Raw genomic sequence first — 72089 nt, 5'->3', positions numbered from 1 at the left:
TAGTTGTTGATCGCATTCTTCTCCGTGAAGGCACTGTCCACTACTTGTTCTGACAAGAAAGACCTCAAAGCTTTTGTTTTGTTCAGAGTCCAGAGTTGTGGCTGGACAACCCATGGCTGCCTCACCATGATAATGCACATGTTGCATCCAACAGTTCCTGGCTGAGAAGAACATCCCCGATTTGGAGCAACCTTCTTACTCATTTTACCAGGCTCTGTCTGATTTCCCCCCCTCTTTCCCGAGCTAAAAGGGGTTATAAAGGGGACCTGTTTTGAAGACATTAAGATGGGCGTTCCCAGAAGAATCGTTCCAGAAGTGCACTAAGGCGTGGAAGAGAAGGCTGGGGAAGTGTGTTGGACTCCATGGCGATGATTACCATGGGTTATGATTATTAAAGGGGAAAACCTGTAATTTGGATTTGAAATATGTCCTTAGGGACACTATTCCTGGGACCTTTCGGATACACCTTGTAGACTGAAGTGAAGGAAACAGGACTGTGTTTAGACCGAAGTAGCGCATATCTGTGTATTTTTGCACGTGTGTATTGTTTCAAATAACGCTGCGTCAAAAGGATTTTCATTGTAGCCAGATGATAGAAGAACGATAACTGCTGGGGACAGCCGAAACACCAAGGAAGAGCTGGCAGAGAAGTAATGGCTGTTCTTAATGGCGGGAAGAACTAAGAGGATATAGGATTTATTGAACCAGCACAGCGGAGAAATGAACAGGGCTCAGTGAAGGATAAAATAACACAGCAGAGATTAACTTGAGTAAAAAGGGATGCTGTATTGATCTGGAGCTGAGAGTCTCCAGGAAGACTGCACATACATGTAGGACAAAGAGATGCCATTGTACCATGTTAGTGAAGGTTTTCTATGAGTTGAAAGATGCAACTAGGAAAAGCATGTGAACTAATCATTTTTGCAAAAACTGAATGTTGCAGTATGTAGAATGAACTGTTATGTGAACACTTCCACATTTGGTCAAATTATATTAGGAATGCACTATGGGTAAAATCATTCACACAGCTGGGATTTGTTTATATGTAATGAACAGGCAGAACTATAATTGATTATGTTGGTGAAAAAGGTTAAACAAAATGGTATCCCAGTGATTGGACTTAATGAAAATGAATGTCAAATTAAAAATACAAACCGTATATATATCACCGTTGTGAATGATTTCATGCAAAACCTCTGACAAATCTAAAAAATTTTTGACAAATTCTGCAAGACTTCAGCTCAGTTAGTTTCCAACGGACATATTAGAACTATATTAACCATCTTGAGCTCTGAGAAACCTCAGGGAATGGTCTTCTGCTGGTGCCCGAAGTCAGGACCAAACATGGTGAGGCTGCATTTCAGTTTTATGCTCCTAAAATCTGGAATGGTCTTCCTTAATATGTGAGGCAGGCCCCAACATTAGCAATGTTCAAATTCATTCTGAAAATACTTTAATTAAATTGTACTTTTGTACATATGACAGTTGAAAGTATTTTCTATTTACACTATTTGATTTTAATTTGAATTATGGTTGTTTTTGATGATTTTATTATCTATTTTTAATTAGATTTTTGATTTTAGTCGAGCTAAACTAGATCTGACCAATCCATTACACCGCACACCAAATCTAAATTTTTTGCCCCAAAGTGACACAAATCAGATTTTTTGCCAGTCTAAACACTCCAAAGTGATTAAAATCTGATCTTTCATATCAGATTCCGGCCACATCAGGAGTTAGTCCAAATCCGATTGGAATCTGATCTTTTCAAATGTGACTTCAGTCAAAACGGCAATGCGACCTGAATGCAATCCGTATGTGACTTTTTTGTCACCTCTGTGCGAGCTATGTCACTCGTGTGCGCGAGGAAAGACGCAGTCGCCGGCTGAAGTGGATATTTCATCACAGCATCCAGTTTTGGTGAGCAAAGTCTGCTTTCGACGGCTTGTCAATAGTGCGCAAATAACAGGCAATATGTAATATATGAATATATATATTTTGATTTAGCGATTGTTGAAGACCGGAATTGGAGCTCTGGCGTATTACCTTACATGTTACCTACATTGCGTAAGTTGTTTACATAAGTGAGTAAAAAATAAATCTAACATAGCTCCAGGCTGATGTCCGTGTTGCCTCTGCTTAACAGCCATAAAACGACTAAAACCCTCCCAATTATATTACACTATATACATCCATTCATACGTTATTTTATTTTAAATATATTTTTACGTAATGAAAAATCTAATTTTTAAGCTGTGGCGACTTTTATTTTGTAGTAGTAGTAGCGACTTCCTTGTTCATTAAAGGAATCCGGTCAACTTCCTTTGTTTTCACTTTATCGCACTGCGCATGCAAGTGACGTCGAGGCCACATTGGGGCCATGATGGGGCCACATTTAGGCCTGTGCACGTTTACACTGAAGTTTGACTAAGATCACATTTTACTTGCATTGTAAACCAGCTGGAAAAAAATCCGATTTTGAAAAAATCTGATTTGGGCCACTTTGGCCTGCAGTGTAAACGTAGTCTGTGTCTAAGACTAGATCTGACCAGTCTACGTTTACACTGCAGACCAAAGTGGCTCAAATCTGATTGTTTTTAAATCAGATTTTTTTTTCCAGCTGACTGTTTACACTGCTCATACTCCAGTGTAAACGCTCACAACCCCTAATGTGGTCCCAATGTGGCCTTCCATAAAGTGAAAACAAAATAAAATATAAAATCTACTACTACAAAATAACATATAAGTCGTAACACCTTAATAATGAGTGTTTTGTTTTTTTACGTAGAAGTAATTTAAAGTAATGTACGAATGGATGTATTTAGTGTAATATATTTGGGAGGGTTCTAATCTTTTAATGGCTGTTAAGTAGAGGAGACATGGACATCAGCGTGGATCTACGTGAGCTTTATTTTTCAACTCGCATGTAAGCAAATGCGCCACAGCGTCAATTATGGTCCTTCAACAATTACTATTCCTTCTGATTCAAAGTACTGTATATATTATACAGTATATAAATACATTTTACATTCATTACCTGACAGGCTGCGGCTTGCAGACGCTCATGGTAGTATAGAACAATTTGGCAAAAATACCGGACAATTCTTTAAATTTCATGGCTGGCTTACAGCGTGGACATTCCGTGGTCACATACTACTGTCAGACAATTCTGGATGTTGATAGATAGGGCCGTTTTGGACTGAAAGATGCGTGTACGTTGTACCTCCTCGTTAGCATGGGAATACTTCGCCGGCTACATCCAGCGGCCTTTGACGCAGCGGAGTCAAGTACCAGCGGGGACCGTCAACGGAAGACACGTAAGCAGTGTGATCGGAAGCAGAAACGGGGATGCCGAGCGGGGCTAACAACAAAACTAAAGGCTAATCCCCACAGAACACCGCTTCCTTCCATCCTGCTTTCAAACGTCCGCTCCCTGGAGAACAAACTGGACTACCTGAAGCTGGATTTAAATGCAAGACGCGAGATGAGAGACTGCTGCGCTATATTTCTAACATAAACGTGGTTGAAACCATCCGTTCCGGACGAGGCAGTTAGCATCGAGGGGCTAACTATGTTTCGGTCGGATAAGAGTAGAACTCTCACTGCTAAATCCCGAGGCGGTGGTGTTTGCATATACGTCAATAATAGCTATTGCAATAATGGGAAAATAGTATCACGTCACTGCTCTCCCGATGTTGAACTATTAACTATAAAATGCAGGCCATTTTATTTACCCAGGGAATTCAGTGCTATGATCTTCACAGTGGTGTACATTCCCCCCAGTGCTAACACCAAAGAAGCTTTGAATGCTTTGTACTGCTCCATCAATGAACTGCAAACTACACATCCAGAGGGAGTTTTCATCGTGGCAGGGGATTTTAATCAAGCAAACATGAAAACAGTTTTCCCTCATTTCCATCAATATGTGAATTTTGCAACCAGGGGTGGAATCAGATTGGACTTGGTGTATAGTAATATTAAACAGGCGTATACAGACAATGCTGAACAAGTCCATGTCAGAAAACCAACAAATTTAGCCGAACTGCACCAACTTTGTCAAGAAGAGTGGTCAAAACTTCAACCAGAAGCTTGTGGATGGCTACCAAAAGCACCTTATTGCAGTGAAACTTGCCAAGGGACATGTAACCAAATATTAACATTGCTGTATGTATACTTTTGACCCAGCAGATTTGGTCACATTTTCAGTAGACCTATAATAAATTCATAAAGGAACCAAACTTCATGAATGTTTTTTTATGACCAACAAGTATGTGCTCCAATCACTCTATCATAAAAAAATAAGAGTTGTAGAAATTATTGGAAACTCAAGACATCCATGACATTATGTTCTTCACAAGTGTATGTAAACGTTTGACCACGACTGTACATACTATGCAAATATAAAAAAGCTTGTTGTGAAAAATATGAGTCGGAATTTCATGAGAAAAAGGTCACAATTTCACAAAACACTTTTGGCAGTATTATAATAAAAGTTGGAATTTTACTCAACGGAAGTCAACATTTTACAAGAGAAACTGAACATGTGTGCAATATTATGATAAAAGTTGGAATTTACTCAAAAACATTCGCAATTTTATAAAAATAGCCGTAATTTACTCGACAAAAGTCACAATTTTATAAGGAAACTTTACAATTTTGGCAATATTATAATAATCATCGGAATTTTACTCTGCAAAATTATGACAAAAGTCATACATTTACTGAAAACATGTCACTATTTTACAAGAACAACAAAAACATTGGCAATATTGTGATAAAAGTCAGAATTTTATATGACAAATGTCACCATTTTGCATTAAAAAGTAATAATTTTACATAAAAAAGTAATAATTTTACGGGGAAAATGTGTAATATTACAGAAACAGAAAGAATATGAGAAATTGTTCCCAATTTTATAAGAAAAAAGTCTACACATTGTGAGAAAAAGACTGCTTTTAGTTAATTTATTTTATTTTATTTTTGTTGTGTATTTTTGTTTCATTATTTACTTTAAGTTATTATAGTATGTCTCTATAAACATATTTAATCTATTTTTTTTAATTAATTTTGGCCAAAGAGGGCTCATTTCAATTTCTTACACACACTTGTTAATACATACGTTGGCCTGAGGGGGAGCACTTCCAATTTTTACATACACTTGTTATTTCATATGTTGACCAGAGGGGGAGCACTTTTAAAACCGACACAGTCAATTTGAAAAATCCCTCTTTTTTGGCACTACCCTAATTTTGATAGATTTCACCACCTGGGGTGCAAATGTACTAGATATTAGATGCAATGGTTTTCCGTATTGGGACCATGATTTATGTCCTAACTTGTTCACCGGTCCTCATATGGAAGGTACTTTTCCTTGTTGATGTCTCAAGAAGGGTAGAAATACAACACACACACACACACACACACACACACACACACACACACACCGCCACAGATTAAAATTTCAGGACTGCTGCTAGCCAGTTGCTGAGTTGATGAGGCGAGTTTGAAGAAACATCCACTTATGAATGAGTGTGTGGTGTCTACGTAATGTGTGGTTGCTTTGCATGTGTGTGTGTGTGTGTGTGTGTGTGTGTGTGTGTGTGCAGTGTAATCTGTTGACAACAGATAGAGTGGCAGCAACTGGGTACCACACATTCTGTATATTCTGAGTCTGTTGCTGAATGTATTGTCACTTTCACAACCCAGAACCAGCAAAAACTGACATTAACACGTCTGAGAATGTTCAGTCCTCATCTCCGTGTGTCCACTCACATTTGACCACAAGCATCAACCAATATTAGGGGAGGGTAGTCATGATCTAATTCAACACTTACAGATAGTGCAACATTACATTTTTATAACAAATTCTTCACAGTCGTAAAACCTCACGGTGGAAAAACTGCAATGTTAAGTTATAATAACTTCATGGTGTCGGGTCTAGTTCTAATGTAGGTGCATTTCATTATTCTATGAAACAGAAATTTCCTGAAGGGTTACAGTCAGAACAAAGATTTCATCATGACACGTAAAATGTGAACTCCCAGTCGAGTGCATGTACACCGCACATTACGCCATGTGACACGAATACTTCCCAGCGTCATTGGGTGGGTATTAAAACAGATGGAAAACTATAATTAAATGTAATTTTTAGAGAGCACGGCCATTGACAAAACATTACATATGGCCGACATCTTGGCATGTTCGGCAGCGCAAAATCACATAGTTTTTACAATCAGACACAGTGTGTAGACAGAAAAGGGAGAACGGACGCATTTTGGCTTAAAAACTGAAGATAAAGGTGAAGTTATAACACTGAAACGCCCTCAGGAAGAGGTGCTTTAAGACATGGCTAGCAAGCTAGCAGCGAGCATCCATCTGTAGTCAGCAGTGTTTTAGCTACTTCTAAATCACTAATCCTGAGCTTCATGGCATTGAATAAAGTGAGCTTCTAACAAGTATAATCCCTGCAGGACGAGGAATAGCTAAACATGCTTCACTACACACCGTAGGAGGATACAATATCTCACCTGCGTCAACGCTAACAAAAGCTAGCCTGCCTGAATGTAAACAAACGCCATGGGTGGATCTACACCTGACATCCACTGTATTGATACCAAGTACAAGAGCGTATCTGTCATGGCGCGGGCTCGAACCCGCTTTTGCTCGGCAGCTCCCTCGTTCCTTGCTCGCCAACTTTGTGCTCTTCCTCGTTCCCGTTTTGATGTCCTTTGTGTCTTCCACAGTGTCTTCCCTGTTGCCTGTGATCGTGTCTCCCCTAAGGACCTCCTCCTTGAACTCTGCCTGCCTCCCTCGATCCTCGACCCCTGCTTTGACACGGACATCGTTGCCTCTCTCCAGCCCCCGACTGCTTGCCTGCCCGCTGACTGCCTCTTCGCCTTCCCCCTTGGATTCGGCGAACGGTTCATTCAACACGCACCGACAACATCCTCTGGTAAAACTCACATTGTTAATTCCACACATCGTCCGCACTCATTCACTTGTGGTAGCATACACCCCCCACACATTCATCAAAGGTTTTAATAAACCTGGTAAACCGCAGTTCCGCCTTGACCAATGTATGACCCTGTAACTACTTGGTATCAGATGGATACCAACATTTGTAGTATCATCCAAAACTAATGTAAAGTATCAAAGAAGAGAAGAATAAGTGATTATTACATTTTAACAAAAATGTAGATAGAACATTTTAAAACAGAAAAGAAGCAGATATTAACAGTAAAAGAACAAGTAGATCAATAACAATTTTTTACAGCCGATATAAATTGAGTTTGGCACACCTGATCTAATCCCTTCAAACCACGCCACCTGTACCCAAATGTTGTGTTGCCTCCACTTTTTTTATATCCAAATGTTGTCTCAGAATACATCATTTGATTTCCAACATTGCTAGCAAATTCACAATTGAATAAGATGAGCCTTATAAATGTTATTGTGTTGAAGGGGCTGTTTGCAACATATACATAGATGCCTACAGGGCCCTAACTTTCCAATGTATATTAAGCATTATATCCCGACCCCTTTTGGCTTTTATGACATAATAACGTAATTGCGTAGATACATAACACATGCACGCACATTAGCTTTAGGTGTTGTTAGCTACTAATAGTGATTTGGGATACTTAGAATGTATTACGAGACAGGATGAGTGATGCCACATCATTTTATGTGGCCTGTAAAAGCCTGGAAAAAATGGGTTTCAATAAAATACACATTTTTTTTTTTTTTTAGTAAATGTATTTGTTCTTTCAATTTTGACAGAAAAAAAAATGCATATTTTAATCTTTAATAATATCTGATCATGCCAATTATATTATTGTATACTGTATTGCAAAACAATTTTTGTGAGATAAAAACAAATAGTTAAATATCTGCTTCTCACCTTTTTTTTATGATTTTAAAGCAAGTTATACATACAACAAATCTAATAATCAAATGCATATGCATTTTGATTAATCATGATTAATTAGAGGTTATTACCCGCATGCATAATGTAAATTATTTTTAAAAAGCGGCCCTCTGAAAGCAGTCATTACTGCGATGTGGCCCTCAATGAAAATGAGTTTGACACCCCTGGTTTAACACATACAATATGTTCTTTCAAATCACCAATGGTAACATAAGCTAGCCAATGGTGTTCTTGTTGTGTTTTTTGCCTTGAAAAATGTTACTTTGAGCCAGTTGCAAACAGACCCTTTAACTTGAGTTACTTACTATATAATATGTTCCATTCAGTAATCTATTGTCAAAGTGTTAGATTTGGACTTGAAATTGGATCGAAACAGAGGAGCTGAAGCCAAAAAATGGTTACACTTTACAGTAGGGAAGGAATTAATATGGCCCCATTCCTGGGTGCGACACAAAGGGTGGGTTAGTCATTTTGGGTTGCAGTCTGGTGAACATTATGTAAAGCGCCACTCTACATAAAAACTGATGCTGTGGTAAATGTTAGAATTTCTACAAAACACATTTTAAGATATTTAACACATTACTACCATACGGCCGCTTAAGTGGCTAGTGCACCGCCCACCCTGAATTCGACACATTTCATATGTCAGGTAAACCACGACGTAAGGGTCCACGTGTATCACCTTCCGACTGTATTTCTTTTTTTTTTTATTGACATCCAGCATCAGACATTCCGATCCATTACATCATATTCACATAAATCATATATCTATTGTCTGCCCTAAATGTCAAAATATTTTTGTTTATAATGTATGTATTTCTACCATTATTTACCATATTTTCCACACTATAGAGCACGTTGAAATGTAAGGCTCAACCACTAAATTTCAGAGAGAAAAAAATAATCATTACTATAAGCCACATATCTATTTGTTGTGAAATTAGTTATTAACACAGGAAGATTTTTTAAATGTATATTTACACACTTTAATAGTCTCTAAATGGTGTCTGTAACACGGCAGTAAAACGGCTGATCAAACCAAACAGAAGTCATCGTCATAGACCCACAAGCCGCTAGACAGACTCAATGAATTCACGATGAATTTACTGAGAAAATGTGAAAATGGAACAACACAAAAAGAATGCCATTGTAAGGTAAAAATACTCACACAGACACGCGTAAACGTGTTAGCATATTAGCTCATGCTAACAACGCCAGCTTCATTACATTACGATAGCGCATACGAATATGCATTAAAACACACCTACAGGCATCACACATGGGACTGTTTAGTAAGTAAGAATTGTTTTTTTTGTACTGTAAAACTTACAAACGTTGCTTGGAGTGATGAATTAGGAATTAATACGAGTAGAAATGCTATGGACTATTAGAAGACTGAATGGCACTTCTACTTCCGGTTCAAAGCTTTAAACTGTGTGGAGAATGCATATATTATTAAGTGTTCTTTCTTTATCCATAGTCATGTTTAAAGCAGCTAAAATTTTCCAATGTGTACACTTTGGGTTTTTACCGTATGTTCGTTAGTAAACTCTGTGTTTCACCTAAAAGGCACTGTGCTGTCCACATAGGGGAATAACATACTCCCTTTTTGTGGAGAAAGCCTTATCTGTTTAGAACAAAAGCTCTATTTCTTTCTAGGCGGGCGGGGCTGTTTTTCACACTAAATAAGCTGACTCTTTTTGTTTGAGTTTAGACCGCTTCTTGCTGCTGCTATTATCGCATTGTAAGGGCTGGTCTCCTAAAGCTTTAGTAAAACTTGGTCAAGTACTATTCTGTCTCAGTGATCCTTCTTACTCAACATTTATGTCACCCAAAATAACTTGGGATTGACCAGTGTGTTTTATTCCCTGAGAGGAAGACTAGTTGCACGCAACAATAGCAAACATTCTAATTCACCCAGTAGCACCTGGTGCCATAGCACAAACAATAACACACCGTTTCAGTGTCTTTTGCATGTGTTTAATGAAACTACTTGCATTACGGCCGTCGACGAAAAAAAATCCAAAAGTTAGCCGCGCCGTTTTAAAAAGTAGTGGTTTCCATCCATTTGTTAAATTTTCTACCGCTTGTCCCTTTCGGGCTCGCGGGGGGTGCTGGAGCCTATCTCAGCTGCACACTCTAGACAAGTCCCCACCTCATCACAGGGCCAACACAGATAGACACACAACATTCACACACTAGGGCCAATTTAGTGTTGCCAATTAACCTATCCCCAAGTGCATGTCTTTGGAGGTGGGAGGAAGCCGGAGTACCAGGAGGGAACCCACGCAGTCACGGGGAGAACATGCAAACTCCACACTGAAAGATCCCGAGCCCGAGATTGAACTCAGGACCTTCGTATTGGGAGGCACATGCACTAACACCTGTACCACCGTGCTGCCAAGTAGCGATTTATGGTCCAGACTTTACAATAATAACTATAATAATAATAACGATAAATGGGTTGTATTTATATAGCGCTTTTCTACCTTCAAGGTACTCAAAGCGCTTTGACACTATTTCCACCTTCACCCATTCACACACACATTCACACACTGATGGCGGGAGCTGCCATGCAAGGCCCTAACCACCACCCATCAGGAGCAAGGGTGAAGTGTCTTGCTCAAGGACACTACGGATGTGACGCAGTTGGTAGAAGGTGGGGATCGAACCAGGAACCCTCAGGTTGCTGGCACGGCCACACCCCCAACTGTGCCACGCCGTCCCCTAAGTATGAGTTGGACTATCAACATCTATCCATTTTTTTTTTAGTATTGCCTGTTTTGTTATGATGAATATTGAAAGAAATGCATGTTTACTCTTTGATGACAGAATTGTTTTTGTTATACTGTAAAACTTACAAACGTTGCTTGGAGAGATGAATTAGGAATTAATACGAGTAGAAACGCTATGGACGATTAGAAGACTAAACGGCACTTCTACTTCCAGTTCAAAGCTTTAAACAGCAAAATTACATTTCACCCAGTAGCACCTGGCGCTATAGCACAAACAATAACACACCGTTTCAATGTCTTTTGGATGTGTTTAATAAAAACTATATGCATTGCGGTCGTCGGTGAAGAAAAATCCAAAAGTTAGCCGCATCGTTTTAAAAAGTAACAATTTATGGTCCGGAATTTACAATAATAATGATAATTAAAGCTGCAAGCAGCGATGGACGGGGCCGACTTTGACGGCACATAAAATCTCAACTTGAGCAGTAATTAAAACTATTTCGTCAACTTTTAATCAGAAGGGTTCAATCTTTCTCCTGTGCTAGTTTGAAGCCGACACGACAAACGCGCTCAGAGGAGATAATGTTTGAAAAAAGGTGACCGGTTTTTACAAACCTTTTGTTGATTTTTGCTGGGGGTTGTTATGAAATGTAGGTCTAAGTGAGACCTACATAGTTACAGGCAGTTTTGTCTATGTTTTCTTCCTAGGAGCAGTTTTGTCTGTGTTTAATTCCTAGGAGGCGCTAGAGCGCAATTTTAAGTATTGGGGTTTGGTTTTTTTATTAGATCGCAATTTTCGCCAGTCCTGATGTGTGTGTCCAGTTTGGTAAGTTTTGAAGCATGTTAAGGGGGTCAAATTACAGCTCAAAGAGGCAAAGGTTAATGTTTTTAAAAAAACTTTTGTTTTGAAGGGGGATTTGCAAACTTCCTGTTGATTTTTGCTGAAGAAAGTTGAAGTTTGAAATGTAGGTCTAAGTAAAACCTACATAGAGGTTTTTGTTTCATGTCTCTACGACATTCGTACTGGAAGTTACAGGCAGTTTTGTCTGTGTTTTCTTCCTAGGGTGCGCGAGAACGCAATTTTGAGTTTTTAAGTTTTGTTTTATGATTAGATGGCAATTTTCGCCAGTTCTGATGAGTGTGTCAAATTTGGTGAGTTTTGAAGCATGTTAAGAGGGTCAAATTACATCTCAAAGAGGCGGCGGAATAATAATAATAAAACCTTACAATTACAATAGGGTCCTCTGTCCCAAAGGGACATTGCGGTCCCTAATAATAATGCTAATAAATCTGTTCAGTGGCCTTGTGGTTGGAGTGTCCGCCCTGAGATCGGTAGGTCGTGAGTTCAAACCCCGGCCGAGTCATACCAAAGACTATAAAAATGGGACCCATTACCTCCCTGCTTGGCACTCAGCATCAAGGGCTTAAATTGTGGGTTAAATCACCAAAATGATTCCTGAGCGCGGCCACCGCTGCTGCTCACTGCTCCCCTCACCTCCTAAGGGTGTTGGACAAGGGGATGGGTCAAATGTAGAGTTTTTGTGTAAAAGTAGACAGTTTTATGTCGTCCACAGCTCCTTTACCACATGGGGTCCCCCAGGGCTCAATCCTTGCCCCAATTTTATTTGCGCTTTACCTTCTCCCCCTTGGTTCTATTTTTAGGAAGTACAGTATTGCATTTCATTTTTATGCCGATGATTGCCAGATTTATTTTCCCATGGCACAAAATAACACGGTTCAACGTCTTATTGACTGCCTGCACGACATCAAAGTCTGGCTTTCAGCTAACTTCCTGAGCCTAAATGAAGATAAAACAGAAGTTATGTTGTTCGGTCCAAGTCGCTCTCCCTCCCCCAACGTTGACCTCGGCACTCTGACCCCGTATCTCAGCGACTCTGTCACAAACCTGGGGGTAAAGTTTGACTCAGATTTTAAATTCGAAAAACAAATCAGCAGCGTCGTTCAAAAAAGCTTTTATCAATTACGCCAAATAGCGAAAGTGAAACCGCTTCTATCAAGACATGATCTTGAGAAATTAATCCACGCTTTTATCTCGACTCGTCTTGATTATTGTAATGCCCTGTATGTTGGCATTAGCCAGGCCTCCCTCGCCCGCCTGCAGCTCGTGCAGAACTCTGCTGCTCGTCTGCTAACACAGACCCGCAGACGTGAGCACATCACCCCTATTTTAGCGTCCCTTCACTGGCTCCCTGTGCGTTACCGAATACATTTTAAACTCCTTTTATTTGTTTTTAAATGTCTAAACAACCTCGCGCCAACCTATCTCTCCGACCTCCTTCAGCCTTACTGCCCCACCCGATCCTTAAGATCAGCCGATCAGCTGCTGTTGACGGTCCCTGACACAAGGCTGAAGCTTAGAGGTGACAGAGCTTTCGCCGTTGCTGCTCCCAAGCTCTGGAACGACCTACCCCTGAGTGTTAGACAAGCCTCCTCTCTTCCTGTTTTTAAATCTCTCTTAAAAACATACTTTTATTCCATGGCTTTTAACACTGAGTGATATCCATCCTGCAATGGCGCCCCATAATACACCTGCTGTGATCCTGTTTTTATGTTTTTATTAATTCTATTTTACTTATTTTTTATCGTGTTCTGTTTGTGTTGTGTTGTGTTTGCTCGGTACTCGTTTTATCTTTTAACTTGTTCATTGTACAGCACTTTGGCTACCCCTGTGGTAAATTTTAAATGTGCTCTATAAATAAAGTTGATTTGATTTGATTTGATTTAGAGGGTAATTTCACCACACCTAGTGTGTGCGTGACTCTCGGTGGCACTTTAACTGTCACCTATCGCACCGGAAGTTTTCAGATTCACAATCGGCAGGCCTTGCCGCGAGGAGAAAATCGGCCACCCTCCAAAGTTTGAATCGTCCTCCGCACCGTGACGTCGTTGCATTATGCAGTGAGATGCTTCCACATCTCATTTCACCTCGCCTCGGCGTTCGGCGTGTTCGACACTGTAAACAGATGTTGCTGCTATACAGGAATAAAGTTTGTGCTTCCCAAACACCGCGCTGGAACAAAAAGAACCAGACTCAGCACTGCACCTACCTGCTTCACACACACACACACACACACACGCACACACACACACACACACACACACACTCGGAGGCCACATCCTCACAAACAGGCGGTGAGCCGAGAACATAGCCTCGGCACAGCGGCACAAACAAACACACTAAAAATACAAACTAGGCATATCCAAACACTCTCGCTGCTTAATGAGCGAGCACTTTTAAAAGGAGACTTACAACTCGGCGCCACACACTGATACCTTGAGGAGAACTCGCGATCGGAAGAGACGCGCGCACGAGAAAAAGAAACACTCTGGGATATGAAAGAGGGAGAGAAAGAGAGGAGGAATCAAAAAGGGGCTCGTAGGAGGGAGGAGAGCAGGAAGGGGAAAGTGTTGCACCTCCATCCTCATATCTCTAAGGAAGATGATAGAGGGGATAGGAGAGGGGGGAGGGGGGCGGGGGGTGCTCTACGCTGTCGCTCTCGGCAAACAAGCGGGTGAGTAAATAGACTCATGGGCGTAAGGGGTGCTGAGGAGAGAGGAGGGAGGGTGGGATGCACAGATGCTGTTGGGTTTAGGGGGGAAGTCAGGCGCTCCATCTCGAGACCCTATATGCTGATCTCATTTTTATACGTATCCCCCCCGACTGTCTTCAAACATGGCTAACAACCACCCGCCCTGCAGGCCCTTAACCCCTTCCCACTCACCCTCCCTCCCCCCGCCCGTCTTCACCAGCCTCAACCACTCCATCCCCCCGCCCTCCCACTATCTGTCAGTCTTTCTCTCCCAGCCGATCACATCCCTCGGGGGGTCCGTGCGCTGCTTCTGCTCGCAGAGCTTTGATCCTATGAAAGCTGATATCCAGTAGCCAGAGAACGCCGATCCCGCCACCGGGCACCCTGGCATTTGAACGACGTGACTGGGTGTGAAAGCTCAACGAGAGGGCCGTTCCCCTATAGCCCTGCCAGCTGGGAACGCCGAGTCTAGACAGGTGCTATGCACGCTTGTCATACCTGGCCGGTTGTTTGGGGATCCGAACCCACAATACTGGGGAGCGTGTATACAGGGAGCACCAAATTCTGTGCCTCCATAGATAGGACTCCTTAAGGGCCCCTGACATACTTGCCAACACTACCGAATTTTCAGGGAGACTCCCGAATTTCAGTGCCTCTCCCGAAAATCCTCCCGAATTTCTCCTGATTTCCAGCCGGACCTGAGTGAGGACAGCCTGTCGTCACGTCCGCTTTTCCTCCATATAAACAGTCGCGTTATAACATCTACGGCTTTTGGAGCTCAGTGCGCAACTGCACAAACAACAAGAAGGAGACTATTATATATGTCTCCGTTATTCATAGGTTTATCTATAACCCATAAAGTAGGCAGGCCCAAAGCTATTTCTCAGCGTGTGTTTATTCCAGCCGGCACGTTAATACACTGGCCCACAACATCCGGAATCCCATCATGCATTGCTTCAAAACTACGGCAAGTAATAATGTTAAAAAAACATAACAGAGACGAAGCAGAAGAACGAAGAAGAGACAGTCATGGCGACGACGAGTAAGAAGAAAAAGTACGCTTGCAAGTTCCAAAATGATTGGAAACAAGAATTTCAGTTCATCCAGAACAGCTCGAAGGGGAAGGGGTATGCTAGGGAGAGATGGAAGATTCCAGACTCTGGTGCATTTGATGAAGGCACTTTTGTGCGTGCCACACAGCAATGCATCATCAGAGAGGGTGTTCAGCATGGTTAGAAAGATAGTGACAGAGAATAGAACGAGGATGGACAATTCAACCCTAAACTCACTCCTTTCCTGCAAATTAAATTTCACAGATGTTGCCCATACCTATGCTCCTTCAAAGGCTGTGCTACTGGCTGCAAAGCATTGCACTTTCAAATACAACAATGAGTAGAGGAGTGTTATGTGTGTGTGCCATCCATCCATTTCCTACCGCTTATTCCCTTTTGGGGTCGCGGGGGCGCTGGAGCCTATCTCAGCTACAATCGGGCGGGAGGCGGGGTACACCCTGGACAAGTCGTATATGTGTAAATAAATGAACACTGAAATTCAAGTATTTATTTTATTTATTTATATATATATATATATATATATATATATATATATATATATATATATAATAAATACTTTAATTTCAGTGAATTCTAGCTATAAATATACTCCTCCCCCTTAACCCCGACACACCCACCCCGACCCCGACCCCACCCACCTCAACCCCCCTCCCCCTCCAAATCTCCCGAATTCGGAGGTCTCAAGGTTGGCAAGTATGGCCCCCAATCCCAACCAAAACCCAACGTCACCGCCCCGTACGCATACTTTTTCACATGCAATACAGTAAAAAAAAACAATTATTGAATGGATTTGGCTGAAATCAGCTTTTTAAAACAAATGTTTTTTGAGTTTTCAATCATGAGATTAACATACCGTATTTTCCGGACCATAGGGCGCACCGGATTATAAGGCTCACTGCCAATGAGCGGGTTTAGTCAGGTCTATTTTCATACAAAAGGCGCACCGGATAATAGGACCCATTAAAGGGGTCATATTATTTATTTATTTTTTCTAAATTGAAAATACTTTCTGTGTGGAGTTTGCATGTTCTCCCCATGACTGCGTGGGTACTCCGGCTTCCTCCCACTTCCAAAGACCTGAGACCTGGGGATAGGTTGATTGGCAACACTAAATTGGCCCTAGTGTGTGAATGTTGTCCATCAATCTGTATTGGCCCTGCAATGAGGTGGCGACTTGTCCAGGGTGTAGCCCGCCTTCCGCCCGATTGCAGCTGAGATAGGCTCCAGCACCCCCCACGACCCCGAAAGGGACAAGCGGTAGAAAATTGATGGATGGATTGAAAATAACTTCCTTGTGGTCTACATAACATGTGATGGTGGTTCTTTGGTCAAAATGTTGCATAGATTATGTTTTACAGATCATCTTCAAGCCGCTTTCTGACAGTCACTTCAGGATGCGCCGTTTTGTGGGCGGTCCTATTTACGTGGCTCATCTTCGGCAGCGTCTTCTCCCCTTTGTTATAGCGGTGTAGCGTGCAAGGACGGGAGTGGAAAAAGTGTCCAAAAATGGAGCTAAATTCAGACTTTACTTCAATCAATAACGGAGCAGCATCTCCTCATCCGTGGCTCACTAGTGCAACAACAACGTATCCTGTAAAAAAAATGTCCGAAAGTTTTTCTCTACTGCTCGCTAGTGTTACCATATCTGAGATATGGGGAAACAACTACAAATGGTGTTACAAAAAAGATCACATAGAATAATACATAATGTTGGATATAGAGAACATACAAACCCTTTATTTATTGAATCACAAATATTGAAATTCAATGATTTGGTGCATTTGCAAACAGCTAAAATGATGTACAAAGCAAACTATAACCTGTTACCCAAGAATGTACAACAATTCTTCTCAACAAAAGAGGAGAAATATAACCTTAGAGGAAAATCTAATTTAAAACATGTTTATGCGCGTACAACACTTAAAACCTTTAGCATATCTGTATGTGGAATTACATTATGGAATTAATTAACCAAATAAATCAAAGAAAGCACCAAAATGATTCAATTTAAGAGACTGTTCAAACTACAAGTGTTCACAAAGTGCACAGAAGAATAATTATGATGATCTTGAACCTTATTTTTGAGATAATGATTATTTAGGTATTTAATATTTGTTTACTTACTATGGTACAATAATGATGTATTATTTATTTGTTCTGTTACAGAGAACACAAATTGGATACAATTGCTATGGCATGAAAAGGGGTACGATTAAATACGTTCGGCTTCTTCCTACTCCCTTTCGGACGTGCTGCAATGAAACAACTGGAAATATGTGATGCATTACATTGTATCGTATGCATGTTCGAAATAAACTGAAACTGAACTGAACTGAAAGTTAAAATTAAACTGGGATTTTTTCTTTAGAAACAAGTCCTGTATTTCCCTACAAGTTAGAAAACGCTTGATTCTGACCACTTTTATGCCCTTGCTAGGTTATGGAGACTCGCTTTCTATCAATCCACCTGACACTTATTTGAAAAAAAATGGATACTGTATATCACTGTGCTTAGGTTTTATTACTGGTTGTGGCAACCTTGTCCACCATTGCATTTTGTATACAAAGGCAAACTGTCCATCTTTGTCAGTCCGCAGTTTTTATTTGTGTATTTATTTTTAAAGTTAAAGTTAAAGTACCAATGATTGTCAGACACACACTAGGTGTGGTGAAATGTGTCCTCTGCATTTCACCCATCCCCTTGTTCACCCCCTGGGAGGTGAGGGGAGCAGTGGGCAGCAGCGGTGGCCGCGCCCGGGAATCATTTTTGGTGATTTAACCCCCAATTCCAACCCTTGATGCGGAGTGCCAAGCGGGGAGGTAATGGGTCCCATTTTTATAGTCTTTGGTATTACTCGGCAGGGGTTTGAACTCACAACCTACCTACTCTAACCTAATCTAAGGGCGGACACTGTAACCACTAGGCCACTGAAATCACTTCTTGGTCCAGTTCCCCCTTTTTTTATGAGTGGAGATTCCAGTCACGAGGACATTTTTGGTGTGTTAGTTCCTTGAGCCAACACAAGTCTCGGTAAAAACAAAAAACCCCTTCAGGTCACTGGTCACAAACTAAAATACAAAAGGATCTGAGGCTACCTGAAGTGATCACTTTGGGGGAATTTCAGGCCATTTTAAATGATTGTGAAGCTATTTCTATGGGGCACTGTACTTGTTTTTAAATGTATTTTATTGAAAGATGATATATTGTTTTAACTATTGCAAGTAGTATATGTTTATAAGTTGTGTATGTTTATGTTATAAGTTATTTGTGGTTTTAACCATAGTGTGTGACTGCTACTGTTTTTGTTGTTGTATGTATTTATGAAACCTGTTTTTACTGTCTTCTTGGCCAGGTCCCTCTTTTTATTCTCAATGAGTTTTTATCTAGTTAAATCAAGGAAAATAAAATGAAATGAAAAATCCACATCATAAACCAAATTCTGCGTGGAAGTTCAATAATGAGGTTGCTTGAATCAAATTAAGAATGTTTAAGACTACGTACACCCACTATCAAATATCCAGAATGATTTGTTCTACCTTAATTTTGACAAATCGTAGTTTCGAACACTTCACTTAACATAGACGTCATAACAACGTCAAAGCTCACCTTTAAGTAATCACACGCAGCACCAGCGTTTTGGAACAAGGAGGATGGGATAGAAGAAATGTAGAAATATAATTAATCTATTTGTGGCAGTATAGGAAAAAAAGTTATGTGCAAGTTTCACTTTTGCATCAAATTGCCAATAACTGTGGTGCATTCAAGGTCACTTGATGAAAGTCAGAAACAAAGGTGTCAGTCACTAGGTTTTAAAGACAGGTGGAGGCTCAACCCCCAGGAGATGCACTAATAATAATACAATCATAATATTTCTGATGTATTATTATGATAACAAAAAGTTTGTACCGGTATTGTCAACCAATCAATAACAGTTTATTCATATCATCTTTAATCACAAATGCCTCAAAGGGCTGCACAAACCACATCAATTATGTATTATTATGATAGATATTATCCACTGATGATAATCCTCTATATAGGTATCAGTTATTATCTATCGTAAATTCAGGACTATAAGCTGTTAATAAGCGGCTTATAAGATGTTGCAGCTACTTTAGGGATTTTTTTTTCGGCTGACGGCAATAATACAAATATTTTTAGAAAAAAGAAAAACAAGCAAAAACACTGACTGGGTGTTTAATTGTTTGTGCAAAGGCACCATCTTTTGGACTAATGTGTTCACTGCAAGTGCTGCATTGTCCTTCCATTTATCGTTAGAATTTTTTTTTTTCAACCGGAGTGCTGTTCAGTTTTCTAGCCGTCCATAGCGTTTCTACTCATATGGATTCTTTATTCATCACTTCAAGCAATGTTTGTAGATTTTACAGTACAACTAAAACTGTTTATACTTACTGAACCGTCCCATCTGAGTTAGTCTTTATGAGTGTTTTCATGCATTTGTGTATGTGCTATCGTAATGTAGGATTAGCTATTATGCTAACACATTTACGAGTGTCTGTGTTTGTATTATTAACTTGCAACGGCATTATTTTTTTTTATTGTTTCAGTATCACAAATTCCTGAGTAAACTCACCAAAACGTCACCGTGGAGTTATTGAGTCTGTTTAGCTGATTGGGGAGCTAGTGGGTCCATGACGATGACTTATGTTTGATTACCGTATTTTCCGCACCATTAGCCGCACCTAAAAACCACAAATTTACTCAAAAGCTGACAGTGCGGCTTTTAACCCGGTGCGCTTTATATATGGATAAATATTAAGATTCATTTTCATAAAGTTTAGGTCTCGCAACTTCGGTAAACAGCCGCCATCTTTTTTCCCGGTAGAACAGGAAGCGCTTCTTCTTCTACGCAAGCAACCGCCATGGTAAGCACCCGCCCCCATAGAACAGGAAGCGCTTCTTCTTCTACTGTAAGCAACCACCCGCCCGCGTAGAAGAGGGAAAAGCGCGCGGATATCACCGTACGTTTCATTTCCTTTGTGTGTTTACATCTGTAAAGACCACAAAATGGCTCCTACTAAGCGACAAGGATCCGGTTCATGAAAAGACGCAATCTCTCCATCCGCTCACGGATTACTACCGTATTTCACAGCAACTGATATTCCTGTGAACCGCACTGTGGAACGGGAGCACGTACGGTGAATATTCGCACCACAGGTAATGAGAAGTCATCCTTCACCGTGGTTCTAGCTTGCCATGCTAATGAAACTTCCACCCATGGTGATATTCCAAAGGAAGACCTTGCCAAAAGAGACCTTTCCAGCCGGCGTCATCATAAAAGCTAACTCGAAGGGATGGATGAAGAAAAGATGAGCGAGTGGTTAAGGTAAGTTTAAGTTTACGCGAAGAGGCCGGGTGGCTTTTTTCACGCAGCTCTGTCCATGTTGATATACGTATGTTTGTGATTGCACATTTGCGTACATTTTGGGAGTGAACAGAGTTGTTAGAACGCTGGTTTTTAATATATTATTAAAGTTTGACTGACCTATCTGACTGTTTTTTTGACATTCCTTTAGCGCAGTTAGATGCGGCTTACAACACGGGGCGGCTTATAGGTGGACAAAGTTTTGAAATATGCCGTTCATTGAAGGCGCGGCTTTTAACCCAGGGCGCCTTATGGTGCGGAAAATACGGTAGCCGTTTTACTGCTAACGGCACCGTTTGGAAACAATTAAGGTATGTAAATAAAGATTTACAAATTCTTACTTTATAAATAACTCATGTCGCGACATATACTGTATATCTCTGGCTTGTAGTCCACTGCAGCTAATATATGGAAAACATTTTTTTTTTTTTCTAAAATGTACTGCACTCTGCAGTCCGGAAAATACGGTACTTTACACTCTGAAATAAACGAACACAGATTTACAATCATAGTTAGGTGAATAATTACAAAATAAACAATTACTTAAATTTATATTCTGGAATTTCTGGCACTTTTTGTAAAATACATTTTAAAAAGGTTAATTTACTAAACAAATCCTTTTTTTTTTAAGGAGTTTTATCTATATATGATTTAAATATGTTAATCTATTCTATGAAAAGTCGAAAACCTAATTGATGTTTTAACAAGTGTTAAAAAAGTCGTTTCAACCAAATCTATGCAATACTTTGTTTTTATTGCATGTAAACATACCAAGTGTGTGTGTATAAGGCGACGGTGTTGGGTTTAGAGTGGGATAGGGGGGTCCTTTTGGAGCCATGGGGGCCCGGAACAAAAACATTAGTAAAGTTAAAGTTAAAAGTTAAAGTACCCATGATTGTCACACACTAGGTGTAGCAAAATTATTCTCTGAATTTAAACCTTAAGCATCTGTTAGCATATACTGGATCACAAATAGCCATTTAAGTAACATCATATTTACTTCTGCACAGGGAACTTGTTAAAGACTACCATTGAGTTAACATTCAAATGTTCGAATGGGCTCGGAATTTAACTCTGCTTTAGAGGAAACTGCACTTTTTGGGGGAATTTTGCCTATCATTCACAATCCTTATGTAAGACAAGAACCCAAATATTTTTTATTTTGTTCGCGTAAATAAACGCTTGCAAAAGTCATCTCACAATGAAGCTAATGGGAGTCGCTCTATTCCACCTATAAAGCACTCTAAAAAATCTCCAAAGATCTCCATCCTCGATTTATATACACACTAAGGATACATGTAATGTTATATTAGGCACTTTCATCATATAATGTTAGATATTGTTGTTATTTTAAGCGTATGGCAGCGTATTATTTTTACAGACGCATCACAATGTTCGCTTTTCCCTTCCAACAACAACCAAATCATGGTAGACTGCATGAGAGCCATTAAAGAATACTTTGAGACAAATTATGATCAAGAAACTTATATTTTTGATTGTAAATAAAAGGAGGCTGAGCTACAATCTTTAGTAGCGTTGTGCTAAACAGATTAACACAAAACATCATGCAGCACTTACTGTACAATGTCTGCTATCACATTGATACCAAACAGTAGGATGTTTATATCTTCTCGTTTAGATGAAGAATTAATCATAATCCAACGGGAGGTAAAAAAATAAACAAATTATAAAGTAGCCGCAAACGAGCGTTTTTTTTCCGTCTTTCTCGCCACAACTCTCTATTATCCAGGTGAGAGGCATGATTTATAATCTAGAATTACCTGTCACCAACTCAGCGGCGATGCAGCAGCTCACCGGCTAGTTAGCTTTCTGTGATCACGGCGCCACTAAAAACAGCTTGTGTTAGCGCTTATATTGACAATATCGCTAATACTTGGTTTTATTCAGGTCACGAGATGTAAATGAAGTATTGGTGGCGGTTTTTGGATGCCTTTTCGGGAGGGCTTTTTTGAGCTTCAAGAGGTAGACACCTGAAATGGTTTTCACTTCACAGGTGTGCTTGAAGCTCATCCAGAGAATGCCAAGGGTGTGCAAAGCAGTAATCAGAGCAAAAGATGGCTATTTTGAAGAAACTAGAATATAAAACATGTTTTCAGTTATTTCACCTTGTTTTTTGGTAAGTACATAACTCCACATGTGTTCATTCATAGATTTGATGCCTTCAGTGACAATCTACAATGTAAATAGTCATGGAAATAAAGAAAACGCATCGAATGAGAAGGTGTGTCCAAACGTTTGGCCTGTACTGTACTTTTTCATATTTTCTTGTAATCAGACCATATGTTCGTTATATTAGATGGATTTTTTTACCTGACATGTTTCGACCTGTGGTCAGGTGACCCTTCTAAAGACGACTGCAGACGGCAGTCAGGTAAAAAAAAATCCATCTAACATACCGAAAATATGGTTTGATTATAAGAACATTTTAAAATGTTTTATCTACAATTATGTTAAAATGTAAAAATCATTTATTCTTCTGTTGTTTGGATGCTTTACATTAGTTTTGGATGATACCACAAATTTGGGTATCAATCCGATACAGGATCATGTATTAGTCATATCCAGGTGAGAGGCATGATTTATAATCTAGAATTACCTGTCACCAACTCAGAGGCGATGCAGCAGCTCACCGGCTAGTTAGCTTTCTGTGATCACGGCGCCACTAAAAACAGCTTGTGTTAGCGCTTATATTGACAATATCGCTAATACTTGGTTTTATTCAGGTCACGAGATGTAAATGAAGTATTGGTGGCGGTTTTTGGATGCCTTTTCGGGAGGGCTTTTTTGAGCTTCAAAAGGTAGTCACCTGAAATGGTTTTCACTTCACAGGTGTACTTGAAGCTCATCCAGAGAATGCCAAGGGTGTGCAAAGCAGTAATCAGAGCAAAGGGTGGCTATTTTGAAGAAACTAGAATATAAAACATGTTTTCAGTTATTTCACCTTGTTTTTTGGTAAGTACATAACTCCACATGTATTCATTCATAGATTTGATGCCTTCAGTGACAATCTACAATGTAAATAGTCATGAAAATAAAGAAAACGCATCGAATGAGAAGGTGTGTCCAAACGTTTGGCCTGTACTGTACTTTTTCATATTTTCTTGTAATCAGACCATATGTACGTTATATTATATGGATTTTTTTACCTGACATGTTTCGACCTGTGGTCAGGTGACCCTTCTAAAGACGACTGCAGACGGCAGTCAGGTAAAAAAAAATCCATCAAACATACCGAAAATATGGTCTGATTATAAGAACATTTTAAAATGTTTTATCTACAATTATGTTAAAATGTAAAAATCATTTATTATTCTGTTGTTTGGATGCTTTACATTAGTTTTGGATGATACCACAAATTTGGGTATCAATCCGATACAGGATCATGTATTAGTCATATCCAGGTGAGAGGCATGATTTATAATCTAGAATTACCTGTCACCAACTCAGAGGCGATGCAGCAGCTCACCGGCTAGTTAGCTTTCTGTGATCACGGCGCCACTAAAAACAGCTTGTGTTAGCGCTTATATTGACAATATCGCTAATACTTGGTTTTATTCAGGTCACGAGATGTAAATGAAGTATTGGTGGCGGTTTTTGGATGCCTTTTCGGGAGGGCTTTTTTGAGCTTCAAAAGGTAGTCACCTGAAATGGTTTTCCCTTCACAGGTGTACTTGAAGCTCATCCAGAGAATGCCAAGGGTGTGCAAAGCAGTAATCAGAGCAAAGGGTGGCTATTTTGAAGAAACTAGAATATAAAACATGTTTTCAGTTGGGTTTTTTTGGTAAGTACATAACTCCACAAGTGTTAATTCCTAGTTTTGATGCCTTCAGTGACAATCTACAATGTAAATAGTCATGAAAATAAAGAAAACGCATTGAATGAGAAGGTGTGTCCAAACTTTTGGCCTGTACTGTACTTTTTTAAATGTTCTTGTAATCAGACCATATTTTCGGTATATTAGATGGAGTTTTTTACCTGACATGTTTCGACTTGTGGACCCTTCTGAAGAAGACTACAGATGGCAGGTAAAAAAAAAATCCATCTAATATACCAAAAATATGGTCTGATTACAAGTACATTTGAAAAAGCGTTTGTTCTCTACCGCGGCTCGGGACGTCCGCTCCCCACCCTGAATTTCACTAAATACCGCCAAGCGCTGATCAGGCAGGCAGCTTGGGACCTAAAGTCAAGCGAGGAAAGCGCAGCATGCTTAATTACGGCAAGCAGCGTGAAGAACACGCTGCCTTCTGCCCAGCTCCAAAAGTCTGTGATTTCGCTCACAGCCAGATGAGGGATTTCTCGGTTTTGTCATACAAGCCCTTCCAAAGCATTTAAATGGCTTCTCCGCAGCACAGATAAAAGATAACAAGACTGCGCAGAACTGCTAGAAAATGAGTGTTTGTCGAAGGATATTCAAAATTAGGAAAATGTGGCACATTTTAGGGACGTGTACTGTATTTTTTTTTCATGATAAACTAAAATAAACCCTTAGTGGAGTGGCATGCAAAAATTATATATTAAAAGAGTATAATGGAAAATATTTCACTCGTGTCTGGCTGGTTACATCAAAGCAATCGTGAAGAAAATAAACAATTAGCCATGGACTGGGAATATGTTCATAAATAATGGATTCCCCCTTTTTTCTCTTAGAAAATAACTTCTGCAGTGAGTATACTTATATAGATCTAGAAGTTTCCTGCTGTGATTTGAAACAAAAGGCATTAGCCCTTCCCCCATAGGCCAGAATTAAACAATGCCAATGACATTTACGACAGCAAACTTAAAAAAATAAATAAATAAAAGTTACGCAGCATCATTAGAACTTCGAATATAATTGAGAAACCTGATAACACAAAGGAAAGGGAATATAGAACGCAGTCTTACTTATTAAAACTTTTTTTTTTCTTTCATGCACGACCCTTTTACTCACTCCTGCTGCCTTGATTTTTCAAAGATATTGTACTCTTCATTCACACAGGCAAGCTTCCAATTTACACTACTATATTTATATTGTACTTTCAAAAGACCCTCAGCCAATCCTGTTGGTGCAAACGCATGCAGGCGCACACCAAGACACAAACAAACACCTCTCAGTTACAATTTACTGTAGATTGTCAGCGTTAGTGGGGGGCTAATGAAGGGGGGGAGTGAAGGAAAAAGTTTCCCGGCTGTCCATCACGGAGTTTATCAGAGTGTTATCTTTGCCAGACGCCCACCATCCTCAGCAGCGTTACCAAGACAGCTTCCAGGACCTTAGGACACCTCGGGAAACACAGCAGGACACCAAAAGAGGTGTGACAACGTCACTGGGATCCGGCAAGCGCACAATACTGTACAGTACACACACCGCCGCACAATGGCTCTGCAGCACACACACACACACACAGACACACACACACGCACACACACACACAGACGCCATCTGATCTTGTAATACTGTCACGCCCACACAAAGCAGACGCTCAGGACACTTCAAGTCGTATCTGCTATGCCACGGTGCGTTCCTAATAATTACATTTACTAAATATTGCATCAAAACTAGAATATTCAAATTATTAATTTGGAATAATGTTGTCCCGATACCAATATTTTGGTACCGGTACAAGTACCAAAATATTTATGATACTTTTCGGTACTTTGGTACTTTTCTAAATAAAGGGAACCACAAAAAAATGTCATTATTGGCTTTATTTTAATAAAAAATCTTACGGTACATTAAACATATTGTAGCTGCTGACAGAAGCACATTGCCATCCATCCATCCATCCATCTTCTTCCGCTTATCCGAGGTCGGGTCGCGGGGGCAGCAGCCTAAGCAGGGAAGCCCAGACTTCCCTCTCCCCAGCCACTTCGTCCAGCTCCTCCCGGGGGATCCCGAGGCGTTCCCAGGCCAGCCGGGAGACATAGTCTTCCCAACGTGTCCTGGGTCTTCCCCGTGGCCTCCTACCGGTCGGACATGCCCTAAACACCTCCTTAGGGAGGCGCTCAGGTGGCATCCTGACCAGATGACCGAACCACCTCATCTGGCTCCTCTCGATGCGGAGGAGCAGCGGCTTTACTTTGAGCTCCCCCCGGATGACAGAGCTTCTCACCCTATCTCTAAGGGAGAGCCCCGCCACCCGGCGGAGGAAACTCATTTCGGCCGCTTGTACCCGTGATCTTGTCCTTTCGGTCATAACCCAAAGCTCATGACCATAGGTGAGGATGGGAACGTAGATCGACCGGTAAATTGAGAGCTTTGCCTTCCGGCTCAGCTCCTTCTTCACCACAACGGATCGATACAGCGTCCGCATTGCTGAAGACGCCGCACCGATCCGCCTGTCGATCTCACGATCCACTCTTCCCTCACTCGTGAACAAGACTCCGAGGTACTTGAACTCCTCCACTTGGGGCAAGATCTCCTCCCCAACCCGGAGATGGCACTCCACCCTTTTCCGGGCGAGAACCATGGACTCGGACTTGGAGGTGCTGATTCTCATCCCAGTCGCTTCACACTCAGCTGCGAACCGATCCAGTGAGAGCTGAAGATCCTGGCCAGATGAAGCCATCAGGACCAAATCATCTGCAAAAAGCAGAGACCTAATCCTGCAGCCACCAAACCGGATCCCCTCAACGCCTTGACTGCGCCTAGAAATTCTGTCCATAAAAGTTATGAACAGAATCGGTGACAAAGGGCAGCCTTGGCGGAGTCCAACCCTCACCGGAAACGTGTCCGACTTACTGCCGGCAATGCGAACCAAGCTCTGACACTGATCATACAGGGAGCGGACCGCCACAATCAGACAGTCCGAAACCCCATACTCTCTGAGCACTCCCCACAGGACTTCCCGAGGGACACGGTCGAATGCCTTCTCCAAGTCCACAAAGCACATGTAGACTGGTTGGGCAAACTCCCATGCACCCTCAAGGACCCTGCCGAGAGTATAGAGCTGGTCCACAGTTCCACGACCAGGACGAAAACCACACTGTTCCTCCTGAATCCGAGGTTCGACTATCCGGCGTAGCCTCCTCTCCAGTACACCTGAATAGACCTTACCGGGAAGGCTGAGGAGTGTGATCCCACGATAGTTGGAACACACCCTCCGGTTCCCCTTTTTAAAGAGAGGAACCACCACCCCGGTCTGCCAATCCAGAGGTACTGCCCCCGATGTCCACGCGATGCTGCAGAGTCTTGTCAACCAAGACAGCCCTACAGCATCCAGAGCCTTAAGGAACTCCGGGCGGATCTCATCCACCCCCGGGGCCTTGCCACCGAGGAGCTTTTTAACTACCTCAGCAACCTCAGCCCCAGAAATAGGAGAGCCCACCACAGATTCCTCAGGCACTGCTTCCTCATAGGAAGACGTGTTGGTGGGATTGAGGAGGTCTTCGAAGTATTCCCTCCACCGATCCACAACTTCCGCAGTCGAGGTCAGCAGAACACCATCCGCACCATACACGGTGTTGGTAGTGCACTGCTTCCCCTTCCTGAGGCGGTGGATGGTGGTCCAGAATCGCTTCGAAGCCGTCCGGAAGTCGTTTTCCATGGCTTCCCCGAACTCCTCCCATGTCCGAGTTTTTGCCTCCGCGACCGCTGAAGCCGCACACCGCTTGGCCTGTCGGTACCTGTCCGCTGCCTCAGGAGTCCCATGAGCCAAAAGAACCCGATAGGACTCCTTCTTCAGCTTGACGGCATCCCTCACCGCCGGTGTCCACCAACGGGTTCTAGGATTACCGCCACGACAGGCACCAACTACCTTGCGGCCACAGCTCCAATCAGCCGCCTCGACAATAGAGGTGCGGAACATGGTCCACTCGGACTCAATGTCCAGCACCTCCCTCGTGACATGTTCAAAGTTCTTCCGGAGGTGGGAATTGAAACTCTCTCTGACAGGAGACTCTGCCAGACGTTCCCAGCAAACCCTCACAATGCGTTTGGGCCTGCCAGGTCTGTCCGGCATCCTCCCCCACCATCGCAGCCAACTCACCACCAGGTGGTGATCGGTAGAAAGCTCCGCCCCTCTCTTCACCCGAGTGTCCAAAACATGAGGCCGCAAATCCGATGACACAACTACAAAGTCGATCATAGAACTGCGGCCTAGGGTGTCCTGGTGCCAAGTGCACATATGGACACCCTTATGCTTGAACATGGTGTTCGTTATGGACAATCCGTGACGGGCACAAAAGTCCAATAACAAAACACCACTTGGGTTCAGATCCGGGCGGCCATTCTTCCCAATCACGCCTCTCCAGGTTTCACTGTCGTTGCCAATATGAGCGTTGAAGTCCCCCAGTAGAACGAGGGAATCACCCGGGGGAGCACTCTCAAGTACTCCCTCGAGTGAATCCAAAAAGGGTGGGTACTCTGAGCTGCTGTTTGGCGCGTAAGCGCAAACAACAGTCAGGACCCGTCCCCCCACCCGAAGGCGGAGGGAAGCTACCCTCTCGTCCACCGGGTTGAACTCCAACATGCAGGCTCTGAGCCGGGGGGCAACAAGAATTGCCACCCCAGCCCGTCGCCTCTCACTGCTGGCAACGCCAGAGTGAAAGAGAGTCCAGCCCCTCTCGAGAGAACTGGTTCCAGAGCCCTTGCTGTGCTTCGAGGTGAGTCCGACTATATCCAACCGGAACTTCTCTACCTCGCGCACTAGCTCAGGCTCCTTCCCCCCCAGCGAGGTGACGTTCCACGTCCCAAGAGCTAGCTTCTGTAGCCGAGGATCGGACCGCCAAGTGCCCTGCCTTCGGCTACCGCCCAGCTCACATTGCACCCGACCTCTATGGCCCCTGCTATGGGTGGTGAGCCCATTGGAGGGGGGACCCACGTTGCCTCTTCGGGCTGTGCCCGGCCGGGCCCCATGGGGACAGGCCCGGCCACCAGGCGCTCGCCATCGTGCCCCAACTCCGGGCCTGGCTCCGGAGGGGGGCCCCGGTGACCCGCGTCCGGGCGAGGGAAATCTGAGTCTCGGTTCTTGCATTTCCATAGAAGTCTTCGAGCTGCTCTTTGTCTGATCCCTCACCTAGGACCTGTTTGTCTTGGGAGACCCTACCAGGGGGCATGGAAGCCCCCGGACAACATAGCTCCTAGGATCATTGGGACACGCAAACTCCTCTACCACGTTAAGGTGGCAGCTCAGAGAGCACATTGTATATATGTTATATAATTTAATAGTTGGTTAGAGTAAATAAATACAATGTATAAATATAAGTTCATATTTACATTTAATGTGATTATAAATGTATTTTCTTTGGTAATTCCATGCAAGTATAAGTTAACTTTATTTTTGTTACAAAACTCATGTAAATTGGAGAGGAACATATTTTTTGTTCCGGTTTGGTCACATTGTTGGGGGGACAATTAATATGTGACGGAAAAAGGGAAGCAGCATGAGACAGCAAATGGAAGAGGTTAATGGAGTCTCGGCTTGAAAATAAACTTTATTCCCTCGGAGTTTGTGAGGCCAATGAGGTATGATTCTTTCTGATATTTGTGAAATCAATGTGTTTTATGTTATTGGATGTCAGACTAATTGTAAGTTCTGTTTTTCTTATTTATTAGTTCTGACGGCATTATTTTGGCATTGTGTTGGCATCGTTGTGACGAGGAGAAGGCGTGGCTGAAAATAAATGTCTGTTTGAGAAAAACGAACAACTTGAGCTTTGATTAAGACCTCGGAGGGAGTAACACATATGATTATTATTATTAGGGGACGGCGTGGCGCGGTTGGGAGAGTGGCTGTGCCAGCAACCTGAGGGTTCCGGGTTCAATCCCCACCTTCTACCATCCTAGTCACGTCCGTTGTGTCCTTGAGCAAGACTCTTCACCCTTGCTCCTGATGGGTCCTGGTTAGCGCCTTGCATGGCAGCTCCCGCCATCAGCGTGTGAATGTGTGGGTGAATGGGTGAATGTGAAAATAGTGTCAAAGCGGCCGTCACACTTTGCTGGAACGGAACCTGTGTAGAAGATTCAACGCTGGGACAAAGCCAACAAGACCTACATTGAAGTTGAAAGGCCGTACATTGTGGGTAACTACAATCAGTACATGGGAGGTGTTGATTTCCTGGACTCGTTTACTGCATAATACAAGTTCCGCATCAAATCCCGCCGCTGGTACCTGTACATCTTCTGGCACACCATCACACTTGCTGTGGTCAACGCCTGGCTCCTCTACAAGCGCGACTACCAAGCTCTCAAGGAGAAACCTGAGCTTAACCTGCGAAGGTTCCAAGCACAGATGGCATCCGCTCTCATTCTGGTGGACACAGTCACTCCAAAGAGAGGACGACCTTCAGGCAATGGCAGCCCAGTCACAAGCAGCCCGGTCACTGACAAGAGACCATCCTCGGCTCCAACCAGCACCCAATACAAGAAATCGTGTGGACACCTGCCACTGGATGAACACCACGATCAGATTGGGCATTTACCCAAGAAGACAACGAGAGGCCACTGCAGGCATTGCCCTACTGGGTACACCAACACACAATGCCACAAGTGTGAAGTGCGTCTCTGCTTCTCGGACAGCAAGAACTGTTTCCTGGACTTTCACTGCAAGTGAACATAGTCAGCACATGCATGCTGGTTGCCAGAAGAACAATGCAGAACTTGATCACACCAACAGTGTTGTACACATGACACATTACCAAAATCATACGCAAAGCCAACTTGTATATACAGCATAGACCACCCTAGAAGTTCCTGAAAATGTGTGTTTTTCATTGATTCAAATAAAATTGACTGTTCATAAAAATGAGTAATGTTGTTATTATAATTATTATTTTACAGTGTTCTGAGTCAAGGTGATGAGCAATAAGCATTGAAATGAACCCTTAGTTGTTTGACTGAAGTGAAAACATGTTGTTCAGAAAATGAATTCAAATGGCTAATGGAAAATTTTGCTACCCTTTTCACCCAACGTTGTATCGTTACAACGGTTCCATAAAACCTTATCAAAATATGAAAAATTTGCCAACACTTTATTTTAATTCCTAAATGCCCCCTACAACACCATCTGACATGTTGAATATTTTTTTATTCATGTATTTCTATGTCCGGGTCTTACAGGGTTAAAAAGGTAGAAAAGCGCTATACAAGTATAACCTATGTACCACTTACCATTGCAAGTTTGTCCTTAAATAAAATAGTGAACATACAAGACAACTTGTCTTTTATTCGTAAGTAAGCAAACAAAAGCTCCTAATTTAGCTGCTAATGTATGCAGTAACATATTGTGTCTTTTATCATTCTATTATTTTGTCAACATTATTAAGGACAAGTGGTAAAAAATGAATTATTAATCTACTTGTTTATTTACTGTTAATATCTGCTTACTTTCTCTTTTAACATGTTCTATCTACACCTATGGTAAAATGTAATAATCACTTATTCTTCTGTTTGGATGCTTTACATTAGTTTTGGATGATACCACAAATTTGGGTATCCATCCGATACCAAGTCGTTACAGGATCATACATTGATCATATTCAAAGTCCTCATGTGTCTAGGGACATATTTCCTGAGTTTCCTGAGCCAAAAAATATCGACATAATCATAGTAGTATCAACTCGATACGCACCTGTCCTTGGTATCATTACAGTGGATGTCAGGTGTAGATCCACCAATGGCGTTTGTTTCCATTTTGACGCCGGTGAGCTCAATGTGTAGTGAAGCATGTTTAGCTATTCCTCGTCCTGCAGGGATGATACTTGTAAGAAACGTACTTTATTTGTCGCCATGGAGGCGAGGATTAGTGAGTTAAAAGTAGCTAAAACACCGTTGATAGCAAATGGACGATAGCCGCTAACTGGCTAGCCATGTCTTAAAGCACTTCTTCTGGTGGGCGTTTCAGTGTTATACCGTCACCTTTATCGTTAGTTTTTATGCCAAAATGCGTCCGTTCTAACCTTTTCTGTCTACATACTGAGTCTATTTGTAAGTACTCTGTGATTGTGCGCTGCCGAACATGCTCCTCTGCTCGTAAACCAGCAATGTCACGACGTGGCAACGACGGAGGCGCAGGGGGCTCCGGGTAGTTCCCCCTGCTGTGTTTTGCTAGTTCCGCCTCGTAAAACCGTCTTTATTACAGTTGAATATCAATTGACAAAGCCTTCATTGTATAAACTTTTTAACGCCGGGTAACTACCCGGAGCGGTAACATGGTGGGGTGGGCCTCTCCCACGGTTTGGGCCCTAACTAGCTCAGGTAATGCAAACAGTTTTTTTCTAATCGCCGCCAGTAAAACAGCTCGACGTATGCAGGCTAATAAGTTGCCCCATTTAGGATGAGTCACAGTTGCTAAAAACTTTGCGTGGCTGACTTTAGGGATTTAGTAGATGTAACATATTATATAACATGTTGTGCTGTATGATTGTCTTTATTTTCACGCTTGCATTTCACTTTGCGGTGCGCAAATTTACCAGTAGATTGACGATACTGTCTCCAAGTGTATTTTGGGTAAAATCGTCCTCAACCGTCCACTGACCAGTCACTTGTTATAAGTTGGGTGAGCATTTGTTCTACAACATGAGTGGCGGTTTATATATAAACTAAGGCTGTCAAACGATTAAAATATTTAATCGTGATTAATCGCATTTTCTTCATAGTTAACTCAAAATTAATCGTGATTAATCGCAAATTAATTATATTTTTTCTTCATGAATAAGTGCACCTTAGACAGATAGTTTGTAAGTTTTAGTACCAAGACTCAACAATTAATTTGCTTTAATGAAATGTGTTTTAAACATTATGCTTTTTTAAACAGCTCAAAACAAAAAGCAGATGCATATGTTTTTGAAGACAATAAAAAAATGCATTCAGTGTGTTGGTGCCTTGCAAGATTTTTTATTTTGTCGAAAGACAACATTTGTATTCCTGCTGTAGGAGCACTTGCATTCAGAGGAGAGGAGCTAGACTTCCATGTGTAGGTACCAGTATCACGCATTAATAACACAACATGTGCATTGTTACGATCATGCTTTGATTGTCAAAGGTGCTTGGTAATGTAATCTTTGATATTTTCGCCTGGAATTCCATCTTCTGATATTCTGTACATTGCATGTTGTACAAGTTAATGGTATTTTTATCTCTGGATGACAATGTTTTAACTTTCTCTATTAATTAATATTATATATTTTTAAGTGCAAATATCACAGAATAACATTAAAAAACATCTTAGACAAAGCATGATCATAATGTAAGACATTTTTATTTTGTTATTGTAGATAAACCGGATGTATAGCGTTGCGTTTCTTTTTTTAAACCGGAAACGTGATTGGTTTGAGACCTGACTGTTTACAATTAAAAAAAAGTCTCTTTTCGACTTCCCGCCTACAGTCTTTCATTTCCGTTTTGCTTTTATGCCATCTTAGTAAAGTTTTCACATTAACAATCTACATATTATCTTATCATTGCACCTTAACTGTAATCTAAACACGGAAGTGAAGCACCACCCACCTCTGAACGATGCGCGCAGCAGGCGTTTGCTGCAGTGATTATGTCTCATGGCGAAAAAGAGTCATTTCTTGTATGGAGAACAACTTTTCATGGCTTTGAAACTAGTATTTCTGTAATGTACCCATTTCCTTGTCCATTTCTGCTCGCTTCTGCTCATCAGTAAATAGTTAACGCAACCAAGTTTGCCCCCTGCTACAGAACGGCTCGAGGGTCAAAAAGGACACATGCGCGTTAATCGCCTGTCAAAAATATAGTGTAGGAAATCAAATTTAACGCTTTATTATCGCCTTAACTTTGACGGTCCTGATATGAACATAAACGTGGAGCAGCAAAGTGCAAAAACAAGAAGATAAAAGAGCAAGTGTAGCGTTTGTGCACTCTCTCTCTCGGCTGCACTGAGTTTTTCCTACTGCTCTGAGCGGGGCGCAAACTCTGGTGGGCATGAGGTGACTACCGAGCTAAAACCTGGGCTATCCACTCGATAGCACAGGTTTAAAAGCCTCGGCCCGACTTTGATTTGTTCCGCTGGGGTCCCGATACAACACTTTGGCAATAGATTATAGAACTGAAAATATTTTAAAGCAAGTATATCTATCTGACAGTGTTTTTATTTTAAGTCCCCCGGCTGACAATCTAGAAGCTAAATGTATATCTAAAAACAGAGTATAAGGCCTCTCCTCAACGATGATAAATAATAAAACAATAATAAAAACTGCAAACAAACTACTTTTTTTAATATTGGAAGATGAGGCTAAAAAAGTTACACAAAAGAGCAAGCCAAGAAGACATGCTAATAGCTAAGCAAACCTTTAAGCTAGCTACAAATGTAAGAAATAAGTGCATAGTAAACCTTCAGATGTGTATATGGAACCATGTTGTCTCAGTATTAAGAGGGATTTAACAAGTAGATACATAAGAGTTAGAGAGAGGATAATATAACAACTATATAACATAGTGAGCGTTGTCACAGTCAGTACACTACACGTAAGGGGAGGGCAGATCGTAGTGGTGTCGATACCAACGGTAGTATCAGCATATGATTGATACTGGAGTGTTTTGTTTTTTTCTCAAAGTAATTTTTCAATTGGTTGTTTTTATATTTTAAGTAATTCCCTGGACACAGTAAGACTTCGAGGGCAAAAAAATCCCAAGGAATTAAAAGAGTAGTCGATAATAGTTTTTGCTTTTGTTTACTTTTTTTTTTGCTCAAACAATTGTATGTGATACAAGAGAATAAGGAACTAGTTTGAGTATTGTGTTGATGCTGTTAAACTGTCAATAGCAAAATAAATACATTGACAAATTTGCATTCGGTATCGCTGTTGGTATCGGCCGATCTCACTCATGAACAGAATCAGCAGCATAAAACCCTGAGTGGAAAATCCAGAATTGTTAGATTTTACTACAATGCACATTATCAAATACAGTACAGATACTATGTGATACATTATTATTATTTATTAGTATTATTTTTTTTTTCTTTCCACAAATAAAGACCACCCTTTAATGAAATCCACACTCTTAATAAATGTCTGGTAATCTACTGCATCACATGGACAAAGATAAGACCTTCGGGAGGAAAGTTATGTAGTCAGATGAAACAAAAATTGAGCTGTTTGGCCACAATACCCAGCAATATGTTTGGAGGAGAAAAGGTGAGGCCTTTAATCCCAGGAACACCATTCCTACCCTCAAACATGGTGGTGGTAATATTATGCTCTGGGCCTGTTTTGCTTCCAATGGAACTGGTGCTTTACAGAGAGTAAATAGGACAATGAAAACGGAGGATTACTTCCAAATTCTCCAGGACAACCTAAAATCTTCAGCTTGGGTCTTGGGCAAAGTTGGGTGTTCCAATAGGGCAATGACCCCAAACACACGTCAAAAGTGGTAAAGGAATGGCTAAATCAGCCTTGAATTAAGGTTTTGGAATGGCCTTCCCAAAGTCCTGACTTAAACGTGTGGACAATGCTGAAGAAACAAGTCCATGTCAGAAAACCAACAAATTTAGCTGAACTGCACCAATTTTCTCAAGAAGAGTGGTCAAAAATTCAACCAGAAGCATGTGGATGGCATTAAAAAATTACAGTTGGTACAAAATGCGGCTGCTAGACTTTTGACAAGAACAAGAAAGTTTGATCATATTACGCCTATACTGGCTCCCCTGCACTGGCTTCCTGTGCACTTAAGAAGTGACTTTAAGGTTTTACTACTTACGTATAAAATACTACACGGTCTAGCTCCGTCCTATCTTGTCGATTGCATTGTACCATATGTCCCGGCAAGAAATCTGCGTTCAAAGAACTCCGGCTTATTAGTGATTCCCAGAGCCCAAAAAAAGTCTGCGGGCTATAGAGCGTTTTCTATTCGGGCTCCAGTACTATGGAATGCCCTCCCGGTAACAATTAGAGATGCTACCTCAGTAGAAGCATTTAAGTCCCATCTTAAAACTCATTTGTATACTCTAGCCTTTAAATAGCCCCCCTGTTAGACCAGTTGATCTGCCGTTTCTTTTCTTTTCTTCTCTGCTCCCCTTTTCCTTGAGGGGGGGGGGCACAGGTCCGGTGGCCATGGATGAAGTGCTGGCTGTCCAGAGTCGGGACCCGGGGTGGACCGCTCGCCTGTGCATCGGCCGGGAACATCTCTGCGCTGCTGACCCGTCTCCGCTCGGGATGGTGTCCTGCTGGCCCCACTATGGACTGGACTCTTACTATTATGTTGGATCCACTATGGACTGGACTCTCACAATATTATGTCAGACCCACTCGACATCCATTGCTTTCGGTCTCCCCTAGAGGGGGGGGGTTACCCACATATGCGGTCCTCTCCAAGGTTTCTCATAGTCATTCACATCGACGTCCCACTGGGGTGAGTTTTTCCTTGCCCGTATGTGGGCTTTGTACCGAGGATGTCGTTGTGGCTTGTGCAGCCCTTTGAGACACTTGTGATTTAGGGCTATATAAATAAAGATTGATTGATTGATTGATATTAAAAAGCGCCTTATTGCAGTGAAATTTGCCAAGGGACATGTAACCAAATATTAACATTGCTGTATGTCTACTTTTGACCCAGCAGATTTGGTCACATTTTCAGTAGACCCATAATAAATTCATAAAAGAACCAAACTTCATGAACCTTTTATGTGACCAACAAGTATGTGCTCCAATCTCTCTATCACAAAACAATAAGAGTGGTAGAAATTATTGTAAACTCAAGACATCCTTGACATTATGTTCTTTACAAGTGTATATAAACTTTTGACCACGACTGTATATGGAAATATGGTAATGATAATTAAATATTCAAATGACATAACGTTCTATCATCATTAAAAAAGAGGACGCTACACCTGCTTGACATTACTGTCGGTCAAAGTCTTTCATAGAGATATTCGAGTACGTCGCCACAAAAAGAAGAAAACACAAACACTTAGTTCAAAAATCCCTGCAAAAAAAAAAAGGTAGCCATGGCATGTTATTCAATATTTGGACGACTTGGTGACTGTCTGCTCAAATATTGCCCCGTGGCTGCCGGGCTTGAGAGAGGAACAGAGTGGCAGTGAGACTGACAGTGAGATCTCTGTCAGTAGCCAACACTCTGTTTATCCGTCTGTCTGTCTGTCTGTTTATCTGACTGTCAAATTATCCCTCTCAGCAAACAGCTCGCTGTGAGCTGAATGTAAATAACACAGACAACATTGGTCACATGTGCCAGCTGGTTGGTCTCCTCGCTGGTCAACTTGGCCGTCGCACAGGCTGGGTTACAGTGTGAGTGAAATACTGATGTGGGGATTAAACACGGAGCTAATCACTGCTGACTGACCAGCTTGATTGATACTAAACATCCTATGTAGAAACATATATTTCCTCTCTCGTGAAAAGAGGACCTATAGCAATGGACAACATTTCACTAACAAGTTCTCCTTATGTATTTTTTTTTTACTCCTGAAAATGAATCTGGCAGTCATTTCCTATAATATCAGTTTTTGAGTATCGTATTTTCTGGACCATAGGGCGCACCGGATTATAAGGCGCACTGCCGATGAGCGGGTCTATTCAGGTCCGCAGCGGATAATAATCTATAATCTACATGCCCCTAAAGCTGACCAACACGCCGGATTGTAGTCAGCTGGAGGCGTGTCTTAATGAAATTAAACAATGGATGTCCGCTAACTTCTTGCAACTCAACGCCAAGAAAACGGAAATGCTGATTATCGGTCCTGCTAAACACCGACATTTATTTAATAATACCACCTTAACATTTGACAACCAAACAATTACACAAGGCGAATCAGTAAAGAATCTGGGTATTATCTTCCACCCAACTCTCTCCTTTGAGTCACACATTAAGAGTGTTACTAAAACGGCCTTCTTTCATCTCCGTAATATCGCTAAAATTCGTTCTATTTTATCCACTAGCGACGCTGAGATCATTATTCATACGTTCGTTACGTCTCGTCTCGACTACTGTAACGTATTATTTTCGGGTCTCCCTATGTCTAGCATTAAAAAATTACAGTTGGTACAAAATGCGGCTGCTAGACTTTTGACAAGAACAAGAAAGTTTGATCATATTACGCCTATACTGGCTCACCTGCACTGGCTTCCTGTGCACTTAAGATGCGACTTTAAGGTTTTACTACTTACGTATAAAATACTACACGGTCTAGCTCCGTCCTATCTTGTCGATTGCATTGTACCATATGTCCCGGCAAGAAATCTGCGTTCAAAGAACTCCGGCTTATTAGTGATTCCCAGAGCCCAAAAAAAGTCTGCGGGCTATAGAGCGTTTTCTATTGGGGCTCCAGTACTATGGAATGCCCTCCCGGTAACAATTAGAGATGCTACCTCAGTAGAAGCATTTAAGTCCCATCTTAAAACTAATTTGTATACTCTAGCCTTTAAATAGCCCCCCTGTTAGACCAGTTGATCTGCCGTTTCTTTTCTTTTCTCCTCTGCTCCCCTTTTCCTTGAGGGGGAGGGGGCACAGGTCCGGTGGCCATGGATGAAGTGCTGGCTGTCCAGAGTCGGGACCCGGGGTGGACCGCTCGCCTGTGCATCGGCTGGGAACATCTCTGCGCTGCTGATCCGTCTCCGCTCGGGATGGTGTCCTGCTGGCCCCACTATGGACTGGACTCTTACTATTATGTTGGATCCACTATGGACTGGACTCTCACAATATTATGTCAGACCCACTCGACATCCATTGCTTTCGGTCTCCCCTAGAGGGGGGGGGGGTTACCCACATATGCGGTCCTCTCCAAGGTTTCTCATAGTCATTCACATCGACGTCCCACTGGGGTGAGTTTTTCCTTGCCCGTATGTGGGCTTTGTACCGAGGATGTCGTTGTGGCTTGTGCAGCCCTTTGAGACACTTGTGATTTAGGGCTATATAAATAAAGATTGATTGATTGATTGATTGATAATAAGGCGCATTAAAAGGAGTCATATTATGATTTTTTTTCTAAATGTAATACACTTCCTTGTGGTCTACATGACATATAATGTTGGTTCTTTGGTCAAAATGTTGCATAGATGATATTTTACAGATCATCTTCAAGTCGCTTTCTGACAGTCGCTTCAGGATGCGCCATTTTGTGGGCGGTCTTGTTTACGTGGCTCACCTTCGGCAGCGTCTTCTCCCCGTCATCTTTGTTGTAGCGGTGTAGCGTGCAAGGACGGGAGTGGAAGAAGTGTCAAAAGATGGAGCTGACTGTTTTAATGACATTCAGACTTTACTTCAATCAATAACGGAGCGGGGGGGGGGGGGGGGGGGGGGTTGAGGGTGTGGTTAAGAGGGGGAGGAGTATATTTACAGCTACAATTCACCAAGTCAAGTATTTCATACATATATATATATATATAAGAAATACGTGACTTTCAGTGAATTCTAGCTATATATATGAATAAAATATATAAATAAAATAGTGAAATTATTTATATATATATATATATATATAAGAGAAATACTTGCATTTCAGTGTTCATTTATTTACACATATACACACACATAACACTCATCTACTCATTGTTGAGTTAAGGATTGAATTGTCCATCCTTGTTCTATTCTCTTGTCACTATTTTTCTAACCATGATGAACACCCTCTCTGATGATGCATTCTGCTTCGTCTCCTTGTTGTGTGCGCAGTTGTGCACTGCACTCTCTAAAAGCAGTAGATGTTATTGTCACATATGCATGTAAAGTAGATGGCAGTATTGTCCTGTTTAAGAGTGTCACAACATTGCTGTTTACGGCATACGAAAACGTGACTGCTGTTGTTGTGTGTTGTTGCCACGCTGGGAGGACGTTAATGAAACTGCCTAACAATAAACTCACATAAGAAACCAAGAACTCGCCCTTGATCATTCTACAGTTATAACGTGATTGGGCAGGCATGCTGTTTATATTGTGGGAAAGCGGACGTGAAAACAGGCTGTCGACACGTCACTCAGGTCCGCATTCATTTCGAGAGATTTTCGGGAGAAAATTTGTCCCGGGAGGTTTTCGGGAGAGGCGCTGAACTTCAAGGGTTGGCAAGTATGGCTAAAACTCTTTAGAAAATAAGCATTCAATCACTACTGTGTCTATTTTGGGGCAATTTTACCTGTAGACTGTAGGCCCGTAACTATGAAATAAGTGCCAATGTGTTCAGGATTAGAGGGACAATTTATTCACGTTGGAATTATCAATGTACTGGTTTGCAGAGCATCTAACCTGTTTAATGCTGAAAAAAACAAAGAATCCAGAAAAAGTATGGACATTTACAGTACCAAGGGTAGTCTCACATTCGGGATCAACCCAAAACGAAAATAAATGGTTGGCAGATCTTGTATAAGAATGAGGTCAAATGATCCGGTTCTGTTGACAAATTACCATCACCACTTGCGCCCGCCAACGAGTTCTCATACAGTAGGAACCACACAAGCAGACATTCCGACAAGTGCAAGCAAAGATTCTGTCTGCATATGCTTCCCGAAAAAAAGTGTGTTAAAAAAATATTCTCAATGTTTCCCCCTCATGGTTTAATCAGGTTTATCTGTCAAGTCTCCTGAGGTCGAGACCTACACCGCACAGCAAAAGCAAATAATGTGTAAATGTCACGGTTATTCATTTGATTAATAAAGCTTGCTCTTTCAAGACTGCCAAAAAATGCACAGAGAACAACTTGGATGTTCTGAGACAATCGGCATTCACTGGAAAGCTGATATTGGACCGTGATGATAAGTGAGACATCGCCGCGGAACCCTGGGTAATATCACGGTACAATGACTTCGGGGGCTGTGATTGGAACCGTACAAAGAGCGCCTTTGTGCATGTGAAATGGGGTGCCATAATATACTTGTCACGTTGACAAAAGACAAAAGTCAGCGCTGGATTTGAAGGGAAAATTCAAAGTTGCATGTCTTTGTGGACTTCCCCTGCAAATCACTGTACATGACACTTTTGTGCTACTTCAGCATTGTCTGCCTTGCTCTGGATTGGAGGATACAATGATGCCGTCTGCACGACTGGCAGAAAGAGAGAAGATCCAAGAGGTGAAGGGGAAGGAATACGTAGGGATGTCCCTCTTATACAGGTAAAAGCCAGTAAATTAGAATATTTTGAAAAACTTGATTTATTTCAGTAATTGCATTCAAAAGGTGTAACTTGTACATTATATGTATTCATTGCACACAGACTGATGCATTCAAATGTTTATTTCATTTAATTTTGATGATTTGAAGTGGCAACAAATGAAAATCCAAAATTCTGTGTGTCACAAAATTAGAATATTACTTAAGGCTAATACAAAAAAGGGATTTTTAGAAATGTTGGCCAACTAAAAAGTATGAAAATGAAAAATATGAGCATGTACAATACTCAATACTTGGTTGGAGCTCCTTTTGCCTCAATTACTGCGTTAATGCGGCGTGGCATGGAGTCGATGAGTTTCTGGCACTGCTCAGGTGTTATGAGAGCCCAGGTTGCTCTGATAGTGGCCTTCAACTCTTCTGCGTTTTTGGGTCTGGCATTCTGCATCTTCCTTTTCACAATACCCCACAGATTTTCTATGGGGCTAAGGTCAGGGGAGTTGGCGGGCCAATTTAGAACAGAAATACCATGGTCCGTAAACCAGGCACGGGTAGATTTTGCGCTGTGTGCAGGCGCCAAGTCCTGTTGGAACTTGAAATCTCCATCTCCATAGAGCAGGTCAGCAGCAGGAAGCATGAAGTGCTCTAAAACTTGCTGGTAGACGGCTGCGTTGACCCTGGATCTCAGGAAACAGAGTGGACCGACACCAGCAGATGACATGGCACCCCAAACCATCACCCAACCATGCAAATTTTGCATTTCCTTTGGAAATCGAGGTCCCAGAGTCTGGAGGAAGACAGGAGAGGCACAGGATCCACGTTGCCTGAAGTCTAGTGTAAAGTTTCCACCATCAGTGATGGTTTGGGGTGCCGTGTCATCTGCTGGTGTCGGTCCACTCTGTTTCCTGAGATCCAGGGTCAACGCAGCCGTCTACCAGCAAGTTTTAGAGCACTTCATGCTTCCTGCTGCTGACCTGCTCTATGGAGATGGAGATTTCAAGTTCCAACAGGACTTGGCGCCTGCACACAGCGCAAAATCTACCCGTGCCTGGTTTACGGACAATGGTATTTCTGTTCTAAATTGGCCCGCCAACTCCCCTGACCTTAGCCCCATAGAAAATCTGTGGGGTATTGTGAAAAGGAAGATGCAGAATGCCAGACCCAAAAACGCAGAAGAGTTGAAGGCCACTATCAGAGCAACCTGGGCTCTCATAACACCTGAGCAGTGCCAGAAACTCATCGACTCCATGCCACGCCGCATTAACGCAGTAATTGAGGCAAAAGGAGCTCCAACCAAGTATTGAGTATTGTACATGCTCATATTTTTCATTTTCATACTTTTCAGTTGGCCAACATTTCTAAAAATCCCTTTTTTGTATTAGCCTTAAGTAATATTCTAATTTTGTGACACACGGAATTTTGGATTTTCATTTGTTGCCACTTCAAATCATCAAAATTAAATGAAATAAACATTTGAATGCATCAGTCTGTGTGCAATGAATAAATATAATGTACAAGTTATACCTTTTGAATGCAATTACTGAAATAAATCAAGTTTTTCAAAATATTCTAATTTACTGGCTTTTACCTGTATGTCTTTCTGGTGGATCTTACATCCTGTAGTAAAAACACAAATTACTGACTGACCCAGTGCAGGTCAGACAAACACACTTGTTTGTATTTGTCAAAATAATTCCTCTCTCCCATTCTTCATGAAAAAATTAAGTGTTCTGTTTCTTATTGGTATGTGAACCTTTTTATATTGTAAACACTAGTTGAATATCATGACTCTAATTTACAGTGCAGGCCAAAAGTTTGGACACACCTTCTCCTCATTCAATGTGTTTTTCTTCATTTTCATGACTGTAGATTGTCACTGAAGGCATCAAAACTATGAATGAACACATGTGGAGTTATGTACTTAACAAAAAAAGGTGAACTAACTGAAAACATGTTTTATATTGTAGTTTCTTGAAAATAGCCACCCTTTGCTCTGATTACTCAATCAATCAATCAAAGTTTATTCATAGAGCCCTTAATCACAAGTGTCTCAAAGGGCTGCACAAGCCACAACGACATACTCGGCTCAGATCCCACATTGGGCTTCAAGCACACCTGTGAAGTGAAAACTATTTCATCGAGAGAATGCCAAGAGTGTTCAAAAAAGTAATGAGAGCAAAGGGTGGCTATTTTGAAGAAGCTAATATATATATATATATATATATATATATATATATATATATATATATATATATATATATATATATATATATATATATATATATATATATTCACGGTGGCAGAGGGGTTAGTGCATCTGCCTCACAATACGAAGGTCCTGAGTAGTCTTGTGTTCAATCCCGGGCTCGGGATCTTTCTGTATGGAGTTTGCATGTTCTCCCCGTGACTGCGTGGGTTCCCTCCGGGTACTCCGGCTTCCTCCCACTTCCAAAGACATGCACCTGGGGATAAGTTGATTGGCAACACTAAATTGGCCCTAGTGTGTGGATGTGAGTGTGAATGTTGTCTGTCTATCTGTGTTGGCCCTGCGATGAGGTGGCGACTTGTCCAGGGTGTACCCCGCCTTCCGCCCGATTGTAGCTGAGATAGGCTCCAGCGCCCCCCGCGACCCCAAAGGGAATAAGCGGTAGAAAATGGATGGATGGATGGATGGATATATATATATATATATATATACAGTATATATATATATATATATATATATATATGTATATATAGTACAGGCCAGGCAGCAAGGTGTCACAGGGGTTAGTGCATGTGCCTCACAATACGAAGGTCCTGAGTTCAATCCCGGGTTCGGGATTTTTCTATGTGGAGTTTGCATGTTCTCCCCGTGACTGCGTGGGTTCCTTCCGGGTTCTCCGGCTTCCTACCACAAAGACATGCACCTGGGGATAGGTTGATTGGCAACACTAAATTGGCCCTAGTGCGTGAATGTGAGTGGGAATTTTGTCTGTCTATCTGTGTTGGCCCTGCGATGAGGTGGAGACTTGTCACGCCTTCCGCCCAAATGCAGTTGAGATAGGCTCCAGCACCACCCGCAACCCCGAATGGGACAAGCGGTAGAAAATGGATGGATGGATAGTTTTAGGACAAAACATTTATCAAATTAAATTCAAGAAAAGTAAACACATAATTTCACATGAATATCAAAGTGTGCAAATGAGTTGGGGGGGCCTCCAAATACATGTCTGCTTAGGACTCCAATTCAGCAAAGGTTGGGAGAACGTATATCAGGAGTCCAGAACAGGGATATTCAACAAATGGTTTTGGAGGCCAACATTTCCGGAAAGCTAAGGACCAGGTGGGCCGGACATCTCCCTTCACTATTAGTCTTATTTCGTTTTTTCCAGAGAACATCCTCTATAGTAGCCATTTGATTTTGTTCTATTTATTTTGTTGTTACAAGAACGCTCTGCTGTTTTCAAAGAGCTTCTGCAAAAAAGCTAGTCAAAGATCATCTATATGACAGCCCTCTAGTGTCACCAGTTAAATAGCGAAATTACGAAAAAGAGAGGACCTAAAACGGAACCTTGAGGAACACCACTAGTATAACTAAGGAAGTTGAACAGATGACTCATTTACTGCATCTTAAGTAACAACACCTTTTTTACATAAATCACACTTGTAACTGTAAAAAAAAAAAAAAAGACCTAAAGTTGTGCCCTGAGGAACACCTCAGTTATGCATATCATACGTTTGGACCCCAGTGTTCTGTTTGCTTCAATTAATTAAAGGTTAAGATTTCTACCAACACGAGCACTCTTTATAGGAATTTGTTGCAAAAATGTTTGTCTCCCTAATTTTTAACTCAACTCGGGGGCCGGTACGGTGCCTCTCCCGAGCTGGATTTGGCCCAGTTGAATAAACCTGGTCCAGGATGTACCTCTTTGACTGAGCGTCAGGTTTTCATGCCACCCAGAAGGAATGCCAGGGTGCTGAAAAAAAGGGGCAGAGGAGAGGGAACTGGCACCCGACCACTTCACAGGAACGAGTGGGATGCTTTGGACACAGCACTGTGCTGCACAAATACCACTGGAGACTGAATCCTTCGCTGCCATCATGTCAAGGCCCACCTACCGGACTGGGTCAGACTAAATATATAGATTTCTGTGTGTTGCATCTACACTATATTGCCAACAGTATTTGGCCACCTGCCTTGACTCACATATGAACTTAAAGTGCCATCCCATTCCTAACCCATAGGGTTCAATATGATGTGGGTCCACCTTTTGCAGCTATTATAGCTTCAACTCTTCTGGGAAGGCTGTCCACAAGGTTGCGGAGTGTTTTTATAGGAATTTTCAACCATTTTTCCAAAAGCGCATTGGTGAGGTCACACACTGATGTTGGTCGAGAAGGCCTGGCTCTCAGTCTCCCTTCTAATTCATCCCAAAGGTGTTCTATCGGGTTGAGGTCAGGACTCTTTGCAGGCCAGTCAAGTTCATCCACACCAGACTCTGTCATCCGCCCACAAGTTTGGGAGCATGGAATTGTCCAAAGTGTTTTGGTATCCTGGAGCAGGATACCAAACTAAGGGGCCAAGCCCAACTCCTGAAAAACATTTGTTGCACAGGTGGCATCCTGGAAATCACTGAGAGTTGCCCATTCTTTTCGTTTGTAGAAAGTCTCCAAGTGCTTGATTTTAAACACCTGTGGTCGGGCCAAGTGATTAGGACACCTGATTCTCATCATTTGGATGGGTGGCGAAATACTTTTGGCTATATAGTGTATCAGTAGAACAACATACCTTTGTCAGTGTCGACGTAGGATTATCTGTCTGGGAACGTATACAGGTAAAAGCCAGTAAATTAGAATATTTTGAAAAACTTGATTTATTTCAGTAATTGCATTCAAAAGGTGTAACTTGTACATTATATTTATTCATTGCACACAGACTGATGCATTCAAATGTTTATTTCATTTAATTTTGATGATTTGAAGTGGCAACAAATGAAAATCCCAAATTCCGTGTGTCACAAAATTAGAATATTACTTAAGGCTAATACAAAAAAGGGATTTTTAGAAATGTTGGCCAACTGAAAAGTATGAAAATGAAAAATATGAGCATGTACAATACTCAATACTTGGTTGGAGCTCCTTTTGCCTCAATTACTGCGTTAATGCGGCGTGGCATGGAGTCGATGAGTTTCTGGCACTGCTCAGGTGTTATGAGAGCCCAGGTTGCTCTGATAGTGGCCTTCAACTCTTCTGCGTTTTTGGGTCTGGCATTCTGCATCTTCCTTTTCACAATACCCCACAGATTTTCTATGGGGCTAAGGTCAGGGGAGTTGGCGAGCCAATTTAGAACAGAAATACCATGGTCCGTAAACCAGGCAAGGGTAGATTTTGCGCTGTGTGCAGGCGCCAAGTCCTGTTGGAACTTGAAATCTCCATCTCCATAGAGCAGGTCAGCAGCAGGAAGCATGAAGTGCTCTAAAACTTGCTGGTAGACGGCTGCGTTGACCCTGGATCTCAGGAAACAGAGTGGACCGACACCAGCAGATGACATGGCACCCCAAACCATCACCCAACCATGCAAATTTTGCATTTCCTTTGGAAATCGAGGTCCCAGAGTCTGGAGGAAGACAGGAGAGGCACAGGATCCACGTTGCCTGAAGTCTAGTGTAAAGTTTCCACCATCAGTGATGGTTTGGGGTGCCATGTCATCTGCTGGTGTCGGTCCACTCTGTTTCCTGAGATCCAGGGTCAACGCAGCCGTCTACCAGCAAGTTTTAGAGCACTTCATGCTTCCTGCTGCTGACCTGCTCTATGGAGATGGAGATTTCAAGTTCCAACAGGACTTGGCGCCTGCACACAGCGCAAAATCTACCCGTGCCTGGTTTACGGACCATGGTATTTCTGTTCTAAATTGGCCCGCCAACTCCCCTGACCTTAGCCCCATAGAAAATCTGTGGGGTATTGTGAAAAGGAAGATGCAGAATGCCAGACCCAAAAACGCAGAAGAGTTGAAGGCCACTATCAGAGCAACCTGGGCTCTCATAACACCTGAGCAGTGCCAGAAACTCATGGACTCCATGCCACGCCGCATTAACGCAGTAATTGAGGCAAAAGGAGCTCCAACCAAGTATTGAGTATTGTACATGCTCATATTTTTCATTTTCATACTTTTCAGTTGGCCAACATTTCTAAAAATCCCTTTTTTGTATTAGCCTCAAGTAATATTCTAATTTTGTGACACACGGAATTTTGGATTTTCATTTGTTGCCACTTCAAATCATCAAAATTAAATGAAATAAACATTTGAATGCATCAGTCTGTGTGCAATGAATAAATATCATGTACAAGTTACACCTTTTGAATGCAATTACTGAAATAAATCAAGTTTTTCAAAATATTCTAATTTACTGGCTTTTACCTGTATATTAACGTAGTAGAGATGTTTCATCTGTATGTGTAGATACCTTCTTATATACTATATATAGAGAGTATATCAACAGTATATGACAGAGGAGGAGAAGGGTGGCGTGTGGAAAAGTAGCCCTGCTAGGAGCTGTTGGAGTGTAGAGCAAGGTGGCTGCCAAAGAAAACTGTGGTCGGAAGAGTCTGCTAATAGAGCATGAGGCATGTCACCTGAAACTAGAATCATCCCCAACGCAAAAACCGCAGCAGGCCGGCATCTCTGTGGTCCTTTATTAAAGGACTGCTGGAGGCGCTGGGTGCGTGCCACTCTCCTGCTGAGGCCCCTACTCAACTCCTTCCGCTCGCGTGCCCAGCTGCACCGTAGTGCATACAGAACGTATAGGCACCATTAACACCTCTTTCAATGTCTGAGCTCGTCCAACCACAGCATCCCCGGGAAGAGCAATCATGGGAGTCAGGAGATTTGGTATGTCACATTTTCTGCTAAAGAGCGCCAGTAAAGTGCATGAATAGTTGCACATGTGCGGCTAATTTACACCTTTGCGCGCACGCTCTTGCTTACGCATTTGATCTAACATAGGCTGCTTCCATTGTGAACATCTGTCGCAGTGAGACCTGGATCAGTTGTTATTCCAGAGTGTATACAAGGACGTAAACTTGCCCTTAACATTTGAAAACTCAAGGGTAGCTGCTCGACAAAAGTGTTTGGAGAAGTACAGTAGGATGGGAACGAAAAGTGTCCTGACAATGTAGACTTTGAATAAATATCACACTTTCAGCTTTCAAGTAGAAGTACCTTTGAAGTCCCAACTCCCCAAACATCAAGACTTGGCAAACCCAACAAAGGTCTCACGATAAATTGAAGGCCGTACTTATTATGTAATGCTTTTTTTCTTTGTTTTGCATTTTTCTGGTGGAAATACAGCAGAAGGAGCAGCCTCAAAAAGAAGATACATAGATGACAATAACAAATTAAGAACATTAACACAAGGTCAAGTGAAGTGGCTGAATAAGTTGAATGTATCGCTAATTGGCCCTAGTGTGTGAATGTGAGTGTGATTGTTGTCTGTCTAACTGTGTTGGCCCTGCGTTGAGGTGGTGACTTGTTCAGGGTGTACCCCGCCTTCCGCCCGAACGCAGCTGAGATAGGCTCCAGCACCCCCCGCGACCCCGAAAGGGACAAGCGGTAGAAAATTGATGGATGGATGGTATTGCTAAACATGTTATACTCGAAAAATGTTAAAATAAAAGGAATGTGATGCAGGGTGTTTAAAATATGTTTTGTATGGTTCTTAGTAATGTTGAAATATTCAACAAAATTCAAGAATTTTGTATTGTGCCGCTAGAGGTGAAATTCTTGGACCGGCGCAAGACGGACGAGAGCGAAAGCATTTGCCAAGAATGTTTTCATTAATCAAGAACGAAACGGCTAAAAAAGGTTAAATACTGGTGCCATTTTGACCATGGGAAATAATTTCCCTCATTTATTTTTGTGGAAAAAACAACCATAGTTCTGAAATAGACTATTTTCTATTTTTAAGTGTCCCCAGTAGGGTTGTACTGTATACCAGTACTAGTATAGTACCGCGGTACTAATGAATCAAAAACTGTACCATACTTTGTTTGAAAAGTACCAGTTCCCAACGGGCATGATGGCGCACCATCACGTTGTGACATTACTGGGTTTAAAAGCAGACGAGCATGTTCGGCAACGCACAATCAGTATTTACAAGCAGACACAGTGTGTCGACAGAAAAAGGGGAATGGACAGATTTTGGCTTAAAAACTGACAATAAAGGTGAAGTTATAACACTGAAACGCCCTCAGGAAGAGGTGCTTTAAGACATGGCTAGCTAGCTAGCGGCTAAAGTCCAGCCCCAGTCGACAGTGTTTTAGCTAATCCTCGCCTCCATGATGACAAACAAAGTACGTTTCTTCCAAGTATCATCCCTGCAGGACGAGGAATAGCTAAACATGCTTCACTACACACCGTAGCTCACCGGCATCAAAATGTGAACAAACAACATGGGTGGATCTACACCTGACATCCACTTTAATGATACCAAGTACAGTAGTGTATCTAGTCGATACTACTATGATTACGTCAATATTTGTTGGCATCACAACATCTTCTTTCGTTTTTTTTAAACATATTTTATATTTACAAACTCAGGAAATACGTCCCTGTACACATGAGGACTTTGAATATGACCAATGTATGATCCTGTACTGTAACTACTTGGTATCGGATTGATACCCAAATTAGTGGTATCATCCAAACTAATGTAAAATATCAAACAACAGAAGAATAAGCAGAAGGTGGGTAGTAACGCGCTACATTTACTCCGTTACATCTACTTGAGTAACTTTTGGGATAAATTGTACTTCTAAGAGTAGTTTTAATGCAACATACTTTTACTTTTACTTGAGTATATTTATAGAGAAGAAACGCTACTTTTACTCCGCTACTTTTATCTACATTCAGCTCGCTACTAATTTTTATCGATCTGTTAATGCACGCTTTGTTTGTTTTGGTCTGTCAGACAGACCTTCATAGTGCCTGCGTTTCAACAAATGCAGTCACTGGTGACGTTCACTCCGTTCCACCAATCAGATGCAGTCACTGGTGACGTTGGACCAATCAAACAGAGCCAGGGGTCACATGACCTGACTTAAACAAGTTGAAAAACTTATTGGGGTGTTACCATTTAGTGGTCAATTGTACGGAATATGTACTGTACTGTGCAATCTACTAATACAAGTTCCAATCAATCAATCAAAAGTGTGAAGGAAAAAAGACCATTTTTTATTTCAACCGTACACCCCGTCAAAAGCCTAAAGACTGACTGCACAGTTCCTGTCTTCAGAATAAAAGTGCCGCTCCATCGCGCCTGCGCTTTCAAAATAAGAGTCTCCGAAAGCCTGCGCAAACAAGCTAGTAAGCTACGGAGTTTGCCGCCAATGTATTTCTTGTAAAGTGTATAAAAACGAATATGGAAGCTGGACATATAAGATGCCAAAAACCAACCACTTTCATGTGGTATTAGACAGAAAGGAGGAACTTTTCTTCTCCTCCATTTGAAAACGTGGACGTTTGTCATCACTACTGTCTGATATATATATATATATATATATATATATATATATATATATGTATATATGTGTGTGTGTGTATATATATATATATATATATATATATATATATATATATATATATATATATATATATATGATATGTGTGTGTATGTTACTCATCAGTTACTCAGTACTTGAGTAGTTTTTTTACAACATACTTTTTACTTTTACTCAAGTAAATATTTGGGTGACTACTCCTTACTTTTACTTGAGTAATAAATCTCTAAAGTAACAGTACTCTTACTTGAGTACAATTTCTGGCTACTCTACCCACCTCTGAGAATAAGTGACTATTACATTTTAACAGAAGTGTAGATAGAACATGTTCAAACAGAAAGTAAGCAGATATTAACAGTAAATGAACAAGTAGATTAATAGTTCATTTTCTACCACTTGTCCCTCATAAAGTTGACAAAATAATAGAATGGAAAATGACAATATGTTACTGCATACATCAGCAGACTAATTAGAAAGCTGTGTTTGCTTACTTACTACTACAAGACAAGTTGTCTTGTATGTTCAATATTTTATTTAAGGACAAACTTGCAATAAGAGATATATGTTTAATGCACTGTAAGATTTTTGGTTAAAATAAAGCCAATAATGCAATTTTTTGTGGTCCCCTTTATTTAGAAAAGTACCGAAAAGTACCGAAAAGTATCGAAATAGTTTTGGTACCGGTACCAAAATATTGGTATTAGGACAACACTATGACAAACCAACGCCAACAATCACATTGCTTGCGGAGGAACAACTTTTTTGCAAGCAGTTGCGAGCAGTTTCAACAAAAGAAATGACCGCCTTCTTTGCATTCCGTCAACATGAAGGAAATCCCACCTGTTCCAGGCAGAGCTTCTTAGAGGCAGGAAGGAACGCACACATCTCATCTCTGCACAGGTGCAATAAAATGCATGCCTGCTGCCACGGTAGCAATTTGGTGACAGGCTGTGGGTGGAGGGGAGGACGAATCGTGTCAATGGCAGCCATTAAAAAGGACCACACACTCCCCAGCCAGTGGCGAGGCATGATGGATGATTATCTCAAGGTGTGACAGGTGCTGCCATGGTGGGGTTGAGGATAGCGAGAGAGCCTTCCTGCTCTGCTCTGTCATTCTCTGCTTCTCGCTGCGTATCTCGGTCAATGCTGTAACACCCCACTAACATGACTCTATTGACACACTCCAGATAGCGTCTGGTGGCTAATGAGTGTCTAAGTGCCCCCCCTACTCCCTCTCTCTCGCTTTCTCTCTCTCGTCCTCATCTCCCTGTTATCCTTTTTGGCCTGTCAGAGCTGCACAGCCTGGCCTATCTCACACACAAACCATTAAAGGTCGGAGGCTCTCAAACACTTCTGAAACAAACACGCCTATTGACAACTAATATGCACTGTGCAATTTACACTCAAATGAATAATACAAAGGTCTCCTACACTAAACATGACAAAGGAACTACAATACTGTAAAAATGATATATTATTAAAACAAAGATGTGAGGAACTCGCATGGCTGCCGTTTGTGTGACCCCAAGATGCAAGAACCAGGATGAGGATGAGCAGGTAAGATGATTTTAATAATAAAACAACAGAGAAATGTAGCAGTCTTGCATACAACAGTTCCTAACATAGTCTATCGTCGAGCACTGAGGAGTGCTCGAGGGAAAAAATAAATAGACATATGCTGATTGGCAGCAGGTGTGGACAGGCTGCCAATCAACGGCAAGTGAGGAGAAATCAGTGCTCAGCGGAACAAACAGGAAGTATAACAAAATAAGAGCACTGACAGGAAGTAAATACAAAAACATGGAAACAAACCGAAATGAAGTGACAGATCGTCACAGGACCCCCCCCTCAAGGAACAGATTCCAGATGTTCCCTGGAAACAAGAACGGAAATAAGTCAAAAAATTACGGGAGGGAGGAGGGAGGACATGGCGGAGGGTCTCCAGGCCAAGTGTCCCCGCAGCCAGCGAGGGAGAGTCAGGTGGCGGCAACGCGTTGAACGCCGCTGCCACTGGCGAGGCGGGCGACCACGGAACAGCCACATTAGTGGCCGACAAGGAGGAGGTCGCGCAGCTGGCGGCGACGAGGATGACAGCGTCGTCGGTGGATCCTCTGCCGACGATGAAGATGGCGGTGTCGTGCGGAGTCCCACCGGTGACGCGGAGGATGTCCGCGCAGTGCGAAGGCGCGCCAGAGAAGATGAAGGTGGCGGCGCCGTGGAAAGAGACGATGATGTCTCCGTGGTAGGAGACGATGGCGGGGATGACAGCGGCGTGTGCTTGGCTGCACTGCTGCTGGTAGTAGCCCCCCCTCCACTAGGCGGATGCCAGACGCCGTCCACCACTGGGAGAAGGAGTTCTGGGTCTTTTATGTCCCCCGGTGCGAAAACCAGGGACGGGCGGAAGGGGGCCAGGAGGAGGGATAAAGATACGTCCCTCGCCGAGTCCCAGCAGGAGGCCAGGAAGGACATCACGTTGGGCTCCACTGGAGCCTTCGCCGGACTGGCAGGATGAGCGGGAGATGGAAGGGATAGCAGCCGTGGTGCAGCTGCTGGAAGCTGCCTTGGAGCAGGAACGGGTGATGGGCACTCAGCCGGTGTTGGTCGTCGTGGCGCCGCGACCGGCGTAAGACGCGGGGCTGCGACTGGCGTGCGACGCGGTGTGGGAACCGGTGGTTGACGCGCTGGCACAGGCGATTGCCGTGGAGCCGGGACAGGATGCACAGCAGGCGACGGGGAAGATGGGGGCAGTGGCCGCGCCGGTCGGAGATCCGGAACCGACGGCCGAGCCGGGAAGAGCGAAGGCGGCGGTGGCCTAGCCGGTCGGAGAGCCGGAACCGGCGGCCGAGCCGGGAGGAGCGAAGGGGGCGGTGGCCTCGCTGGTCGGAGAGCCGGAACCGGCGGTTGAGGCGGAGAGGGAAGGTCCGAGCCTGCTGTGGGCTGGGACCGCACAAACCTGGCTTTTAAGTCCTCCAAAAATTGTGCGGTCCAGAAGGTCGGCTGTGCATCGCCGACAGGGGTTCTCGCGAGGACACAATCTTCTGGCTCGACGATACTGTGAGGAACTCGCATGGCTGCCGTTTGTGTGACCCCAAGATGCAAGAACCAGGATGAGGATGAGCAGGTAAGATGATTTTAATAATAAAACAACAGAGAAATGTAGCAGTCTTGCATACAACAGTTCCTAACATAGTCTATCGTCGAGCACTGAGGAGTGCTCGAGGGAAAAAATAAATAGACATATGCTGATTGGCAGCAGATGTGGACAGGCTGCCAATCAACGGCAAGTGAGGAGAAATCAGTGCTCAGCGGAACAAACAGGAAGTATAACAAAATAAGAGCACTGACAGGAAGTAAATACAAAAACATGGAAACAAACCGAAATGAAGTGACAGATCGTCACAAAAGACACACTAACACTTTAGTATGGGGAACATATTCATCATTAATTAGTTGCTTATTAACATGCAAATTAGTAACATGTTGGCTCTTAATTAGTCATTATTAAGTACTTAGTAATGCCTTATTCTACATGGCCTTATTATACAACCAGTGAGCCATTAACTAAGAGTTTTCCCTCAATAACCTCAGAATTATTGCTTATTAGTACTTAGTAAGGAAGTTGTTCTCCCATTCTCCCATTAATACCATTTAATGAATGTGGTTTGTTCTTACATAACAAGACACAAAACTACAATAACCAAAACCCTAACCCTAACCCTTAAGTCTTTGTTACTTAAAATATGTTCCCCTAGTGTCCAAATAACTCTATATTAAGTCTTTGTTACTTAGAATATGTTCCCCATACTAAAGTGTTACCAAAGACAATTACAATGAATTAGTTGGCACGGACCTCTAAGTCCACCTTAATATGTTTTAGACCTGGAAATATGACAGTTCCAATCCAGTATAGGTGGTGATGCACCCAACCACCATACATACTTGCAGCGGTTTTTCCCCACCACAGGAGCATCGAAAGGTGGCCCTAATACAAGCGGTTGGTCACTATCAAAAATGTAAATTGGTCATATAGTTATTTATTTAACACTGGCAACTAATAGATTACACAATACAGGCATCCCTCGCCATGTCACACTTCAATTTTGCGGCTTCACTGAATCGCATATTTATTTTTGAAGCATATTTTACATATTTTAGGTCTAATTTAAGGATTGAATTGTGTTTTTGTTATGTATTACTGTCACGGCGCAAGTGCATGCCGCCGCCACCTCGGGACACGCCCACGGCCGCTGCAATCAATCAGCACTCAGCGCACCTGCCATTGAAGAGCTTCCAGGGCTTCTTAAGCCTGGTTGGACCTGCATTCCGAGCCAGAACGTAAATATTTTGTTCGAGTACCGTAAGCGATCATCAAGCTCTATGCAACCTTGCTCTCGCTCTGTGTGTCCGTCACCGTCGTGTTTTATTGGTCTCGTGTCTTCCTTGTCGTCCTTCCTGCAGTCTGCCTTTCGTTCCTCGTGACGAGCTGTGCGTCTCGTTTTCCCCCGCGTTCCTTCTGCTTCCCTGACTGCCTCTTGGATCTCAACCTCCCGCTTGGACACAAACCTTGACTTCCTGTTTCTCATGGATCTATGAGCTTGCCCTTCCCCTTTTGGAATTGCCTCTCGCTCAACATTATGGTAACACTCAACAGCTAATCCCCAAACATAGTCTTACACACACACACACACACACACACACACACACACACACACACACACACACACACACACACACACACACACACACACACACACACACACACACACACACACACACACACACACACACACACACACTTTTGGATTGTTGTCACACTCCATTTTTCTTGGTTTATTATATTATACTAATATATATATATATCAGTGACGTGCGGTGAGGTTGATGGCTGGTGAGGCACTGACTTCATCACAGTCAGATTTACAAACATATGAACCCTAAAGAGTATCTTATTCACCATTTGATTGGCAGCAGTTAACGGGTTATGTTTAAAAGCTCATACCAGCATTCTTCCCTGCTTGGCACTCAGCATCAAGGCTTGGAATTGGGGGTTAAATCACCAAAAATTATTCCCAGGCGCGGCGCCGCTGCTGCCCACAGCTCCCCTCACCTCCCAGGGGGTGATCAAGGGGATGGGTCAAATGCAGAGGACAAATTTCATTACACCTAGTGTGTGTGTGACAATCATTGGTACTTTAACTTAACTTTAACTTTACACATACAAACTGTAGCACACAAAAAAGCACATTTAATAAAAAAAACGTTATTATGGTCTTACCTTTACTTATAAAATAAATCCATGAGCCGCTATTGTACTGGATTAATGCAATCCCTGACGAGAGTGTTATATCAACTAAAGCCCTCACTTAAACTTTCCACGTGCAAGATTGAATCTATTCAAAAAAGTGTAACCGAGGGTTTATAAACGTCGCCTAAACTGTATGAAACTACAAAATAACAAACACGGAGGCTCCAGTTTACACGAGGACCACTTTATTTACCTTCTTTCAAAAACTTCCGCTCCACTCCAACGTGTCGTCACTTCCGCTCTTAGCGCCTTCAAAATAAGAGTTCAAGGCATATACTGTATAACAGCGCATAACAGGAACTTAACATCACAAAGAGGAAAGCCCATGAAAATAGGTTACAAAAGCCTCTAGTGTCTGCACGTCACTGATATATATATATATATATATATATATATATATATATATATATATATATATATATATATATATATATATATATATATATATATATATATATATATATATATATATATATATATATATATATATATACTTCGCCTCAGACTACGACTCAATCACAGGCAACGAAAGAAACATCATCATCCACGCAAAAAACTCCATTCTCATCCACAACAGTACACCATGGCAAAAAAAGAACAATGCAACATTTGACGTCACTATGGGAAGTTTTGACGGAGCAGAAACGTGTGAACTCGTTGGGAGTTTCCTCCTCTCCCAGCTCGCTAGCCTCAATCTGAACCTTGGTATTTACCGTGATGACGGACTGGCAGTGTGTCGCGCCTCGCCAAGGAGCAGCGAGAATACCAAGAAGCGCATATGCCAAATTTTCAAAGAGAACGGCCTACGGATCACGATTGAAGCCAACAAGCAAACCGTCAACTTCCTTGACGTCACTTTCAACCTGAGAAATAACAGCTACCAACCATTCACGAAACCCAACACAACACTCCAATACGTGCACCATGACAGCAACCATCCACCCACCACCACGAAAAGAATACCTACCGGAATCAATAAAAGGCTATCGATGCTGTCATCTAGCAAAGCTGAATTTGACCAAGCAACCCCCCCGTACCAAAAAGCCCTTGATGAAAGCGGATACAATTTCACCCTCACCTATGAACCCACGCCAGGAAACCAGCCAAAAAAGAACAGAAAACGAAACGGCATCATCTGGTACAACCCCCCATACAGCAAAAACGTCTCTACGAACATTGGACACAAATTCCTCAACCTGATTGACAAACACTTTCCCAAACACAACAACCTAAGAAAAGTATTCAACAAGAACAACATCAAATTGAGCTACAGCTGCATGAACAATATACGACAAATCATCTCAAACCACAACAAAACAATTGCAAATGAGCCGTCGACCCCCAGTCAGAACGACTCCAAAACCAACAAAGCATGTAACTGTCGAAAGAAACCTGATTGCCCCCTCAACGGGGGATGCTTACAAACATCAGTTGTCTACCAATCTAAGGTAATACGCAAGGACATTAACACATCCGACACATATGTAGGATTAACTGAGGGTGAATTCAAAACCAGATGGAACAACCACAAGGCTTCTTTCAGGAACAAAAACCTGCGAAATACCACAGAACTCAGCAAACACATTTGGGACCTCAAAGACAATAATGTTGAATATTCAATAACATGGCAAATTCTTGCATCCAGCACACCTTACAATAGTGGTAATAAAAGATGCAACCTATGCTTGAAAGAGAAACTGTTTATTATCTACCGTCCAGACCTGTCATCCCTCAACAAGCGCAGCGAAATTGTAACAACATGCCGCCATAGACGGAAACACCTCCTAGGTAACACATGAACCAATCACCACGCCCCTAGGCCAGCCTGTACCCATCCACTCTGTGCCCTATATAAACCATGGTATGCGAATGCTCCCATTAAAATCTCCTGACGATTGAGGGTACCCCCCTCATGAAACAGGCCTGTAGAGATGAAATAGTCTTGTGATTTTTTTTCCCCACACATACATATATATATATATATATATATATATATATATATATATATATATATATATATATATATATATATATATATATATATATATATATATATATGCTGTATGTATAAAAATAAATCTAGAGTTAATACCACACCCTTGTTGTCAGTGCCGTCTACTCCCCCCGTACACGACAGTTACACTGCAGTATTTGTCATAGTTTCAATTATTATGTTATCGATAAAGATATTTAAGGTTGACAATGCTAACAACACAGTTGCACAAGTACAAAAAAACTTTGTTTTCAGCACAAACCCGTTCAAGATTAGACAAACAATGTACAGGGTTACAGAACAGGAACGCTGATGTGTCGCCACAAGGCGCCCTGTGTTGATGCATTTCATCTTCGACATCATCAGCTCAACCTGACATTGGTGAACCTTTGACGTAAGCGATGTGGAATGGCAACGCGGGACAAGCAATGCTAACAACACGGCAAATGTTGTCAACTGTCAAGTTGACCAAGTTTTTGCAAAACAACTTACAACCACAGTTTCAGCAGAGAAACTACCCGAGCCGCCACAAAGTATTTTCACATAGTGGCCCTGTTTTAGTGGCCAGGTGACGACGATACCAGTAATCCTCCGGGCTACCGGTGAGTATTGCACTCAAGGCAAGTGCAAAGGTGACTATTTGGGTGTTATTTCATGTATAGAGGGCTCTAATAATATATATATATATTTTTTGATATATTATATTTAATAATAATAATCCGACTTAACGAGAATTTGTTTACCATGATCAGGACTGGAACCATGAAATATCCCCAAATAATTTTCCAGCTTGTGCTGAAAGGGGAAGTGAACTTTTTTTTGGAATTGTGCCCATCATTCACAATCATTATAAAACACACGGCGACTGATTTGTTTTAATGCATTCTAACTCGTAAATAAATGTCCGCTTTCAGCGCAGCCAATTGGAGGTCTTGTATTCCGCCCATAAAATCTACCAAATAACCATTCAAAAAGCGCCAACAATACTCCATTTACATTTTGTGACTTGAATATGGACCAAGTATTAGTGGTATTGTTATTATGAGTGCTAACGCAGACAAATATTTGTAGCGGCGCTGTGATAACATGCTTGGGTACGATTTTGACATGATCGACTAGCGAGGTGTTTCCTGGCTTCTTTGCTCCCTGGAAGTTTATTGTAGATCATAAATCATGCATCTCACCTAGAAAGTACATGGCTGAGTACATAATCCGACAAGTTTGACAGCCGATTTAAACACGGAAATGGCGAGAACGACACAAAAAGACGCTTGGTTCCCCCCTTTTTTTCGCGACAAATGTGAGGCATTCTTCATCTAAATGGGAATATAGGAACATTCAGCATCCTAATGACCGCAGACTTTGTACAGTAAGTGACATTTTTTTAATGTGTGTTGACTCTCATGAAGTCTGCAGTGAGCAATAATCAGTGATGAAGGAAAAAAAACAAAAAAAACATTGTGATGCATTTTTGAAAATAATGTGCCACCTATGCTTAAAATGGGCAAAGTACGTAAGTATTAAATGTTATTATAAATGTGCCTGTTACTACATTACATATATACTTACATCATGTACATAAAACCTTAATGGCAGTGTTTGGATGTTTTTTGAAAAGGGAACTGCACATTGTTGGGGAATCGTTCACAATCATTATGAAAGACTTGACGGACGGGTTGATTTTTTTCATTCATTCTAAATATTAAATAAACGTAAATAAAAGTTTGCTTCCAGACAGCAGACCTTGTACAGTAACCGATGTTTTATTATGTTTGTTGGCTCTTATAAAGTCTGCAGTGAGTATTTATCAGTGATGATGTGTTTTTTTTAATTAATGTGCCATGTATGCTTAAAATGAGCAAAGTACGTCAATATTAAATGTTATTATGAATGTGCCTGTTACTACGTTACATACCGCATTTTTCGGAGTATAGGTTGCAGCGGAGTATAAGTCGCACCTGCCGAAAATGCATAATAAAGAAGGAGAAAAACATATATAAGTCGCACTGGAGCCCAGCCAAACTATGAAAAAAACTGCGACTTATAGTCAGAAAAATACGGTATATACTTTAAGCATTTGTATAAAACCTTAATGAAGGTGTTTGGATGTTTTTTTAAGGGCTTTAACCCAGAATTGCATGGCTCCCATTGGCCCGATTGTAAGCACCCTCCTGATTGCATTTATTTCACATTTATAATAAATAAAAATAAAAATAAAGACATCCATCGTCCTGTCCCTCATAATGATTTGTGAACGATAGGCATCATTTAAAAAAAAAGTGCAGTTCCCCCTTTTAAGATCTGACCTAGGACAAGACTAAATCGCAACGCTATATTTTTCCCACAGTGACAGTAAGATATGGGGATTTCCCAAAAGCAAACTTGGAAAATAATATAAAGATGAAATATGTCTGAGTACATGACTTGCTTGGTTAAATGTGAATGGCAGAGTGATATCAGAGAACTGATCTCTGGATGAAACAATAGCATACTTCAATAAACGACTGTGGTTTATTCTGCCGTGTATACGGTGAAAGACAGAACCGTTCACAAGCACTTTCCCTCAGTGTGGCTTGACAAGACTAAATTGTTTGTTTGGATAAGAGGCCTTTGGACTGGTGTCCGTCTTCCACTGGTCCCAGACAAATTCTGACTCAGTCCACTTCTTTTGTTCTCTGAACGGCAAAGCCCTCAGTCAGCAGAGACAAATTGTTTTCTGCAGTAGTCTAAAGTGGAGGGGAAAAAATTACTAAGATACTTAAGCTGCCTTTTTTTCCCCAAGTCTACAAGACATAAATGTCTGCAGTAATTACATCCTAATTGTGTGCGTTCAATGTGACTCGAGGAACTATACACCACTTATCTTTACAGTTCTATTGTATTTCATGACACGGTGCAAGTACAAGGAAAACATTATGGAAATGTCCACGCTGGCTGTGTACTCTACTTGTAAGCGGATTTTTCAGTACAGCATGTTCTGTACAGACACACACCAATTTCTCACACAGTAAACATTGAGAGAGGTCTATAATTGTATAACTCTACTCGGAAAACAAATACAGTGCAGCCAAGCCTTTGGACAACGAGAGGTTATAGGTAGTGGTAGTGCCAAGCAAAAGCCTCTTTCGTCATTACTCTCCCGTTTCTTCGACTTTGTCTTACCGGTGAAATACGAAAACAAAGACGAGCGGATAAGACCAAGGCAGTGTGCCGGAGGACAAGGTTCAGTTTGGATCGGAAACAACAGAGCCACAGGCTGGAACTAAAGAAGGAACATTCCTAAAAGTACTTTAATATTTCAGACCGTTCAAACTGTTCCGGGTGCAGTTGCCGGAATCGTTGCACTTTTCTCAATAGAAACCGGTTAAGTGTGCGCTGTTAAACAAACAAATAATCAGTAGATTTAAAGGTAAAAAGCTCAGTTGCCAGAATTATAGCGAAATATTTCCCATAGTTTTTACAGTATGTCACTGTGACTGGAAAAACAGTCCCACTGTTATTTTAATGGTAAAATGTTGACCTAGTGTGTGAATGTGAGTGTGAATATTGTCTGTTTATCTGTGGCCCTGTGATGAGGAGGCGACTTGTACAGGGTGTACCCCGCCCATACTTGCCAACCCTCACGATTTTCCCGGGAGACTCCCGAATTTCAGTGCCCCTCCCGAAAATCTCCCGGGGCAACCATTCTCCCGAATTTCTCCCGATTTCCACCTGGACAACAATATTGGAGGCGTGCCATAAAGGCACTTCCTTTAGCGTCCTCTATAACCTATCGTTACGTCCGCTTTTCCTCCATACAAACAGCTTGCCGGCCCAGTCACATAATATATCCGGCTTTTACACACACATAGGTGAATGCAAAGCATACTTGATCAACAGCCATACAGGTCACACTGAGGGTGGCCGTATAAACAACTTTAACACTGTTACAAATATGCGCCACACTGTGTACCCTCACCAAACAAGAATGACAAACACATTTTGGGAGAACATCCGCACCATAACACAACATAAACATAAACAACAGAACACTTACCCAGAACCCCTTGCAGTACTAACACTTCCGGGACGCAACAATATACACCCCCCCGCTACCACCAAACCCCGCCCCCCCATCCCTGCCCACCTCAACCCCCCATCTCCCAAATTCGGAGGTCTCAAGGTTGGCAAGAATGACCCCGCCTTCCGCCTAAATGCAGCTGAGATAGGCTCCAGCACCCCGCGCAACCCCGAAAGGGACAAGCGGTAGAAAATGGATGGATGGATGGATGGATGGATTTTGACGGCTGTTTTTTCACTGGAAAATCTTTTAATGTTTCAGAATATTTGCGTTCATCCTGCATTCTTAAAGGGGAACACTTTTTGGGGAATTTTGTCTATCCTTCACAATAATTATGAATTACATAACGACAGATGTATTTTTGTGGTTTTTAATGCATTTTAACTCATTTATAAACTTAAATACAAGTCTGCTTACAGGGGAGCCAATGAAGGTCCTTTATTTCGCCCATAAAATCCAATAAATAACCATCCAAAAACCGCCAACAATACTCCATGTATATTTCATGACTTGGATATTAACCAAGTATTAGTGATATTGTTATTATAAGCGCTAACACAGACACGCTATTTAGAGCAGCGCTGTGATCACAAGCTTGAGAGCCAATGTTGACATGATCGACTGGTCAGCTGCTTTGTCGCTTCCTTGGTCGTCAAACTTTATTGTAGATCATAAATCATGCCTCTCACCTGGATAGTAGAAAGATGAGGATCCGACAAGTTGGTACACTTTGACAACCAATTTAGACCCGGAATGGCGAGAATGACAGGGTAAGACGTTTGGTTCCAACCCCTTAGGATTATGAGTCATTCTTCATCTAAATGGGAATAAAAGAACATTCGAGCAGTCGGCATCCTAAAGACAGCAGACCTTGTACAGTAAGTGACATTTTATTATGTTTGTTGGCTCTCATAAAGTCTGCAGTGATCAATTATCAGTGATGTTAAAAACATGAGTGAACGTTGTGATGCGTTTTTTTAATTAATGTGCCACGGATGCTTAAAATGATCAAAATAAGTAAATATTTAATATTATTATAATACATTACATATATACTTACATAATTTATATAAAACCTTAATGAAATTGTTTGGATGTTTTTTTAAGGGCTTTATAGGCAGAATAGAGAGGCTCTAAGCTCCATTTTAAGCCGACTTTTGATAGCATGTATTCAATATTTAAAATGCATTAAAAAAATACAACCATCGTCATGTCTTTCATAATGATTGTGATCAATAGGCAAGATTCGCCCAAAAGTGCAGTTTCTCTTTAAGTATAGACTATTCCTTATAAATCTACAGTCATTTTTACAGTGTATTATTACACATGGAAAAATGGTTACTGTTATATTTACGGTACAGTTCTGGTGACGAGGTAGCCAAATTTTGTTACTGTTGTTTTTTTGTTTTTTTTTACAGTGTATTACTCTAAATGCAAAAAAAAAAAATATGACTGCTATTTCCACAATTAAATTCTCGCAAGTGAGCCACAATTTTCCTTTTCACTTTTCAATAAAATCTGCGGCTGTTTTTGCAGTGTATTACTGTAAATGGAAAAATGATTGTGGTTATTTGCTCAGTAAAATTGTGGAGACTGACATGCCAGTTTTTTTTTAATTAAAACCTACAGTCATTTTTATTTATACAGTGTATTACTGTAAATGGAAATACAATTGCTGTTATTTCCACAGTACAATTCTAGCAGCTGAATTGCCTTTTTTTTTACCATACAATCTATGGTATTTTACAGTGTATTACTGTAAATTGAAAAAACAGTACCTATGTTATTTTAATGGTAAAATTCTCGCGATTGAGTTCCCAGTTCTTCACCTTAAAATCTACAGTAATTTTTATAGTACATTACGGCAAATGTAAAGAAAGTATCAATGTTATTTTTAAAGTAAATTTGTAGCGACTGAGCTGCCATTTTTTCCGCATCAAATTTACGGTTGTTTTATTTACAGTACTTACTCTTATTTCACATTAAAATGTTGGCGACAAACCTGCCTTTGTTTTTTTATCATGAGAAATACAGCCGTTTTTACAGTGCATTACTGTAAAAGGAACATGGTTACTGGTATTTCCACGGTAGGATTCTGGCGACTGTTTTTTTTTTCCGTAAAATCTACAGTCGGAAAGTGCACAATGAAGATTATGGTGTACCATTACATACCCATACCCAATCATACACTTTTTTGTGAAACCTGGATATGGGAAACACTTCTCTGAGAAAAGCTAAGAAATATCGAAAAAGGACTCCTAAGATTTGAATAAGACTCGACAGCAGGGATTCTTAAACTTAAGAATCACTTGCTTAAAGGCCTACTGAAACCCACTACTACCGACCACGCAGTTTGATAGTTTATATATCAATGATGAAATCTTAACATTGCAACACATGCCAATACGGCCGGGTTAGCTTACTAAAGTGCAATTTTAAATTTCGCGCAAAATATCCTGCTGAAAACGTCTCGGTATGATGACGCCTGCGCGTGACGTCATGGATCGTAGAGGACATTTTGGGACAGCATGGTGGCCAGCTATTAAGTCGTCTGTTTTCATCGCAAAATTCCACAGTATTCTGGACATCTGTGTTGGTGAATCTTTTGCAATTTGTTCAATGAACAATGGAGACAGCAAAGAAGAAAGCTGTAGGTGGGAAGCGGTGTATTGCGGCCAGCTGCAGCAACACAAACACAGCCGGTGTTTCATTGTTTACATTCCCGAAAGATGACAGTCAAGCTTTACCATTGGCCTGTGGAGAACTGGGACAACAGAGACTCTTACCAGGAGGACTTTGAGTTGGATACGCAGACGCGATACCGTGAGTACGCATGCAGCTGCGGCTTCCAAACATTTGATCGCTTACGTACGTGCGTGCCGCTATGTGCATGTCACGTACGTAAGTTTGGGGACTTTGGGGAAATATATGTGCTGTATGAACTTTGGGGAGGTGAACGGTTCTTTGGGCTGTGGGATTGAGTGTGTTGTGCAGGTGTTTGAGTTGTATTGGCGGGTTATATGGACGGGATGGGGGAGGTGTTTGTTATGCGGGATTCATTTGTGGCATATTAAATATAAGCCTGGTTGTGTTGTGGCTAATAGAGTATATATATGTCTTGTGTTTATTTACTGTTTTAGTCATTCCCAGCTGAATATCAGATCCCACCCGCCTCTCACAGCATCTTCCCTATCTGAATCGCTCTCACAGTCCTTCACTCTCACTTTCCTCATCCACGAATGTTTCATCCTCACTCAAATTAATGGGGAAATCGTCGCTTTCTCGGTCCGAATCGCTCTCGCTGCTGGTGGCCATGATTGTAAACAATGTGCAGATGTGAGGAGCTCCACAACCTGTGACCTCACGCGCATATCGTCTGCTACTTCCGGTACAGGCAAGGCTTTTTTATCAGCGACCAAAAGTTGCAAACTTTATCGTCGATGTTCTCTACTAAATCCTTTCAGCAAAAATATGGCATTATCGCGAAATGATCAAGTATGACACATAGAATGGACCTGCTATCCCCGTTTAATCAAGAAAATTGCATTTCAGTAGGCCTTTAGAAGGTGAAAGACTTTGAGTGACAAGACCCTTCAAAGCGTTTCATAACTATAATGGCGCCAAAAATACTCTATCCCAAGAAGTCATACATGTTGAATATTTGGAGCAAAAAATAACCTATAAGTGAAAGGTTAAGTCCAAGATCTACACTAAATAATAAAATAGTAGTCCACACAAGCAGCATTGTCTATCGTCCAAAAAAAACAAGAACCTTTCCGAGACCTTAGACTTTGACGTCCAAACTGCGAGCAGCCTCTCTCCTGCTAAGTTGTTATTTTTGCCTTTCTTTTATTGTTTTTGCTTCCACTCTTGTCACATTTGTGCTTTTGCACGTGGTTTGTTCATTTAAGTCTCTGCAAATTGGCTGCAATTTAAGTTACATTTTTAAAATGGCTTCTCAAAATTTAAATGGACTATTTTTTTTTTTTTTGGTATTATTACACTGTAGGAGGGACTATATAATGAGTCGTGAACGTGGACTGGAAGGCAGCCAAGCGTGTGCGAACGCTGCCAACATTGGGCTCACTGTCTCTGGCCATGTGGCACGGCGCCCTGCTCTTTTTCTCTGCCAGTAATCAAGACACAATCTCCTCACTCGGTGTAAGACTTTCAAATCTTGTCGTGTGTGTTACATCCCCTGGACATCCAAACTCACACCTTCGGCTTGACATTTCAAGATGGTTGGATTTTTACATGTCTTAATTGTTACAAATGTCTAAATCCAATTAGTTAGATTAACTATGGCTATGTTATAGTCAGCATTTGAAAGTGTTAGCTGGTAAATGATAAATTCACTGAATATATGATATAAATCAATAATATATCATATAAATAATAATAAAACATATGCTATGTTGCAAAAAGTATTTGGTCACCCATCCAAATGATCAGAATCAGGTGTCCTAATCACTTGGCCGGGCCACAAGTGTATAAAATCAAGCACTTAGGCATGGAGACTGTTTCTACAAACATTTGTGAAAGAATGGGCCGCTCTCAGGAGCTCAGTGATTTCCAGCGTGGAACTGTCATAAGATGCCACTTGTGCAACAAATCCAGTCGTGAAATTTCCTCGCTCTTAAATATTCCAAAGTCAACTGTCGGCTTTATTATAAGAAAATGGAAGAGTTTGGGAACAACAGCAACTCAGCCACCAAGTGGTAGGCCACGTAAACTGACAGAGAGGGGTCAGCGGATGCTGAAGCGTATAGTGCAAAGAGGTCCCAGACTTTCTTCACAGTCAGTTGCTACAGAGCTCAAAACTTCATGTAACCTTCCAATTAGCCCACGTACAGTACGTAGAGAGCTTCACGGAATGGGTTTCCATGGCCAAGCAGCTGTATCTAAGCCATACATCACCAACTCCAATGCAAAGCGTCGGATGCAGTGGTGTAAAGCACGTCGCCACTGGACTCTGGAGATGTGTTCTCTGGAGTGACGAATCACGCTTTTTCATCTGGCAATCTGATGGACGAGTCTGGGTTTGGAGGTTGCCAGGAGAACGCTACATTTCGGACTGCATTGTGCTGAGTGTGAAATTTGGTGGTGGAGGAATTATGGCGTGGGGTTGTTTTTCATGAGTTGGGCTTGGCTTCTTAGTTCCAGTGAAAGGAACTTTGAATGCTCCAGGATACCAAAACATTTTGGACAATTCCATGCTCCCAACCTTGTGGGAACAGTTTGGAGCGGGTGCCTTCCTCTTCCAACATGACCGTGCACCAGTGCACAAAGCAAGGTCCATAAAGACATGGATGACAGAGTCTGGTGTGGATGAACTTGACTGGCCTGCACAGAGTCCTGACCTGAACCCGATAGAACACCTTTGAGATGAATTAGAACGGAGACTGAGAGCCAGGCCTTCTCGACCAACATCAGTGTGTGACCTCACCAATGCACTTTTGGAAGAATGGTGGAAAATTCCTATAAACACACTCCGCAACCTTGTGGACAGCCTTCCCAGAAGAGTTGAAGCTGTAATAGGTGCAAAAGATGGACCGACATCATATTGAACCCTATGGGATAGGAATGGGATGGCACTTCAAGTTCATATGTGAGTCAAGGCAGGTGGCCAAATACTTTTGGCAATATAGTGGTAATATAAATAATAATAATACAAATAATAATATAGATATAATTAAAATTATACCATTGTATTTGAAGATAGAGCTTTTAATACTATCGTCCCTCCACAATGCAAAGCCGTTTTTAAGTCAACAATCCACACCGATATGGTGCAAAATTATTACGTTTTTTTTCTATTGATTTTTTAAAAATATGAATCAATTTAGAATCAGGCTGAATAGGAATCGTAATTGGGATGTGAATCAATTTTTTTGTGTACTCCTACTAACCACTAAGTTAGAGCTCTTGGTGTAAACAGGTGTGGGTGGATCGATACAGATACCCACAGTGACGACAGCAAGTATAGTATCAGTATATGGTCGACACTGTTTTTGTCGTTTTTGTTATTGTTCACAAACTCAGGCAATACGTCCCTGGACAAAATATCAAAATCAGAGCCAATAGTTGTTTTTGCTGACGTTTGACATGACTTCATTTCGCTCAAAATGTTGTATGCACAGTAATGAAAGGGAAATTATTTGAATATTTCATTGAAGTTGTAGAATGGCCCAAAACTAGTGTAAAGTAGCCAAACAACAGAAAAAAAAGTGCTTATTACAGTTGAACAGAAGTACAGATACAACCATGTTACAACGGAGATTGACAAACTATTAACCAGAGGTGGGACCAAGTCATTGTTTTGCAAGTCACAAGTAAGTCTCAAGTCTTTGCCCTCAAGTCCGAGTCAAGTCCCGAGTCAAGACAGGCAAGCCCCGAGTCAAGTCCAAAGTCAAGACTGGAAAGTCTCAAGTCAAGTCCTAAGTCCTGCATTTTGAGTTTCGAGTCCTTTCAAGTCCTTTTAACCACAGACTAATATATTAACACAGATTGTGTATGCTTTTCAAACGCTGTATTTATTTATTAAAACAAGTGCATTTTAAATTGCAGGAAAGAAAATTGTGCTGACATTGCACTTTATAATAGCACTATTAACCAGTCATTTTAAACATTAACTCATTCCTTTACAGAACAAACACATTGAAAAATAAAGTGCAAATGTACTTATTTGTACAAAAGTGTTAACATTGAAAAAACATGACATATACGTGAACATAACAAAAAAGTTGTACTTTTTATATGTCAGGGCCCTATGCTGCATTGCATTTGCAAAAGACCAAATTAGCCAAGAGTCTGTCAGTCATTTGTGCACGATGGGGGCGTAGTATTTATTTTACCTTTATTTTACTATTTTTGTCTTTTTTTAGGTGGCTAAAATACGCGGTGCTGCTGACCGCCGTCTAACGTTACGTGTGATATATTGACTAACGTAACCCTGCTTAAAAAAAATCACTGAACAAAAAGTATGAATAAGGTAGTGAACTGCAACAGATTCCCGTGTTTGCAATAACGTTATAACGTTAGCAGTGAGTTTACAGCCTCACTGATTTAACTACACAGCAAATAAAAGTCACGTTACTTAGCCAATAAACATTATCTTACATTCAAAACTTACCGTTCTTTGTGCAACTTCAAATGCCGGACGAAGTTGGAAGTTGTTGCCTCTCCATCGGTAATTTTCGAACCACATGTGTTGCATACTGCAAACCGTTTTGTGTTGACCACCTCGTAATTTTTATACCCAAACAAAATTATTTTAGGCATCATTTTTTGTTCACTGGCGTGTGGTTTGGACATGTCTTCTTCGTTGGTTGTCCTGCAATTTGATTGGATGAATGCTGTGTGATGAAAACAAAGTAGATCTAATTTGATTGGCTGTTGTACTGAGACCACACCAGCTGACACACGCAACGCTGATAGACAAGTACACAATGAAAAATACGGAGCGCTCCCGAATAACTTTTTCATCTTTGGGTTTTGGGGAAAGTAGCAAGTCATGTCAAGTCATGTCAATTCAAAAGGCTCAAGTCCAAGTGAAGTCACAAGTCATTGATGTTAAAGTCGAAGTCGAGTTGCAAGTCTTTTTACATTTTGTCAAGTCGAGTCTAAAGTCATCAAATTCATGACTCGAGTCTGACTCGAGTCCAAGTCATGTGACTCGAGTCCACACCTCTGCTATTAACACAACAGTAAATTAGCAAGTAGATTGAAAAAAGGTTAGTAGTGTAACCAGAAATTACACTTTATGTTACAGCATATGTATTTAATTACCAGGTACATGTCAAACAATGAATAATCTGATTTGTCGCAAGTGTTGGACTGATCAAGTCCGACAGATAATCACGCACGACTCCAAATGATTGATTTTACCGTGCCTTGCCCGTGTTTGAAGCCGGCACAGCTTGTTGATTTATCCATGGTATCTTCAGATAATTATGTCAATTAAAGCTACCTGTTATGTGTTTGTTTTTCTCTGTGTTATCATTCAGCACAGAAGTATGGAAGGTTGCACAAAATAACCCATTTAAAGAGTCAGTATTATTAAAACAAATAATTGCGGTGGCCTATTTCGGAATGAAAAAAAAAAAAAAAAAAAGTGAAAGCCTCCAATTAAAACAAAGAAAAGACAAAAACAACACAAATAAATACAATGTTCATTAGTCAGTGTTGAATAATGGCTTTTAAGAATAAGAAAGTGTTAATCCCCAGACAATAAGATCCTTCTGATACCTTCATTAAATATTTCCTTCCTGCACTGTATGCTAATGTGTCTAAGTCAGTCCGCTTTTTATTATTATTATCTGGAAAGAGAATATTTTAATTCCTATCTCCTGAGTCTCTTAAAAAATAAATTTAATGTTTTTTTTCATTTATTTTTTAATATTTTTTAATAAAGCACCAGTTGATGAAATGTGGGGCGCGTGGTACACGACAGACCTAAACGCAGGTGACACGGTTTGACATGAAGGAGAGACGCCACTTACTACAGACTGGATTTAAACCACGAGGACAGACTGTGAAATAAGCAGCCCCCGCCCCAGCCGACCACTTCCCCCTGGGCTGATGGTATCTCCCGCGCTATATCAATTTCACTTTCACTTCCAGGCTCTGTGAAATGGTCCGAATAGCGTTACAAATGGCGAGAGATAAAAGGGTTAAACTAATTGCAGTGAGATAGTAATAAAAGCCATTCTTTTTATTCTGCCTCTACGATGCAAGACTGTCTGCTCTATATCCACAATAATACCCGTCCTGATTAAACTTTTTCCACTGGGCTACTTCATTATTAAATGAAACACAGCGCTGTGAGACAAGGCACAGTTGCCTATCACTGAAGACGGGGGAATTTGACATGCTGATTTTGAATTATCACACTTACAGTAGCTGCAAAGATTTGTGGCCACAACTATCGCTCTTATTCTCAAGTTAATGAATGCTATTGTATTCTTTAAAAAAAAAAAAATCTATTCCACTTATTTTCATTTAAATAGAAAAAGTTGCTGACTGTTTTGATTTTACTGGACTAAGGGCCTGATCTACTAAAAGTTTGCATGCATTAAAACATGTGCAAACTGATCTACTAAGCTAGAGCGCTTAGGATTGTGTCACTTCAACGAGCATAATAGAGAGCGCAATCCATTTATTGTACGTCTGCCAGGTGTCCTAATCACTTGGCCCGGCCACAGGTGTATAAAATCAAGCACTTAGGCATGGAAACTGTTTCTACAAACATTTGTAAAATAATGGGCTGCCCTCAGGAGCTCAGTCATCTCTAGCGTGGAACTGTCATAGGGTGCCACCTATGCAACAAATCCAGTCATGAAATGTCCTCGCTCCTAAATATTCCAAAATCAACTGTCGGCTTTAGTCAGTTGCTACAGAGCTCCAAACTTCATGTGACCTTCCAACATGACTGTGCACCAGTGCACAAAGCAAGGTCCATAAAGACATGGATGACAGAGTCTGGTGTGGATGAACTTGACTGGC

Source organism: Nerophis lumbriciformis, linkage group LG12 (assembly GCF_033978685.3).
Source record: "Nerophis lumbriciformis linkage group LG12, RoL_Nlum_v2.1, whole genome shotgun sequence".
Classification (NCBI taxonomy): Eukaryota; Metazoa; Chordata; class Actinopteri; order Syngnathiformes; family Syngnathidae; genus Nerophis; species Nerophis lumbriciformis.
Note: the sequence above shows the minus strand (reverse complement) of the source record.